General features: G+C 41.0%; 1 protein-coding gene across 1 annotated transcript; it reads right to left on the reverse strand.

Moving 5' to 3' along the window:
- Window positions 1-213: 213 nt before the first annotated feature.
- Window positions 214-45840, reverse strand: C7 (complement C7). Its single transcript, XM_032213432.1, has 18 exons — window positions 45665-45840; window positions 45297-45352; window positions 41785-41857; window positions 39927-40068; window positions 38781-38931; window positions 34437-34575; window positions 32859-32993; window positions 27934-28177; window positions 21433-21546; window positions 20130-20296; window positions 17450-17678; window positions 14042-14213; window positions 12552-12639; window positions 11868-12000; window positions 7254-7445; window positions 5578-5674; window positions 2748-2932; window positions 214-1377 (listed from the first exon to the last, which is right to left on the reverse strand). The coding sequence occupies exons 1-18, from the start codon at window positions 45668-45670 to the stop codon at window positions 1184-1186; spliced, it is 2517 nt and encodes an 838-aa protein (XP_032069323.1). The 5' UTR covers window positions 45671-45840; the 3' UTR covers window positions 214-1183.
- Window positions 45841-59664: the final 13824 nt, after the last annotated feature.

The following is a 59664-nucleotide window of genomic DNA, read 5'->3' on the forward strand; positions in this document are numbered from 1 at the left end:
AAGTGTTGCAGGATGGAGTGTTTCTTTAAAGGCTGATTGCTCCTTTCAGCACATGAACTGATGATTTCATGCTTCTAAGCTGCGCAGTAATTATTGTTTACTGTTGATTTGCATATTCGCTGAACTTCAAACTTGCTGAAATTCTTTTGAGTTTGTTCAAAGATCAATAAAGGTAAGGTTTGTGAATCACACTGAAGAAATCACACTACCACATTTTTTAAACAAGATTTATTGATATGAAAAGTCAATTTCTTTGAATATTTCAGGACTGCTTGCTTGCTCAAAAACTTTTTTATTAAGGCTTATTGCAAGATAAAACCACAAAAAGGAACAAAAGCCAGAAAATTAAGAGAAAGTAAAGTGCAAAAAAAAAAGTAAGGAAAAAAAATAGTGGCAACTTCTAACTTTGTTCAGTGCAGTAGAGTACAAAAAATAAAGAATTACAACTTTTAACCTTTTGCCTCACATTTCTCAACATGTCAAGCCATTTCTATTATATAAAATCATTCTAATCATTAAAACCTAAAATCAAAGTTTCAGTGATTTCAGTTTCAATCAAAAAGTCCAGAAGCGGAATATTTCAGGAGTGTTACAAAAAATCTATCAGCCCATCATCTGTCTCGTTATTTTAGTAAGACAAGGTGAAAGGGAGGTGGGTTATGGCAGGTGTCCAGAATGCCGGGCAGAATGCAGCTCACTAAACAAGTAGCCTGCCAAATGCTAACATCATTACAGTTGTTGTTAGCTAGTCAAAATTCCCTTTATCCCTTAGTGCAGAAGTACTCAACTTAAATTCCTGGGGTTGCACTGCACGTGGCCTACAGAAGTGGAAATTATCAAATATACTGCATAACTAAAAGTAGTTATATTAACAGCATTTAATCTGCAAACAAAATAAAGCTTAATTAGTTTTGAGGTCTTTAAATCAGCTATTATTTTTTGGAGTGTGACCTCTAGCCTATCATTGAGATATGCCAAAAGGGATTCTTGGTAAGAAAACGTTGAGTATTTTTTCCCCCCACTGGGCTGCTCTAAACAATAAAATGTTTGCAAACTGTTTCTTCCATGTATTATTTAACAGAAAGAGATATTTTGCTAATTTCAATAGCATTCTTGTCTCTATTTTTCTGCCTCTTCATTGTTAATCACATTGTCCACCGAGTTCTATTATCAATGGCATTAATTAGTGGGAAATTTGTTGTGTAACACAAGGTCTGATGCTAATTACACTGACATTGTCTCCATTGCATCTGAGGATGCCAGCCTCGCATTCCGTCATAGTCTGTTGTTCTGGACTTCCATTCACACTGACACAAATGCTTGTTCCAGTTTCGCTGCATTGTCCAGCTTCTCTGCATGTGCATGTATTGGTGGACTCTAAATAACGAACAATTGCAAAGTAGGAGGTTAATGCAATGAAAATACAAAACAGATCTTTAGTACATAAACCAACCTAATCAACTGATTAAGTGAGAGTTACAAAAAAGGCCAAATTAATATGTTTATGGTTTGAAAGATGTATTGGGAGTTTTCACTGACTCTAGAGTATTCTTCCAGGCAAGGGTAACCACCAGGGGTGGGTTCCGGCAGGCACTACTGCCGGTTCACTCGTGGGCATGTGGCTTGATGCACACTGTACATGCATGCAGAGTGCAATAAAAATTGTTCTGCGTATGTGCATAAGCAAAAAACAAAATGGCGGCACCAAGAACCAGTTTGGGGGAGTGGCAGGCTTGAGTCGCTGCTGGTTTCAGTGACCCAGGCAGCCAAACCACTACCGGTTTAGCCGAACTGGTCCAAACTGGTAGGAACCCACCTCTGGTAATCACAGTGTATGGTTAGAAAAAGTTGAGCTGGTGGCCAGCATGCTGTGATCAAAGCTCCAGCTATGTGTGTGTGTGTGTGTGTGTGTGTGTGTGTGAGAGAGAGAGAGAGAGAGAGAGAGGGAGGGAGGGAGAGAGAGAAATGTTTATATATCTGCAACACACATAAAAACAGATGTATTGATCAAACTGTTGTAGCTACCAGCTTGATTTTCCGGATGATATCCTGCAGATATATGGCTTCCAGGATACAACAAGAAGTAGCAATAGATGTAACAGTAAACTTTGTGTGTACATGTCTGTGGTTGAATCTTGGTGACTGCCCGGACAAATTCATGCAGTTTTCTTGGTGAGATTTTAACAGTGGTTTGCCATTGTCTGTTTTTTAAGACTGAGAGAGAGAGTGTGTGACCGGCTTAACATCACCAACTGGATTTGTGCCTAAAGAAGGACTACCACCGTCTCCTGGTTTCTAGCTCAGTATTTTAATCACTAGTTCCATCTGGGTTTTGTAAACTATTGCTCCACTCTAATTCCTTCCTCTGCTCTTTACATTAATAATAACCCTTAATTTTTCCCTGTGAGGGGCATAATGGGAAATGGGAGAACTTTTTTGAGAAAATCCGAAGGGACAAAAAATCCCTCTAGGTTGTCTCTCTCTCTTTCTCTTTCTCTTTCTCTTTCTCTCTCTCTCTCTCTCTCTCTCTCTCTCTCTCTCTCTCTCTCTCTCTCTCTCCCTCCCTCCCTCCCTCCCTCCCCTCCCTGTGTGTGTGTGTGTGTGTGTGTGTGTGTGTGTGTGTGTGTGAGAGAGAGAGAGAGAGAGAGAGAGAGAGAGAGAGAGAGAATAATCCCCCTGACTCTTTATCAGAAACAGAGACAGATTTATAGTTTCTTAACTTTTGGAAGTAAAGAAAAATCTCTTACCATCACAATTCTCCCACAGCTGACAGGATTCACAACTTCTCTCAGATAAGGTAGGGGCTCTGCAGTTTTCTTCACCCGCTAAAAGGTATTGCCTGCCCCTACATTCGAGGGCATGTAACTTGCAAATGGTTAGCCACAGGCTCCTCTGAGTTTTGGGATCAGTAGCGCACACATCCAGGGAAGAGCTGGAAAGGGAGGAAAAAAATAACTCCAGCAAATCGCCCACAATGTTCTTCTGACTTTTAACAGCAGGAACACATTGTCTGAATCCTCCAGGCTGCACAAAGTCCTTGAAAGCCTGGGATGCAACCTCCAAGCTCCCTGCTGCCAAATTGTAATTCTTAATATGTCAGGAGTGTATTACACAATTGGAGTTTAATCATGTGAATTGTCTTTAATATCAATAAGCTGCATATATTCATTAATTAGTATGATGTCCTCAATCTCCAAATAGATTGGAATAGAAATAGAAATAGAAATAGACTAGACTAGACTGGACTGGACTGGACTGGACTAGACTAGACTAGACTAGACTAGAATAGAATAGAATAGAATAGAATAGAATAGAATAGAATAGAATAGAATAGAATAGAATAGAATAGAATAGAATAACAGAGTTGGGCGGCACCTTGGAGGTCTTCTAGTCCAACCCCCTGCCTAGGCAGGAAACCCTACAATAGCAGTAGACTTATATACCGCTTCATAGGCCTTTCAGGCCTCTCTAAGCGGTTTACAGAGAGTCAGCATATTGCCCCCAACAATCTGGGTCCTCATTTTACCCACCTCGGAAGGATGGAAGGCTGAGTCAACCCTGAGCCGGTGAGATTTGAACCGCTGACCTGCTGATCTAGCAGTAGCCTGCAGTGCTGCATTTAACCACTGCGCCACCTTGGCTCTTACCACTTCAGACAAATGTTTATCCAATCTCTTCTTACAAACTTCCAGTGTTGGAGCATTTTCAACTTCTGGAGGCAAATTGTTCCACTGATTAATTGTTCTAAATGTCAGGAAATTTCTCCTTAGTTCTAGGCTGTTTTTCTTCTTGATTAGTTTCCAGTCCACCCATTGCTTCTTGTCCTATATTTTCCAACTTTGCAGTGGAATTCAAAGGCAAGTCCTAACTGTAGCCTGAGGCTGGAATCTGTTAACAGTCTAAGAACAGGATTGCCTTCCAGGATGTATCCTGGATCCAGATGAGGGCAGTGGGTGAAGCTCTGCTTCTCCTAAAACCCCACTTCTCCCATAAGTTCTTCGCGTTCACTGTTTTAGTAGGAGAGGAAGGGTGATGGTAATAACTTCCTCAAATCAACCTCGTCTCATCTTGTGTCAAAAATCCAGGAACTAGAAGTGGAAATTATTAATTTTTTTTTTTTTTTAAAAGTATTTTAAAAATACGTCTTAAAAAACATAACTTTATATAGTTTTAGCATAGTGCCAGGCCATGTTAATGGCAGGGATATACCAGCAAGTCATTCTGTGTGCATGTTGGTCCCTATGGGCACTGCAAAAGATGGATAGTTGCTTGAATAGTGCCACATTCACAGTAAATATCCTTGTCCTCAAGGAAAAAACTGTGGGGTCTTTAATTCTAGCCAAACCAATGTGTAGTCTATTTAAACATCTCCAAGCCATCCACTCCTCCACCAAACCTCCAGGCAAGCCATTTCGGACTGGTTCACCCAAGCTGTTAGTGGAAATTGTGGGTGGGTCCACTACCCATCGACCCATCTACCACGGCTCTATACCATGCTATTTAGGCACATTTTCAAGCCAAAGCACATGTGTGGAAGGCCGAATGCATATGTGTGGAGGTGGCTTGTGCAAGCGAAGTGAGAGCACATGAGTGAATGCTCACATTTTTGAACCAATAGGGAAGGTAAGTGAATACCACCCCTGCTCAAGCGGTTCTATCCAACTATGAAGATAGCTTCATTTTTTGCAAATGTAGCTCAAAGATTGTTTCTCAAAAGCTTTTTAATTAAAGATATCTTGTTGATAAATAATTTTAATAAGGAAGTAATTAAAAATTGGTATATATATATGAGGTGACTATTTAGAATACCTTGTTGAAAAATGAAGGAATAACATCTTTGTTTGAATGTATGATGTACAAGGACAATAATGAACATAAGCATACACGATAGTTGATTGGTGGGATTATACATAATTGAAAACAGTGATATACAAATATAAATGGTTGGTAAATCTTTTTCATATCGAGATATGTGATTATATAAAGGTATATTGTTATTAAACAGACAATCAAAAATGTAAGGGAATTAGGTTTATTGAAAAAAAATATTAATTGTAATTGAATATACACTGTACAATGAAAGTGAGGTATTTAGTTATATTAGATGAAATATCTGTGATTGTAAATGTAATTGAGAATATGGATGCAAAAACACTTGTAACCAAACGACATGCCGAGCTGAGGTGGTGCAGTGGTTAGAGTGCAGTACTGCAGGCCACTTCAGCTGACTGTTATCTGCAGTTCGGCGGTTCAAATCTCACTGGTTCAAGGTTGACTCAGCCTTCCATCCTTCCGAGGTGGGTGAAATGAGGACCCAGACTGTGGGGGCGATATGCTGACTCTGTAAACCGCTTAGAGAGGGCTGAAAGCCCTATGAAGCGGTATATAAGTCTAACTGCTATTGCTATTGCTATTGCTATGCTGTATGTAATGGATGAGATCCTTTTTTTATGTTGTTTTTTTATGTTTAAAAATAAAAAAACAGATTGCAAAAAAAAAAGCTCTTTAATTCACCCAGGACTCACACATTTAGAAATTCAATTGAACAGAAATGGCAAATCTGTTAAATCCACTCACCTGCATTCGTTTGGCAACTTACACACACACCGAGTCTCAAAAACTCTCTCCCAGGGTTGGCACTGAATCACTGTTGGATGTGTTACTGGAGGGGCAACTGAAATGAAAGTAGAAGTATAGCAACACTAGAAGAAAAAGGAAAGCCAAAGAAAACTCTCCCAGCACAGCCTCAGGAGTTTCTCTGGGCCAATTTTGAATAAGGGATTTGATACTTTAATGACAAAATTAGGGTTTACCTTTAAGAACTGGTGCAGCTTTATGGCTATTGAGAGTCCAACTAAATAACCACTGTTCTTGAAATCACTTCATTAAATGTTCTCTAGATGCAATTGTTTAATGGCTATGCAGTAATAGGAAGGTTTAAACCACAGGTGTCCAATTTTGGCAACTTTAAGACATGTAGACTTTAACTGTCAGAATTCCCCAGGCTGGAAGGGGAATTTGGGGAGTTCAATAGCAATAGCAAAGGCACTTAGACTTATACACCACTTCACAGTGCTTTAGAGGCCTCTCTAAGTGGTTTACAGAGTCAGCCTATTGCCCCCAACAATCTGGGTCCTCATTTTACCCACCTTGGAAGGATGGAAGGCTGAGTCAACCTTGAGCCTGATGAAATTTGAACTGCCAAACTGCTAGCAAACAGCAGTCAGCAGAAGTAGCCTGCAGTACTGCATTCTAACCACTGTGCCACTACAGCTCTTAAAATTGTCAAGGTTTGACACCACTGGTTTAAACTATTCCTCTTTAATCATGATTAAAACAAAATTATGCGCCTCCATCCTCTGTAATTCAACTATCCCATTTTAATATTTGCATTTTAGGCTATGCTGTCATTTTATACATATCTGTGTGTGCGTGTGTGTGTGTGTGTTCCAACATAACTCTGGAACGCCTTGAGCAATTTCAACCTAACTTGGTACACAGATGACTTACTCTCTGGGAAAAATATTGTGGGGGATATGACACCCCTAACTCCCTTCAGGGTATGTATTCTGTTAAGATACTGCCTGTTGTGCTGTACTGCCATACTGGCTTCTACCGTACAGCGCAGTGGAGTTGCCATGGTAATGGCTTCATAGTACTCCACAAGGGAGCTTCCTCTGGTAACGGGGAAAATCCAACCTTAGAAATTAAGTTTGGTCCGGACATTTTCCCCCTATAAATAAATACGACAAGTTATTGGCTAGTATAAAATAACTGTTATATTTTTTGGGCCCTTTTCAATCTTCTGAAACCCAGCTTTCTATCACTGGATGAGAATGGGTATTAAAACAAAACTTTAGGCTGCAAATTGGCTCATTAGAAGCGATCCTTTAATGGAATACAATTATTGCACTCATGGAGGGTGCACATGACCTTAAAGAAAAATTCATTGATTTAAACTTCATTGATCTCAATGCAAAATTACCAGGAATATAAAGTACAAATACTAAAATTTAAGAATTTATCTTAAGACAAGCAGTTCTTGGATCAGGGCTGCTTAAGGCATTTTGCTATCAGAGATAAAAAGAGGATTTCATATATAACACTTTGCTGGACCAGCAACTGGATTAAGAACAACTTTTGTGTCTCTACCACCTCTGAAGATACCAACTAGCTTAGGAGGCAGAGATGATGATGATGGTAGCATCTACCAAACTGATGCTATTTTTTAACCTTTTAGAACTGACACGTACCTTGTTTTCTGCAATGGATTTCAGCAAAGTCAGGAGACCATTTCAGACTAGGTTCACATAGAAGAAGAGCTGATCCTACTAGCTGCATGTTGTTTGGGCATGACAGCTGAATTTTCTCTCCAATCTGATAGGAAGGCTTCAGTGGATTTCCTCTTAGTTGCCCTTCAAACCTTGGAAAAAGACAAGCCGTTTCTAAGAAAAAAGAAAGAGGCAAAGACACAAATATTTTCAACTTCTCTTTTCTATTTTCCTATTGAAGACAATAGCCCTTATCTTTTTCAGCTGTGTCTTGAGACGGAATCAGAAAATACCGAAGTGATATGAGTGTGCTGTATAAATTGTATGCACTGTACATCTCTTTTCTCTGCTTTTTTTCTTTTATCTAATTCCTCCCTCTTCCCCCTATTTTCTATCTGCTCCACGTGACTTTTATTCTTTCATAATTTGGGTGATGAAAAATGTCAGGACCCAAATTATATCCTGACCTATAAACTGAGGACTAATACTACAGAACTAAAAAAATGGCTATATCCTATCCAAGCATAGGCAGATACATGTGAAGAGATTCAAATGATCTTCTAAAATTTTCCATTCACATTGGACTACAATTTCCTTTATCCTCTGAACAGGCTTAATAAAAGTTTTCCAATAGATTTAGAGCAGGGGTGGGGAACCATGGCTGGCTCAGGAATTCTGGGAGTTGAAGTCATAAAAGAACCATGATTCTCCACCCGTGATGTAGGTGCTCCAAAGAAGGTTAAGTGCCCCTTCTTCATTCATTAGGTGCCCACAAACAGATAGAATCAAGATCAGGTGAAGTGTTAATACCACTTTATAATGCCTTGATAAGGCCACATTTGGAATACTGCATTCAGTTTTGGTTGCCATGATGTAGAAAAGATGTGGAGACTCTAGAAAGAGTGCAGAGAAGAGCAACAAAGATGATTAGGGGACTGGAGGCTAAAACATATAAAGAATGTTTACTGGAATTGGGTATGTCTAGTCTGATGAAAAGAAGGACTAGGGGAGACATGATAGCAGTGTTCCGATATCACAGGGGCTGCCACAAAGAAGATGGGGTCAAGCTATTCTCCAAAGCACTTGAGGCAGGGGAGAAATTCAGCAGGTTCTGAGCGGAAATTTTGAGTAATTTGGAGAACTGGCAAATACGAACTCTGGCTGGCCCCAGAGTGGGGTAGGAATGGAGATTTTGCAGTATCCTTCCCCCAGGAATGGAGTGGGAATGAAGATTGTGCAATATCGTTCCCCCAGAAGTGGGTAGGAATGGAGATTTTGCAATATCCTTCCCCCAGGAGTGGGTAGGAATGGGGATTTTGCAGTATCCTTCCCCCAGGAATGGAGTGGGAATGAAGATTGTGCAATATCGTTCCCCCAGAAGTGGGGAGGAATGGAGATTTTGCAATATCCTTCCCCCAGGAGTGGGTAGGAATGGGAATTTTGCAGTATCCTTCCCCCAGGAATGGAGTGGGAATGAAGATTGTGCAATATCGTTCCCCCAGAAGTGGGTAGGAATGGAGATTTTGCAATATCCTTCCCCCAGGACTGGGTAGGAATGGGGATTTTGCAGTATCCTTCCCCCAGGAATGGAGTGGGAATGAAGATTGTGCAATATCCTTCCCCCACAAGTTTGGAGGAATGAGGATTTTGCAATATCCTTCCCCTACCACGCCCACTAAGCCACGCCCATAGAACCGGCAGTACATTTTTTTGAATTTCACCACTGACTTGAGGGTAGGACAAGAAGCAATGGGTGGAAACTAATCAGGGAGAAAAGCAACGTAGAACTAAGGAGAAATTTCCTAACAATAAGAACAATTAACCAGTGGAACAACTTGCCTCCAGAAGTTGTAAATGCTCCAACACTGGAAGTTTTTAAGAAGAGATTGGATAACCATTTGTCACATTGGGGAAAGCTGGATAAGGACAGAATATTCTTCTTTTCTTTGAATTATATAATATTTGAGTAATCAGAGTTTTTTTAAAAAAAGAGATTAAAATAGATTTATTGGGAGACAAAATATTCTAGTGCATGATCATGGTACATGATGAACATAAAACAAAGCTTTTGTGTAATGTGCAATTTAAAGGGAAATCGTTTACATCTGCACATATTAAAAATACAGAAGGATAAATATTACGGCTACATCCTTTGATAAAATAATGCATAATGATATATATTTGTATAGTTACTTTAGTATGTGGGAAATTTAGTTTCATAATAAGAAATCTTTAAAATGGTGAAGCATAAAGAAAAAGGTGACAGTTGTTTTCAGAATCATTATGATTATATATAATTATTTCTCTGGAGTGAAATAAAATGATCAGTGTGGGAAAACAATATGCATTATCCAGCTTTTCCCTTCTTTAGGATAGAGGTAGGAAGAAACTTGTCACAGAGAAGAAGAATAAAAAAGAATTACTGAGGACAACCACACAGAGAGAAAACAGAAGAATGCTAATATGATTTTGGCAGGAAGGGGAAGAAAAAGACTGAAGACAGAAATGAGAGAATTATTATATCAATTGTTGGGAATGTCTGTTGTGGCCCAACAGTGGCCGGCTGAGCTGTTGGTGGAATCTGACAGCGATGAACACTATGGGACTGCCCTGGAGGCTGAGGAAGACTCTGGGGGGGGGGGGTGTTCGGAGTCAGAGCAGGGACTAGAGAGGCCTGTTGGCCACCAGGTGGTGTCTGACTCAGGTAGCAGTGAGGAAGAACAGAGGGAGGCTGTCCCTGATGTACATATGCGTAGGGCTGTGAGGAGGAGGGAGCAGCTTTGGAAAAAGGTTCACAGAAGGAAATAGGAACAGGTGGCTACTGATTGGCCCCTCCCAGAGAGCTTATAGATGGGGCCACGGGAAACAACAATTTACTGATCCAGCCATAGAGAAAGATTGGAAGACTTTCATGAGTTCAAGCCTTGTTTCATAGAGATAGCTTTCCGGGCTCCCAGCCAAGGGGTTGCTTATCTCCTTCCTTAGTTGTGGCAGACATATTATTTTACGTTTTGTCTTGCACCCCCTTCCCATGAGTTGTAAGCCGCCCTGAGTCCCCTCAGGGAAAAGGGCGGCCTATAAGTGACAATAAAATGACAAAAATGACAAAAAAAAGACAGCCAGATCTGCGTCCATATATATTGTACAGGCTTGGGACAGAACAATGTCAATGTTTAGACAACCATTAAGGCCTCCACTTAACAAAAACCGTCCCTTCCTAGGGCATACCCTTCTTATATTAGAATCTGTATTTTATTATTTTATTTTATTATTATTTTAGGGGGACAGTGCTTTCTGAGCCTAGCTATTTTTTTGCAGACATTTCATTACCTTAGGAAACATCATCACTACCATGTCTACAAGAAAACAAGTAAGCTCAGAGTTCACAAAGGATCTTTCATTTCAAACCTCAGCTTCTCCTTTATTGGTATTTTATAATTTATTTTATTTTATTTATTATTTTAGTACTGCTCATTTCAATCTCAGAGTGACTCTGTCCTAGAGTGACTATGTCTTGTATCATGACATGGAAAAAGTGAGTAGGAGTGTATTTTATTTTCTTCCTTTTTCAAAGGAAGGGGTGTACATGTGTATTTGTGTCTGAATTAATCTTGACTTCTAGTTTTCCTTTGCTTCCTTCCTAGGGCTGAGAGAGAGATGAACTGGGCCAAAACATTCCAGCTGATTTTTGGGCCTAGCGCTTTCTCCTGCTTTCTAATCTGGAACATTTAATTACTACTACAACTGGCTCTAAAGTTAATGCTAATGATGGGAAATTGGAGAAAGACAAAAAGAAGTACTTACATACTTAAAACTGTGGATCTAGACCAGGGGTGTCAAACTCATGGCCCAGGGCTGGATCTGGCCCACGGGGTATTTAGATCTGGCCCGTGGGAACAGCGAAGGACTGTATTGCTTCTGTCAGACAAAATGGGCTCCCAAGCTCTGTTTCTGGCTGCCACAGCCTCCTGTAATCCTCTGCCAGTGAAAATGGAGCTTGGGAGTCCATTTTATTTGGCAGAGGCTTGCAGGAGTCCGTGGCAGCCGAAAACAGAGTTTGGGAGCCTGTTTTCACTGGCAGAATGGTTGGGCCACCATGGGTGCTGACAGGAGTGATATTAAGCTGGCCACACCCACCCTGGCCACCGCCCCCCCCCCCCAAGATCAAACACAACCCTGATGTGGCCCTCAATGAAATTGAGTGACACCCCCAATCTAGGCAATTTCCTTTCCTATCAACAACTGACAAGTGGGTGAGAAACTCCAGTGAAGTCAATACCCTAATGCAATGCTTCTCAATTGCAATAGTTTGTAAATTGTGTGAATTTCAACTCTGGGAAATTCTGGAAATTGAAGCTGTGGACGTTGAGAAACACTGTTCTAATGGATGTCAACAAATATTGCTTCTTTCAGCTGAAAGGGCTTATCCTCCCAATACTAATCTTTAGGGAATACCACCAAAGTAGTGATATCATCTTTTTTATCCTACTTACAGTCGTTCTAAAGTTATCTCTTTGGTCATTTTGGGAATAGATATAGGACTAAACAAACTTTTGGTCTGTTTTAGCAGCAATTCTCTGCTATTCGTGTACATACTCTGGCAGCTGATTGCTCCAATAGTCCATTTCAAGCCTTCAGCACAGGTAGCAACTGGGTTTCCTACAATTATGTATCCAGTGTTGCAAGCATAATGGATGCTTTTCCCCACAGGATAGAATGAATCAGCGTCCTAAGAAAAACCAACAACCTTGAGAATCACTGAACAGAACAAACAAACAAAACTTTATATGCAGAATATCCTTATGGAATATATCAAACAATACAACAGTAGTTTTTCTTTGGCTTAAGCATTTTTGAAATATCAATAAGAGTTGGAATCAAGTATTTTTTTCTGGAGAACAATAATAAGAGCACAAAAAAACTTCCTAGCAGTAGAATAGTCTCTGAACCTTTGGAGAAAACAGTTAAGAAGTCAAAAACATCTTGCCTATCTTCTAAAAAGAGGGAGAGAAGGAAGAAAAGAGAGAAAATACTTCAGTGTGTATAATGTAGTATGTCAAAGGATTGTGGCTCTTCTGTTCTAGCTGTCTTATCAAAGTGTCCTTCCAAAGAGGTTGAACAGTCATGCTACTAGGAAAATCAGAATGTTGCAATGCCAATGAATACCACATATGATGGTTTTTCCCCCCTGAATAAGTTAATATAGGATAATCTAGGTTAGATTTCTGTATCTGCACATAGATTCGGAATCCAAGGAATATTCTTCTATGACTTACTTACTTGAACATATCCATTTTCCAAGGCAGGTGGTGATGGGCAGGATTCTCTGACAGTTCCAGAAGTATCAAAGCAGTGTGGCTCAATTGTTCTATAAAGCAAAACATGATAGACTCCATTTTACCAAATACTCTTCAAGATATTTGTCACCTTTCGTTTCAAAATGCCCCATCCATCCATCCATCCATGTATCTATTGAAGAAAGTTAGCACCCACCTTTCTCCTAAAAGAATGACATATTTTAGGAAATATTAAAAAAGCGGAATATTATATTTCACTGGATGAGAAATTGAGAAACATGTTCTTGGCGACAGAAACTCAGCTCCAGCCCCCTGCCCCCAGCAGATAATTTGGTACCGTCTTATCTACAAAACAAAAGACCTCAGCTCCAGGGTGATGGGATTAAGACATGACCCTCCAGGATATGATAGGATTATCTATCAGCAGTGCTTACTACAACCAGGCCCCTTCATTACATCACCCAGCAAGGCTCAATCAAAACTTGATTCAGACAAACATGATTCCCCATGGGAGTCTGGCTGCAACCAATAGGATACATGCCCTTGCCACAGGAACAGGAAAGCCCAAAGCCCAAGAGAGGGTATAAATAACACTCACTCTCCACTCCATGTGGTCAGGTACCCAGGACTTCAAACCCATGTGATCCTTTTCACCATTAAACCATCCTTCCATGCTGCTAGTGTCTTTCTCCCTACTTGGAACTGAACCCAGATGGACATTTCTTCCAACCTCTCTCTATCTATCTATTATCTACCTACCTACCTACCTACCTACCTATCCTCTAACACATTTCTACATTGCCCAGCTTACTTAAGCGACTCTGAATCAGTTTACAATAAGAAAACATACTATAATATAAAAGTATAAACAAAAGGAGTTCAAACAAACTTAAAAACAATATTAAAAATTTAGCTATTACAAAGTTGCAGAGGTGGTGGGAGCACCCTCATGTCACACCAACTGCTGCCAGGGTTGCCTATCCCTCTTAGATCCCCCATGTCAATTGATAGAACCAGGTCTTAACTCTCTTTCCGATGGCCGGAAAAGTGGGGGCGCACCTCGCCTCTGGAGATAAAATGTTGCAGAGTGTGGGAGCATTGGAATAGAAGACTCTAATTGAAGACACTATTTCACAAGATTATTCAACATTGAGCATCATATTCACATTATAATCTTCAGCAGATTATAAATTGTATGGCCATGCATACATACATAATAATGTGTCTATATATGTGTGTACACACACACACACACATACACACACCAGTGGTGGGTTGCAGGCGGTAAGCCACCAGTACCATATGGATGCCATCGGACCCGTTCCAACCAATCCAGAACCCACACACATTCTCTGCAATCAATAATAATTTGAATATGTTTGATGCTGAATAGCCTTGGGTATGTCATTATGTACCATTGTCAAAAATAGTTTTATATGTTCATCTTAAATTGACCACCAATAGTATTCCTACCGAAAATGTTGCAACTCTTCATCCTCACACTGAGGGTTTTGAAAGTTATCACCAATGCAAGATCTTCCACCACCCTGTGGAAAAGGATTATTACAACTCCGACTTCTGGATTTCCTTCCATTAGTACATGGGCTCCAAGAAGACCAGCAGCTCCAGCCTCCATTAATGACTCCTGTAACATGAAAGAACCATTGTCATTTAACCTGATGATCAGGGTTGGGATATCAGATATCAGACGGAGCATCCCTGATGCAAGCCCTTTAGTTTCCCATTTACTGTAGATACCTCCAGAACTCAAGTCTTCATTGTAGGGATTTTTTTAAAAAACAATGAATGCTCCAATTTTCCCCTTCTTTTTCTGAAATGTTTTGTTTTCATCTTTTATTGAACTTGGATTTTTCTTGACCTGGAACATCTGTCAGTACTCTGTAGCAACTCCAACTAATGAAGAAGGAAGCACAATAATCCTGTGAACAGGCCTGCCTGTTTTCCTTTGAAAATGTACTGATGACTCACTCCTTTTGTTTTTTGTTTTTTTTTGCTAAGCTTCTTCCTTTTGCAATTGGGATTCAATTACCTCTAAACACTTGAGAAATTACTCTCTGCCCTTGTGTGCTACTTTAAGAGAGAAGAGAAGAAGTTGTTCTTCCTTGTCTACAAACGACATTGTATCCAATGCGACATTATATATATATATATATATATATATATATATATATATATATATATATATGTGTGTGTGTGTGTGTGTGTGTGTGTGTGTGTGTGTGTGTGTGTGTGTGTATGTATGAATGTATGTATGTATGAATGTATGTATGTATGTATGTATGTATGTATGTATGTAGTGTCACAACCCCTGGTATGCCCAAATATGGGATGTATGTATGTATGTGTGTGTGTGTGTGTGTGTGTGTGTGTATGTATGTATGTATGTATGTATGTATATCTATCTATCTATCTATCTATCTATCTATCTATCTATCTATATATATATATGGGTATGGCTAGCTGATGAGAGCTAAATAGCTTGAAATAGATCTATACTAGTCTCCCTTTATTTATCAGCACAAATACAATGTATGTATGTATGTATGTATGTATGTATGTATGTATGTATGTATGTATAATCTTTTACACTTCAAGTCACAAAGCATCATTGTCAAACAATTCTTACTGTAACTGATACATAGCCAAAATCAAGCTCAATGAAATGTCCATTAACTGGTATTAAATCCATCATCTGTAGTAATCAGGAAACACTTTTGTTTCAACTTCTGCTGGATAAATACACATTTGTTTCAACTTTTCCTTGTAGAATGTGGTTTCAAGATTGCTCATTTGCTTTTCATAAATATAAAAGCAGAACTTGGTACCATACAATATGGCAGAATAGAGTGATGCTATTACTTCCCATATACTGGACATTATGATTCTACAAATGCAGACCAAAGGTTGTGTTACACTTTTTAACAGCTGTGCTTGTGATGTTATAGCTGCCTCATGTTCAGTTGGTGATCGGTGGATTGGATGTTGCACAATCTACACCAGGGATGAAATTCAGCAGGTTCTGGAGAACTGGTAGTGGAAATTTTGAGTAGTTCCATGAACCAGCAAATATCACCTCTGGCTGGCCCCAGAGTGGGGTGGGAATGGGAATTTTGCAATATCCTTTCCCTGGAGTGTGTTGGGAATGGAGATTTTGCAGTATCCTTCCCCTGCCATGCCCACCAAGCCATGCCCACAGAAACGGTAGTAAAAAAAAGTTGAATTCACCACTGCTCTACACTAGTCTCAACCTTAGCCACTTTAAGATGAGTGGACTTCAACTCCCAGAATTCCCTAGCTATGCTGACTAGGAAGTCTGTGAGTTAATGCCCATTCATCTTAAAGTGACTAAAGTTCAGAAATACTTCTCAACAGCAAACCCTTCCTTAACTCTTTCCTACTGAAGGGAAGAGCCTGGAAGCTAAATAACCATAGAACATTTATTGCTTGTCTAGAGATATCTTAGAAACAACACAGAATGTGTTCCAGTGTTTATTTGCTTGTTTCTGTTTTAGATCTCTTCCCATCATAATCAAAAGTCTTTCATCAGGTTATACTTAGCAACAGAGTTCACAGCATCATGCTTAACCAGATTGATTAAATGTTTAGGATGTTTATTTAATAAGCATGTTGTGTAACAGAGCAGCCAGTGTATACCACAAAGTTAGGAGACAGGAGATACTCATAGCTCTCTTTGTAATTTACACTACATTGTGCAAGGATTTATAATGCTCAGAAGGAACTCAGGAGAAAAAAAGAGATGATTTTTCATGACTGGATTTACACCAGAGGCTTCACTCTCAATTTATTTCTCCTTAAATGCTCCTAAATATGAATTGATTCCTTTGCTGTCTAATATTAGGAATCTTGATCTTTAATTATCAGACCTGGCAGTCCTCATTTAGCAAAATTGGGACAGACAATTTGGTCATTTAAGCAAAGTGGTTGCTAAGTGAAACTGCAACTGGGTTTATAATTTACTTCCACTTTCCTTTGCCGTAATCTGAGGATTACAACAGCAGCAGCAATTGGAAGTGGAGTTGCTGTCACTAAATGATGCAATTGTAAAATGCAATGTCATATGACCACATCAATCCTGGTTGTTGTTGTAACCCCATGATGCACGAATAGTTAACCAGAAAATGGTGGGAGTCCCAAGTAAGCAGCATGGGAGGGGGTGTTACTTTTACATACCATCATTGCAAATAGTCATTGTAACTGGTGAGGACTACTAGATGGTTTATTAAACTTATGGTTCATTAAACTTGTATGCCGCCCTATTCCCAGAGGGACTCAGATGAGGACTGCCTGTATATAGATTCATTCTTATAAATGCAATGTATCTAAAACCTCATGAGCTGCTGTAAGTATGTTCCCATAATCACTGCTTTGCCTAGCCTGATATTACCTACAGTCAGAGAATAGCTCTTTTCCTATGTTTAATGTAATCATACAATTTCTATTTATGTGTTTGTGAAAGAAAAATTACATATTTGAAAGAACAAAATGGGGAAAAAATAAAATGCATCAGGGACAATAGGGCACTTATGCACACCCCCTTAGGAACCTCTTAAATATGGGATGCAGACCATTGAGCTTAAGTTGGAATTAAGACTGTGAAAATTAGTAGCTGAAACCACCGAACCAGGTAAGATATTCAAATCTTTGACAACTTGGTTGCAAAAATTGAACTTTTTTTTACAATCAAGTTTTACATTTAAAAAATAACTTACAATCAACTTTAAGGCACTTTACATTAATTTCTGTAGCAGCTCTGTAGAAATATTCCAAATTATAAAAAAGATCCGGAGATGAGCTTGTGTGTTACACATCCCTGACTTCTATGAAGGAAGAACTACTTACCTGGCTGATCTTGCACAAGAGTTCCCAGTTCACAAGCTGCTCCAAAGGTATATGGTTTGCAAAAACACATGCACTGAGTTCCATCCACAGCTGGCTGACCACCATTCTGACACGGCTTGCACTTGCAGGGGTCATTCTCAGTCAAATACTCTTCAATTGCCTTTTTCAGATACAGTTTTTTGACCGAAGCACATGGGACTTCCTTCACCAACTCATAGAGTGGTGCCAGCTAAATAGAAGGCACACCATTAAGAATTCCACTATCCTGCCTGGATATGTCTGGTATACTTGAATTCTAAACTAAATCTACACAGACGAGTAGTCGGCATCACTTCATATTTGCATTAACATCCAAAGGACCTTATACAACTACATAAATTAGTATGTATGTATGTATGTATGTATGTATGCATGTATGTATGTATGTAGTAAGTTACCTCATTGTAAATTGATTTCCTACCCCAAAACTTTAAACAGTAAATGTGATTTTAACAGCAGCTTAAGTCCCTTCTGCGGTTCCATAGTACTTTAAAAGTAGATTTCTACTATATAAATGTACCCATGTTTTCAGTGCAGGCCTGACAGGTACATTTCTAGAGTAAGTTTCAAAAGCAAAAACTCCCACCAATAATATCGAAAGTGAAAAAGAGAAAGTAGGAAAATAAAAGCCACAGCGAAAGTAATTCGGATGCAAATCAAACCTTTTAAGAATTGAAATTACATTTGCCTTCCAAGATGCCATCTGTTTAACATTTCTGAATAATGAAAAACAGATCAACTGCTTTGCATAATATAACATAAAATAAAGTAAAAACATTCAGACAAATGCTTGGGGGGGGGGGGAAACAACAGCATTTTTGACACCAAAAATAGAAGGGGATGGAGAGAAGAGAGGGAAGGGTTATAGTTATTTAGAGACTTATAATTAATCAGTAATCCATGAAACGGCTTGCTGTAACTGACCTGCATTTAAAACAGGTCTCCTAGCTATGTTCCATACAAATCTATGTATATTTTTGCATAGTTTATATCTGACGTTGTATAATTTCTGCTGGCCCAGGAGCTAAAAACAACATTTAGACTAATTAAAATATTTTAACTAATTTGCTGACAAATACAAAATGGTCATAAGCGTGTTGCTTTCATTTCGTTACTCTTCTATTTAGCAAAGTCAATGGAAAGCTGCTTTTATTGTCAACAGCAATTCTAAGGAACCCAAACAAATATAGGAAAGCAAGGCAAACATCTTATTTTAATTTGAAATAGGAAAGGATGAAATCAACTTAGAGCAGTGGAGGCTCCAAAATAGAATCCTGGGGTGATATGTAAGAGGTAGCCATAGCTAGGTAGAGAGATTATGTGGGTCAGGAATTCACAACCCGAGTCTTAAGAGTAGTGTTCCTCAGCTTTGGCAACTTTAAGATGCATAGACTTCAACTCCCAGAAGCCCCCGCAGCTTAAAGTTGCCAAGGTTGACAAACATTGCTTTAGATTAGAACAGTGGTGTCAAACTCAGATCATCACAGCGGCATTATGTGACGCAACAGGACTTCCTCCGCCCTTTGCTAAATTGGGCATAGTCATTGCGTGAAGCATCAAGCCCATGGGCCGGGCGTTTGACTGCACTGGATAAGAACATCAGTAATTCCCATAGAAAGCAATCATATAACCCCATGTGATTCTTTTTTTAAAAAAAAAATGTGTGAGAGTATATGCAACTAAGGTCCAAGATCCTGAAATCTAACAATATCTGATAATCTTGCAAGATTCGAATCATCTTTTATAAAACTCTTGAGAGAAAGATGTCTGCCCCTTTACCTGATGGCCACCTCATACCAACTCCCAATACACCTGGTGTAGATTTATGAGTGTTACTCAACCTCAGGAGTTAAAAGTCCATACATCTTAAAGTTGCTGAGGTTGAGAAACATTGTAAAATACAGGGCTAACATATTCTGGCGGCAAAATCTAAATCAACACTAGATTGTAGCAAGCAGATACACAATCTTCTAGCTTTCTGCTGCCATCTAACAGTGATCAGGGTGTATACAGCCAATATGGTAGTCCAAATTCCCTCAACACTGTCAAACTATTTATTAAGACTGCATTACTATTAATATTAATCTTCTTAACGTCTTATCACCATCTATTCCCACTTATGACTGTATGACTATAACTTTCTTGCTTGTATCCTTACGATTTATATTTATTGTTTCCTAGTATGATTTGATTGCTTATTTATAGCCTATGACTATCATTAAGTGTTGTACCTTATGATTCGAAATGAATGTATCTTTTCTTTTATGTACACAGAGAGCATATGCACCAAATAAAAAATCCTTGCGTGTCCAATCACACTGGCCAATAAAGAATTGTATTCTATTCTGTTCTGTACTATTCTTTTCTATTCTATTCTAATGGAAGGAATGAAAATATTAAACAAGTTCCATGGTCCCTTATATATTTAGCAATCATGTGAACAAAAATAGGCATATAGATATAGATAGTGGGATCACACATTGAGATAAGCCTTATTGTGGCTTATTTGGAATTGGCATATAATATACACCAATATGGAACAGCCAGAAGCAAGATCCCATTAATCATCTTTATGTACAAAAATACTCAGCTTTGGATTATTGCAAAAGATTGTGCTAATCTAAAGCAATCAAAGTCTTACCTTTTTTTTAATAACACTGGGATAAAGAGACACTGTATGAGCCCAGCTGGAATATCGTTGGGTATTTGCAACCGGATTGTTAATGTCTATGAAACTTAAACCAGCCACAGTTCCAGGAGCCCCTCCCTCTACATACGGGTCAGTTTTAATCTGATCGTTGCGGACTCCTGCAAGGACAGACAGCACATTTTAAAATTGAACAACTTATATTGTCCAACAATAAACCCAATCAAAAGACTTATGAGCCTGCTCCAGAGATGGGTTCCTACCGGTTCGGACCAGTTCGGACAAGTAGGTAGTAACTCAGCCGCCCATGCACCCGAACCGGTTGTATTGTCGGCAGTGCCATCTTGATTTTTGGTTCTGCGCATGCACAGAACAGCCTCCATTGCAGAAATATAATCCCCCCCTTTTCTAAAGTTCTGTACATGGGCAGACCTGTTTTGATGTAAATATGCAGAAAGTGAGTGAACACGCGCAAACTTTTTTGTTCGCCAAACCAGCAGTAATGCTGGTAGCAACCAGTGGTGGGTTGCAGGCGGTATGCCCCAGTACGGGCGTACAAGAGCCTGCCCAGAGCACAGGGTACCATTCCAGTATGGTGCTCTGGAGGGCCCACCCGCGTGCCTGAGCTCCTTACCTGTTCTTTAAAGCCTTTGGCGCTTCTGCGCACGCACATGACACGTACAGAACCTGAGCGACGCTTCGCCGAGCAGCTGGAGTGTCGCGGAGGCTTGCGGAGGCATTGCTGGCAGGTACAATGAATGCGTGCACCACTTGTGTGTGTGCACACGCTGCGCTCATCCATCTGGATGGCACTGGGCCCATTCCAACTGTACTGGTTGGAACAGGATCCGGAACCCACCACTGGCAGAAACCCACCCCTGGCCTGGTTAATAAACATGGTAAATCACAAGTGCTCTTAAGAGGTTTATATTTTATAAAAATGCAGAGCTTAAAACAACTGTATCCTTATTTTAAACACAGAATTCCAAGTTTTTAGAGTAACCCATCCTTTCTTAAGGTACAATAGCTTGGAAGAGCAGCAGAGGGCCGCTGTTACTTTCTAGATAGGCATTTTGTAGGTAAAATGATTCTTATTTTCTCACAGCATTTCTACCTTGAAAGAAATGCATCATGTTCAAGTTAGCTGAATTGTCCTTTTCCAATAATATATGAGTTTAATATTTCTAGAATCATCCCATTATTCAAAGTCCTTTAACAAAATATTTAGTCCATCAACATGGAATGCTGACAGTGAACATTCTCATATCTTCCTGGGAAAATACCTGCAGTGCCTTACCTGAAGACTGTTTTATCACTTCATTGAGAGCTTCACATTCCACTTTCTTCTTCTTTACAAAGAAAACATTGTACCCAGAAGTTTTGCAATTATGCATATCCGTTAGACTGAACCCTAAAGGAGCAGATAAGCATTAGAGAGGTTTCATTGCATGAAAGTGGATTCATCTTTCAGGTTGATCCATAGCTTTTGCAGTTATAGGCCCCAAGATAACCCTACTATTTAAACAGAACAAGTATATTTATTGATTCTACTTTTATGTAGAAACCAATCACAACCACCCATTTTAAATATTTATCTTGATAACAAATAGAATTTATGTAACTCAACAATTCATAAAAGCAAACCATGGATGGAAAAGGAAATCTAATAAACCAAATAGTGCCATGAATTTTAGTAAGGACTAAAATGGTTTTAAGAAATGCTTCAGTATTCATAATGCTAAATGAAACTAGCAAGACTTAATTTCATACTGGAGGCCATTCCAGAAATAGCCCTGCCTTCACAACTACACAACATACTGGAGGTTCACATTATATCACAGGTCTGCGACTAAAAAGCCGTTTGATTATTTTCATCTAATTTCCATGTATTTTGGTGTGCTGAAAACAAATAAAATATTGAAAAAACTCCTAGACGTCATGATTTGCCACAACATGCAAAATTGTCTTCAAATTTATCTTTTTTTTTTATTTTGGGTATTTCTTTTATATTATGGGTTTTTAACCAAATTTAAAGTCCAGATTACTATTAATTAATTCACATAAGTGCATTTAAGATATAAAATGCCAAAAAAACCTTAAAGGGTTTGTCCAAGTCATGTAAAAAAAATATAGCACTGTAAATCTGATGGTCAGCAATATATACATAAGCTAAGCAAGTTTTAAGTCTATGCTTCTAATGGTAGAAGGGGTTAATCTTTCCTGAAGAATCCCAGTGGGAGGGAGACACCGGGCAGATAGCAGCATCTCCGGTCAGTGCACGGGGCGTGGCCAGCACTGTGACGTCTCGTGTACAGACACAGAGCTGCTCTCTCCTGCACGCCACACTTGTGCACGAATCATCATCAGGTTCTTGGTTCTAGACTGTTCACACTTTTTCATAGCAATTCATGTTAGCTCAACCGTTATGCTATGGCTCCGCAAAAGTGAATTAATTCACCAGACAGTTTCTGTTTCATCTGTGGTGAATATATAGTGTTGAAACAACAGCAGAATATTACAGACTTTGTGAAAAAAGTGTACTTTGCATACTTTGGACTAAAAATTGGAGATCAAGATAAAGTTGGGGCGCCTCATAAAGTATGCAAATGATGTGTTGAGGACCTCCGAAATTGGTTCAAAGGTAAGAAAAAATCTTTCCGTTATGGGATTCCTATGGTATGGCAAGAGCAAAAGAACCATAGTGATGACTGTTACTTTTGTTCATGCAATGTGAAAGGGTTTAATTCCAAATGGAAGCATTCCATTTCATACCCCAATCTTCACTCAGCAATTCATCCCATCCCTCATGGCACAGATATACCAGTACCCAAGCCCCCTGCTACCTTGGAAGCGATACCTAGCTCCAATGAAGGTGAAGTCATACCTGAACCAGAAGATGAATCAAATTCTGACTTTGAAGATGATACAAGACCAAAATTGTTTTCTCAGGAAGAGATGAATTATTTGATAAGAGACTTGAATCTTCCCAAAGATGCTGCTGAGTTACTCGGATCAAGGCTGAAAAGCAGGAATTTATTGTTGCCAGGAGTGTCATCTTCATGGTTCAGACATCATGAAAAGGAGTTCATTCCTTACTTCACCCAGGAAGACAAGTTGGTTTATTGCATCGATGATGAAGTCTGATGGGTCAATTTAAAATCTAGTATGATTCAGTTCCGGGGAGGAACTTGGCCGTCGGCAGCGGCTTAATTGAGCCGCTCCCAGATTTCTGGTTCGTTATCTAATTAAACACCCTTTAGATAACTCAAACTTCAGATAAGAAGATTGTAGTGAGCGTCTCAGCTGGTAAGAACTTTTCCTTGCAGTTTGTAGCTTTTTTTTTCTGCTGCAAACGAGGGGGGGGTTGCTTTTTTTTTAAGCTGAGTCATCTCCGGCCAGATTTCTCTTCTGTATTAACGGCACAAGGCCAAGAACCCCCCCTTAGGACAAATTAATGAAATTTTTTTTTTCTTATGAAATTAATACAAGCAGAGCTCATATTTGAGAACTTTACGTCTGTTTTTTTAGGAAAACTCAAGCTTCAGTGTTAATTTTTTTTTTTTTAAGATGGCGATTCTCCAGCCTTTGTATTTGCAATGATGGTACATTCCGGCAGCTTTTCTAATCAGCCTTATTCTCTTTGAAGAGACTTCCTTATCTAATTAAAAGTTCTCAAAGGCCCTTTGTTGACACAGAGACATTCCGAACAGGGCTTTTCTCTGTTTTTTGTTTTGTTTTGTTGAACTGTTTTGGCGTAATGCCAGCCCTTTGAAATCCTCCGTAAAATTCTTGGCAAAAAAGGGAGAATTTTTTTTTCTCTTCTCGGCATAGTGGTTTGTTAAGTGCTTGAAGCAAAGATATTATGGCTTCCAAGTCGAATCCTGCGAAATTACCTCCTAAATCTGCTTCTCCCATACCTGGCACAAAGTCACAGCCCCCACCTTCTATGCCTCCTAGTGGAGATGTATTAACAAAAGAATTTTTGTTGGAAATGTTTAGAGAATCAAGGGAACAGAATCTGGAAGCTCTCAGAGAGTTCAGAGATGAAATAAGGAAAGAGATAAGCAATGAGATAAAAGTCTCATATGATAAATTTGATACCAAGATTACCAAAATAAATGATGATATGTTGGGAATTGTAAACGTACTCACAGAATATATTTCTGGAATGGAAGAGAACTTAGAAACTCTCAATGAAGCTAAAATTAATTTGACATCTAAAACCGAAGAGGTGGAACGAAAAGTTGAAAATGCTGAAAAACAAATGATTATGATACAGTATAACCAGATGGAACTTGCATTAAGAGTTAGGGGGCTGCGCGAAGAGAGTCAGGAGAACTTAAAGCAGATGTTTTCTGAGGCCTTTGACTGTCTGGTGGGAAGACCGGGATCCAATTTTGATTGGCAGATTGATAAAATTTTTCGCGTCAACTCCTGGGCGGCAAAACAAAAGCAACTCCCCCGAGACGTGGTAATATATTTTGTTACAAGAGAATCCAGAAATAAGATATTACAAGAGTCCTACAATACCAAGCTTCAAATTGGCGGACAGGATTTGATGGTTTTGAAAGAGATACCACCTCAAATGCTAAGAGCCAGAAGAGATTATGCTTTTTTGGTGGAAGAGCTCCAAAAGCGCCAGATACAGTACAGATGGGATGCCCCGTTTGGCATCATAGTTACATTTGATAAGCAAAGATATCGTCTCAACTCTGTATGGAAAGCTCGAGATTTCTATCATAAGATTTTGAAAGTGGGGCACCCTGAACCATCGGGATATGGAGAAAAACCACAAGCAGGACAAGAGAAACAGCAAACTACACAATCACCAGACAAAACGTATCATCTCCCCCTCCCAGAAGGGCAAGGGGTTAAGGAACAAAGATCTAACCATATGACCACCAGACAAACAGAAAAACAAGCCATAACACAACAATCTTTACAATCTTCGGCCATTGACCAAGGAGCTACAGCAACAAGCTCAGAAGCTGTGGGAGGAGCTAGACCCAAGGTGAGACAGGCCATGCGGGAGGCTCTAAAAAAGCTTCAGGCAACCAAAAATGACAACTAAGATTCTGACATGGAATGTTAATGGACTGAACTCTCCACAGAAGAGAAAGAAAATATTTCATTATCTTAAACAATCTAAGAATGATATAATTTGTTTGCAGGAAACTCATATCAAAATAACTGATCAAAAATATCTGTTCAATCCCAAACTTGGTCAACACTTTGTGACCTCTGCTACGGAAAAAAAAATGGTATAGTAGTATACTTAAGGAAAGACATTAAAGCTGAGCTAATCGAAGCAGATCCCTTTGGAAGATATATCGCATTAGATTTAATCTTAGAAGGGAAAAAGACACTGCTTTTGGGAATCTATGCTCCTAATCAACAACAAGATAGATTTTATAGAAATCTCCATGCTAAATTAGTACAGTGGGACTTTAAGTCGTGCAAACTATTGGAATGGCGATTGGAATGGCGTGATTGACACCAAAAGAGATAAGAAGACATCTCGCCCGAATACTAAATTCCGAGCTAAACTACCCAAATCCTTTTTTGACATGATAGACGACTTCGAACTGCGAGACGTTTGGCGTGAAAGGCATGCAGAAGAATATGACTTTACCTTCTTCTCCGACAGACATCAATCTTTTTCAAGGATCGACTTTATATTAATTACTAATAATTTACTTTCTAGGGTGAAGAAGACAAAGATTACGGCCAGAGTCCTTTCGGATCATAACCCAGTTTGGATGGAGCTGGGAAGGGTAGTTCAGGCTAGAAGGTCCTGGAGGCTGAATGAAAATTTATTCAGATATGAAAAGTATGTTAATGATTGTAAAAAATTGTTATCTGAATACTTTGTTTTTAACATGAATAAGGGTACACCTATGGAATATGTATGGGATGCAAGCAAAGCCTATATGAGAGGAGTATTGATAAATATAAACAAAATACATAGACATAAACAAGGGCAAAAACGTAAAGAATTGGAAGAGGAAATTAAAGGGAAAGAGCAGGAATTAATATTGAACCCAGGTGATACAAAGACTAAAGAAGCAATTTCCATATTAAAATCTCAATTTGATATGCTGATCTCTGACCAGGTAGCCACCAGTTTATTATATGCTAAACATAATACTTTCTGCAATGCAAATAAACCCGGTAGATGGTTGGCTTATCAGATCAGGAAAAAAAGGAAAATTCGAAATGTATCCAAATTGTGTTACAGAGGGAAGGAAGTGTTTCAGTAAACTTAAATATGAAGACCATGGTTGGCAAGTGTGTGGGGACTTGAAGGTCTTGTGCATACTGCTCGGGCAACAAGCTGGGTATACCAAATACTCTTGTTTTCTGTGTCTATGGGACAGTCGAGATTGACAAAATCACTGGATCACGAAGAGTTGGCAGCCGAGGGTGCTAACAGTCGGTGAAAAAAATGTCTTCCGAGAAACTTTGGTACCTTCCCATAAAGTTCTTCTACCATCTCTCCACATAAAATTGGGATTGATGAAGCAATTCTTAAAATCACTTCCAAGAGATGGAGAATACTTCAAATACTTGGTCATCAAGTTTCCATGCCTGTTGGAGGCAAAATTGAAGGAAGGTCTGTTTGTTGGACCAGATATTAGAAGGCTTATAGTTGATCAAGAGTTTGTCAATACCATGATGGATCCTCAAAAAGAAGGGTGGATTGCATTTAAAGAAGTTGTACAGAATTTTTTAGGCAATAACAAAGATCATCACTACAAAAAGATCATCGGAAGAATGCTGACAGCATTTTAAGCTTTAGATTGCCTGGTGAGTTTGAAAGTGCATTTCCTCCAGTCCCACCTTGACTACTTTCCTGAAAATTTGGGAGCTGTGAGTGAGGAACAAGGTGAATGATTCAACCAAAACGTTAAAGAAATGGAAAGGAGATACCAGGGAAAATGGAGCATTATAATGATGGCAGACTACTGTTGGATGCTTCAGAGAGACATTCCAGATGCTACTCACAAGCGTAAATGCACCAAGAGGAGCCTCACAAGGAAGAAGAATCGAGTTTAGTGTGTGTAGGTGAGCTCATTTCAGTTCAAAAAAGGATTTTCATGAAAATCTTGTAATAAAACTTTAATTTTATAAGTCTATTTTCATTTATTTTGAGGTATTGCCTTATTTAACATAGTTACCTAAATTTTCAGGAAACATGATGTCCTATGACAAAATGTAGGTCGTTTTCAGATTCAGCGTACCAAAAAACATAAAGATTACGTGGAATAACCAAAACAGCTCTCAAAAAAATTTTTTTTGCAGACCTTATTTATAACTGAAACAGATGATCTTACGAAGACAAGCTTTAACAAACTGGATTTTCAATTTTAAACAAGTTTAGTCAAGCTGGATAATATATTATTAATATATATAATCCATTCACAGAGATATACTTTAAAAAAGATTATTTTTCTCTCTTTGCAAATAGCAGAAACAATGGATCTAGTATATGGCATGATTTAGGCAGAACGTTAAAACACAATTGTGCAATTTTGGGGGATTTGGCATAGAGCTGTGCAGTAGAACATAAAGAGAGTTTCGAAATTATACTAATATGTGTAACCACCTCTAAAAGCTCTTCCCACCTTACACTCCCAATAAAAGAGTGAAATTCAAGACCTAAAATGATGTTTTTCATCTGATTGACGGGTAAAAGAAACCTGAACCAAACAAGTAAGAATCCCAAACCACATTCAAAAACAAAAAACATTTCACTCATAAATCCTTGATCTTGGCAAATGACTACATTAAACATTACCTCTTGAGCTAGCACTATTTTTAGAGACATGAAAAATGGCTTTGTAATATCCTCCCAAAGATCCAGAATGCAGGTAATGTGTTCCATAAAGTTCAATTAGTCGGTGATATGCATTATATTCATAGAAGGAGGGCAGTCTAGAAAGCTCTTTCCAGAAGGGCTCCGCCAGGTTTAAAAATGTGGGTTGATTATTGAGGAATTGTGCAACTTCCACTGAATTTTCAATCACCATAAGATAGTTACTCTGGAAAGATAAGACATAAATCAGGCAGCTCATTTCACAAGCATAACGAGAGGCTGCACATGGAAACCAGAAGGCTCAGTGGTTAAACACTGAGCTTGTCAATCAGAAAGGCCAGCAGTTCGGTGGTTCGAATCCCTAGCACCACATAATGGAGTGAGCTCCCGTGACTTGTCCCAGCTTCTGCCAACCTAGCAGTTCGAAAGTATGTAAAAATGCAACTAGAAAAAATAGGAACGACCTTTGGTGGGAAGGGAACAGTGTTCCATGCGCCTTCGGCATTTAGCCATGCTGGCCACATGATCACGAAGTCGTCTTCCAGCAGCGCTGGCTCTTCAGCTTTGAAACAAGATGAGCACCGAGTCGGGAACGACTAGCACATATGTGCGAGGGGAACCTTTGCTTTAACGTTATCCATTGCATGTACCATACTTGGGTCATTATTCCAACCTTCACTCTTCAAAATCAATTATCAGAACCCCCTACCCAGCAAGTGGTATTCAGAAATATACAAACAGGGTCTTGTACATAGAACTTTGAAGTTTACAGGCAAATATCTGCATTTGTCTCAGTTTAGTCATATAATACTCACCTCAGCCTATCAATGGCTTAAAATAGATCTCTCCTCTCCTCTGCCCTGCCCTGCCTCCCCTTTCCTTCTCATTCCTCGCATCTGATTTCCTTTCTCTCTACCTGATCTTTCAGTGATTAATACCAAAAGTTCACACTCTTGGTTTGATGTCGGTTGTTGCTATATTGTATGTTATTGTTAAAGCGATAAGAGTACAGTTTGGGGAAATCTTTTTAGCTTTTATTAAACATACTTAGTATATTTCTACAGCAGCAAGTTCAAACATGATTGCCTCAACCATTTTAGACTCATCCTCAACATCAAGAAAACTGAGTTCATCAAGATTGTTACCACCCCTGGAACACTTCAGATCAGTGGGGAAAACCTAAAGAAGGTGGACATTTTTCGGTGTCTGGGATCCCATCTCTAAGGCAATGGTGACATCAATTGTGAGCTGTGATCAAGGGCGAATGCAGCCTGGATGCATTGGTGAGAACTCACTGGTGTGTTATGTGACAGGCGAATGCCAACCTGTCTTAAATCTAAGATTTACAAGACAACCACCCACCCTGTTGAACTGTATGGCACTGAATGCTGGGCAGCAACAACAGGGACCGAAAGCTATCTCCGTGCCATGAAAATGCAAATGCTCCATTGGATATTAGATATCTTCCTTCTTGACCGCATTACAATGACACCATTAGACAACATTTTGGTGTGGCACCAATTATAGAGAAGTTGAGAAAAGACCAACTCCGCTGGTATGGACATGTCCAAAGAGCAGCACCTTCCACCATGGTCATGACTGCCTACCAACTAGATGTCAATGGCCGGTGACCTTGAAGGCATCCAAAACAGAGATGTCAATAAAGATATAGAAGTCATGGGCCTGCACCCTGGAGACACAGCTGACCATGGAAAGTGACATTCAATGATCAAAAAGCAGACCCAGCACCTACGGGAATATGCTAGATAGAAGAAGAATTGGTATGTTTCTTTTTCAAGTACTGTATTTTTCAGAGTATAAGTCACATTGGAGTATAAGAAGCACCAAGATTTTGAAGAGGCAAATTAAAAAAAAAAGTTTTTGCACTCTGCAAACCTCCCCAAAATGGCCTGTTTTTCGCAAAAACGAACCTGTTTTTTGTATTTAAAAAAAAGAAAGAAAGGATATGCATAGCCTTTAGGAGGCTTATAGAGTGCTTCTAAGGCTGGGGCTAATTTTTAGCTCATTCTGCCCTCCCCAGCCCCCAGGAGCACTCTGGAAACCTCCTAAAGGCTATCCATGGCTCTTTTTGCAAAGGGGATGCGGTTTCAGGAGGCCAAAAATGCTGTATTCAATGTATAAGACGCACACAGATTTTCACCCTCTTTTTAGAGGTAAAAAGGTGCATCTTATACTCCAAAAATATGGTAATCTAATGTTTAGTAAGCTCAAAACTGCAGGTTTTCAAGCAAGTGCACCTGAACGGAAGGTCTTAAAAAGTCAGTATGATAGCTGTGATTCCTCAGTTGAAGATCCACACATTACACTTTTTTTTTGTAATATGTGTACTGCAGAGTAAAACAGGTGGAGTGTGATTTCACGCTCACACACCAGTCACCATGATTTTCCTATGGACATCTCTGATTTTGAGTGTGGAGTTCTTATGTCCCCCTGCAACTTTTTCTGAGTTGCCTTCCTCAACACAGTAACACACACCACAAATATTGCAGGTAGCCCTCATTTAGCAATCGCAATTGGAATCGGCAACTCAGTCACTACACTAAGCAGTTGCTAAGCGAAACCACAACTCTGCTTACAATCTTACTTCAGCTTTCTTTTGCTTTATAGATCTGTGAAGGTCATAAATGTGAGCATCGCTATATAAAATTACTCCTTACTCACCATTATAATTGCAAAAAAATGTTAAACAAGACAGTAGCGAAATGAGAACTGTCTGTATCTGAAAAGTAATAATTGTCTAGCCTACTAGGAGACAATTAACTGTCTTTGATCCATACAAGAAGCTATCTGTTCTGACCCAGGCTTCCTTAAACAGCAAGAAGCAGAGTCTTGGTCCTGCCCAAACGCCTTTTAGTTACATGACTGTGTATTCCTTTCATTCACAGTCCGCAAGGCTTAGCAAACAGTCTTTCAGAAGAATGTTTATCAAATATGAACCTTATCTCATTTAGCAAGCTGCCAAATAACTAGTTTCCAAATGCAGGGCAAGGCCAAACTTGGCACAGAGCAAGGACATGCAGTCAGGGGAGGTAGGAGAGGCAGAGCCTCATCACTGTCATCATGAAAAGAAAGAAAAAAAATGTAAAAGGAAAAAGGCAAGAGCTGAGGTCAGGCTGAGCTAGTTACTGCCAGAGTCACGTGGATGACTCTGCTTAGTGCTTAACTGTCTAAAAAAGCCTCTTAAAAAGTGCCCTCTACAGGAGGCGGCAGGGGAACGACGTGCCTCATCTAGTCTGACTTTAGCTGTTTTATGATCACTCGAGCAGAGTTAAGCAAGGGTTAAAAGCTAAAAATTCCTGATGTAGGTGAAGCACATTGTTCTCCTGCCTCCTCCTGTAGAGGGCGCTTTTTAGAGGCTTTTTTAAACAATTAAGCAGAGTCATCCACGGTGACTCTGGCAGCAACTAGCTCAGCTTGACCTCAGCTCTTGCCTTTTTCCTTTTACATTTTTTTCTTTTCATGATGACAGGCAAGAGCAGAGTTGAAATCCTCTCTGAAACAGCTGGAAAAGATACATGTGGGTTGGCGGGAGGGGGAGGAATTCAAACTTCATCTTCAAGTGTAGATCCCTCCCCAAGTGTAGTTTGATTGCAGGCAGAGCCACATTGCCTTTTCAAACACACAGACACACACAGAGAGAGAGAGAGCTGGATAAAACTGTATAAACCCAGCTTCACTGATTACAAGTTTGAAAAGGCAACGTGGCTCCACCTGCAATCAAAGGCTCAGATCGGCTCCCCTCTGGCTTCTCTGCTTCTTCTCTCACCCCAGGCTGCAAGCAGGAGGTGAGTGGGTGGGTGGGCTTCATTGTGTTTCAGGCATTTCCCACTCAGACAGCAGGCTGCATTTGCAAGGTGATTGGGGAAGGCAGCAGGGGAATGGGGAGGTATGGCAGAGGAGCTGCTTTCAAGCCATTAAAAAAATATCCAATCCAACTTCTATTTTTGTGTTTGTTTGAGAGAGAGTGAGTGAGAAAGGGAAGGGGGTAGGAGAGATAGTCCAATCCAACTTCTCTGTGTGCATGTGTCTGTTTGAGAGAGGGGGGAGGGAGGGAGAGAGGGAGGAAGGAGGGGGAGGGAGAAGAAAAAGAATGAAAGAAACTTTTTTCGCAAAGGAGAAAAACAAATGCTGTCGCTTTAAATCGGAACTGAGCATGCCTGGCTGTGGAATTCTGGGAGTTGAAGTCCACAAGTCTAAAAAAATTTGAAACCCACCACTGTGTCACTGTCTCACCAGCTGCATGTCACTGGCACAGAGTCTCTTATAGTTACAAACATAACTTTCCACTTGAACTTGACACAACCAAATGGATGAATTGTTTCCTGCAAAAGCCCATTTCTCTTTTGTTTCCTATGGGAGGGGCCAATCACCTCCAAGGTGTGGCTTTACTCCTAAGTCGACCCTGCTTTCTTAGTTATACTTGTCTTTTGGCAGCTCTGCACATGTGCACACTGGGAACAGGCTCCAGCTGTTTTTCTGCCTCACTGCTGTCCAACTCCCTCTCTGCCTCTGATGCAGAGCCCTCATCTGAGCTTTCCTCAACCCCCAGGACTGCCCATGTTCCTCCCCAATCTCCTCACTGTCTGACTCCGCTGCCAGCTCTGCTGGTTGTTGGCGGGCCACAACACTATCCTTCCCTGTTACTCAGCTTTCTTGTCTGTGTGAAATTTCTAGGTATCTATGTTGACTCAGGAAGAAATTGAATATAAGGGACTCTAGAACAGTCAGTTCTTTGCTGTTTCCAGGGAAGCCCCATACACCAGATCTAAGCACCCCGTGGGACGGATCTGGCCCCCGGGCCTTGAGTTTGATACCCCTGCTCTAAAAGATATGTCCTCTTCACCTTTCTGTCACTTAGAGAAGGAAAAAAGCAAAGCAATACGTACCTCTGACTTGTCTCTTGCATTATTTGCTTTGGTGTAGTAATGGCCATGATTATCAGTGTAACGGCTCTCTGTCTCTTTCATATAGGACCAGGTACTGTTGTAAAATTCAGTATTGAATTCATTCTCAATTTTCACCTGTACAAAGGGGGGGGGAGAGATATTTGATGACTTATTAAAAACAATACAGTCACATTCTGACTCTTAAAATGAACATAGATTGCCTCCATAATGCAGCTTTTGTCAAGATGAAATACTGTTGATATAAATGCTACTACAGCTGGTCCTAGAATTCCCAGCAAGGTTGCCAAATAACGAAGAAGCAACCTGTCTGGAAATATTGGGAGCTATTAATTCAATACATCTGGTAGTTACTGCATTGGAGTAACACCAAATTAACTTTAGTCAATAAAGGCACATTTCCTCCTATATTTTTTTATGACAGCTGCCAGATGGGCAACCCAGATGGTGCCTAAAGGTAATAATACAAGTGGTGAGATGTTGGGTTAAAGAAAGTAACCAATGAAAACAAGAAACGGCTATTGGGGGGGGGGGGGATTCCTATTCTTACTAATGGTATTAGTAACTGTTGGTAGGAAGAGATTGGATTAGCTGTTTATCATTCTGTAGGTAGCAGCACTAGGTAGTCCTAACACAATATCTCTAATGTCAGCTGTGATATATTTTCACGTCTGGTCATGGATAGATTAGAAATATGCTGTGGGAAGCCAAATCCCTCCCCCCAATAATCAAATATTTTGAGGACTATTAAAAAGGTAGAATAAATTATTTTCCCTAAAAGAGAAATAAAAAAATCTTAAGGGAGACAGAAACTGAGCTGGGGAAGCTTTTAGAAATGCAGATTTGGTAATCCATGCAGCAAAATCTGAACAAAGGCAGAGTGATAGGATTAGTCCTCATTCAAACCAGGGCAAAGCCATTAATCCATAATAGGAATTGCCCAATATCCTTTCAGAACACAAGCCACTTCACTGCATCATCTTAGCAGCCCAAACTTCAACCAAACCTGGCAGCTCACTTCAACCTCTACAGCCAGGGGTGGGTTGCTGCCGGTGTTACTGTTGGTTCACTCCGTGCACATGCACAGTTGCCTGTCCTTAAAAAAGAACTAAAAACCATGCCGGAAACACCAGCAGCAACCAGGGAACCGGTTCGTAGGCATGGCCAGCCTGGGTTGCTTCCGATTCTGCGACCCAGGCCAACATATCACTACCGGTTCGCCCATACCAGTGTGAACCGTTAGCAATCCACCTCTGTATACAGCCACCTGTGACCCCTACATAACCCCTACATGGCCCCATGGGAGTTAGACAACAGCCAATAGAATACATGTTCTTGCACAGGAACAGGAAGCTCAAGGGAATGTATAACCACCCCCTCTCAATTCCATGTGGTCAGTTGCCCAGAACCCATGTGGTTCTGCTTCATCATTAAATAGATCCTCTTTCCAATCAACCTCCAGCCTCCATTTTGTCTGCAGTGCCTTTCTCCCGGATTGGAACTGAACCAGATGGATATTTCTTCCAACAATGCCAATAAGGAAAATAAAATTAATCACACCTCAAAAGTATAGGCAAGGACATTTTCACTCAGCCGATAATATTCTCTCCGGTCACCACTGAAGACCTTCCGACATTGGCCACCATAGCTCTTAGTGTCAATGACCCCACTTCTCATTTCCCCAGTAAGGGCATTAAAGCTGCAGGCAAATAAAGTCAAAACATAATTATAAGTGCAGAATCTGGAATGTGAGCTCTGGAAACAAATTGTTGGTACATCTACAGTTAAATTATGGACAGAACAAGAAAGCCATGATGAAGTTCTGAAAGCCCACAAAGATGATAGCATATAACAAACAGGATGCTACATAAAGAGGAACGGAATTGCTCTCTGTATTTTATAATACTAAAATATTTTAATCTCTATGGCAACTGTCTTTGATAAACTACATTTTAATCCCAAAATTAACATAACAATGGACAATCTCCTCTCATCTTTTCATTCAAGTGAAGCCATCCACAAGGCCACGGCAATGCATAAAGCATATAATTTATAGGCTTTGAAGTAATATCCTAGTTTTTGTGTTGAAGTACCAATCACACCAACAAGCCAAGAGACTGGAGAAAAGCAGTAGGTATTTATGAATATCTCTACTTGTGCAAAAAACACACTTAACCATGGTTTGTTGAATAATCCCCAATTAACTGAGTTCATACAACATGCTGTATATGCCAAACAACCAAAACCAAGTGTGATCCCATTATTCCTCTATACAATGTGTCAACCTAGCAAAGAATAAAAGGCCCAAGCATTTCAGATGGTATTTTTATTGGTTCTCTTCCTTCTTATAGGACCCATAACAGCCTTCCCCAATCTAGATGCCTTTTAAATATTCTCAATTAATTCCCTGAAATCTGTTAGAAAGAATTCTGAGAATTAAAATTATGCAAATGGTAGGCATCCAGAGTGAACAAGATTGGTATACACACACACACACACACACACACACAGTATATATAGATTGGTAATATATATATTGGGGTGTGTGTGTGTGTGTGTGTGTATGTGTGTTTATGATGGACGTAAATGCGAGATGCCTGTCGGACACAGCGGCGGGGGTGTTGCTTCTCGCCGCTGCCGCGCTCTGCCGCCTCGCCACCCGCCTCCTCCGTCCCCGCTGACATTCTTGGGAGCAGGTCGGGTGGCTGGCTGGCTGGGAGGAGAAGAGCAGTGAGTCTTTGTGCCCGCTGGCCGGCCAGGCAGGGAGCAGGTCGGGTGGGGGGGGTGGCTGGCTGGGAGGAGAAGAGCGGTGAGTCTTTGTGCCGGCTGGCCGGCCAGGCAGGGAGCAGGTCGGGTGGGGGTGAGTGGCTGGCTGGCTGGGAGGAGAGCAGTGAGTCCCTCCCCAGCCAGCCATAAGGGCTCACCGCTCTTCTCCTCCTCCTCCCCCTCGTCCTCCCCGCTCGATGCTGGGCTGGCTGCAGAAGAAATGGCGGCTGGTGAAAGAAAAACCTCTCCAGAATCACCCTTGCACTTGCGCAGTCGCTCAAATGCAAGACATGATTCGCTGCTCCCAGATTAGGAGGCGGGAGAATCAGTGCCTCTTTTGCATATTAAATCTTTTGCTTTTTAACTCCGCCTTAACTTTTAAAAGGCGAAAAATTCCTTAAGCAAAAGAGGCCCCGAGTTCTCTCGCCTCCTCCTAGTTAACACTGAGAGCAGACACCAAGCCACTGTGACTTGAAATCTGGTAGCAACTATCCTGGCTTTAATTCATTAAAAAAAAAATTAAAACTCTTTCCTTTCTCTCAGGAGACTGGGGAGGCTCCGCCTCCCTTGCCTCTAGTGACTGCACGTCCCTGGTATGTATGTATGTATGTATGTATGTATGTATGTATGTATGTATGTATGTAGTGTCACAACCACTGGTATGCCCCAATTATGGGAGGAAGCTAACTGCTTCCATTCTCTGTCTATTGGCTCGTCACAAGAGACCATCACGATCTATTTCAAGCTATTTAGCTCTCATCAGCTAGCCATACCCTTACTGGGATTCGAACCTGTGCTGCGTTACATCTTAGGCAGATGTGTTAACCACTAAGCCACAAGGTCCTCCTCCTTATCAGCTGAGCCAGGGAAGTAGGTATGTATTTAGTGTCACAACCCCTGGTATGCCCCAATTATGGGAGGAAGCTAACTGCTTCCATTCTCTGTCTATTGGCTCGTCACAAGAGACCATCACGACAGAAACCCAATATTTTTACTGTTGCCTTTGTTACATTTGTGTTGTATTTGTGCTGATAAATAAATAAAGGGAGACTAGTATAGATCTATTTCAAGCTATTTAGCTCTCATCAGCTAGCCATACCCTTACTGGGATTCGAACCTGTGCTGTATTACATCTTAGGCAGATGTGTTAACCACTAAGCCACAAGGTCCTCCTCCTTATCAGCTGAGCCAGGGAAGTAGATATGTGTTTAGTGTCACAACCCCTGGTATGCCCCAATTATGGGAGGAAGCTAACTGCTTCCATTCTCTGTCTATTGGCTCGTCACAAGAGACCATCACGACAGAAACCCTATATATATATAATAATGGATAAGAGCCTGTGGCCTAATGGCTAAGATGTCTGCCTAGTATGTAATATAGCCCAGGTTCAAATCCCAGTAAGGGTATGGCTAGCTGATGAGAGCTAAATAGCTTGAAATAGATCTATACTAGTCTCCCTTTATTTATTTATCAGCACAAATAAAACACACACACACACACACACACACACACACACACACACATATATATATATATATATATATATATATATATATATATATATATTATACAAAGGCAACGGTAAAAATACACACACACACACACAAACATACACACACATACACATATATACATACATATATACATACATACATATACATATACATATACATATACATATACATATACATATACATATACATATACATATACATACATACATACATACATACACACACATATACATATACATATACATATACATATACATATACATATACATATACATATACATATACATATACATATACATATACATATACATATACATATACATATACATATACATATACATATATATATATATATATATATATATATATATATATATATAACCAATCTATATATACCAATATATATATATTGGTGTATATATACCAATCTTGTTCATGCATGGAGGCTCAGAGGGACAAAAAACAGGCCTATCAGAAGTTCAGGAAGAGTGCGTCCTGGGCCTAGGGAGGCCATTTTCACCCTCCCAGAGGCTCAAGAAAAGCCTCTGGAGTCTGGGGAGGACAACCCCCCCCCCACAATATGGTGCAGGAGGCTGACTAGGCCACGCCCACCATGGCCATGCCCACCCAGCAACCGGGCAGAGAACTCCTTGCTAAAATTGCATCTCAGAAAGATTCTTCAGGCTTAGGCAAAATGATATGCATTGACTTCAGCGTTTAGCATGCTACCCATTCTCAACACAGGAAAATATATATTATTTATTTCATTCAATTTATACAACTCTAATTGCTTACAGCATTAAAAAAACACAATGTTCTACCATCCCTAAAGCATATAACAGGGAAGAAAGTCAAATCTGGTCAACAACACATGTCAAAAACCAAAAGGGGCTCCAACCATTCCAATCAAATTTGATCTGAACCTTCCTCCAATGGTGCTCCAGATGTCTCTTCTGGTACTTCATCTCCAAGAACTCTTTACTAAACCAAGCAACATAGGCACAGGGAGAGGCCAAATAAGTATTGGTTGGAAGAATTAAGGTGGTCACGATTAATTGTAATAATTAATATATCCCTATTTTTCCGAGTATAAGACACACCAAGGTTTTGAAGAGACAAATTAAAAAAAGTTTTTGCACTCTGCAGACCTCCCCAAAATGGCCCATTTTTCACAAAAACGAGCACATTTTTTGTCAAATAAGGGGCATTCATAGCCTTTAGGAGTCTTATAGGGTGCTCCTGGGGGCTGGGGATGGCAAAAATGAGCAAGAAATGGCTCATTTTTCACTCATTTTTGCCCTCCCCAGCCCCCAGGAGCACTCGTGAAGCCTCCTAAAGTCTATGCATGGCCATTTTGGTGAAGGGGCGGGGTTTTGGCAGACAAAAAAATGTTGTATTCAGTGTATTAGACGCACCCAGATTTTCAGCCTCTCTTTTGAGGGAAAAAGGTGCGCCTTATACTCCCAAAATACGGTATATATAGCCTTTATTGTCATTGAACAAAATTGGTTATTATACATAATACAGTAATTATTAAACGGGCTGCCCAGAATTCCTGAACAAGGGATTGATAAATTAAAATTATAACTTTTTTTCATTCATAAGCACTATAAGAGCAAATTACCCTCTTCCTGTTAATTCTACATTAGGAGGTGCTCTAAGTGGAGGCTTCTGATCACATATTTTCTTGACTTCTTCACATCTATCTTCATCAGAGCCACCTTCCAGGCAATCTTGATCTCCATTGCACAACAGTGATTTGCGAATGCATTGTCCTATTACCATAAAGATAGACAATATTGATAGGGAAGATACTTTGATAGGGAAAACCAAAAACAATGCACAAATTGACCTCTTTGTCAAGGTGTAAATAACTCTTCCTAATCTGGTAGCATTTAATTCTGTTTCGACCACAATTTCTACAGTATAGCTGTAGATAAGTGATTCATAAAAACACAGTGTTGTTTGATATCTTGCTCTGATATTTTACATTGGGTCTTATCCAATGGTTCCTTCACTTTAATCTAACAAACAAACCTAAAAAGTAATTCTATTAGATACCATATTTGTCAAAGTGTAAGACGCACTGGAGTATAAGACGCACCAAGATTTTGAAGAGGTAAATTTTAAAAAAAGTTTTTGCACTTTGCAGTCCTCCCAAAAATGGCCTGTTTTTCATGATAAAAGGCCCATTTCTTTTTCAAAAAAAAGGGCATGAATAGCCTTTAGGAAGCTTGTAGAGTACTCCTGGGGTCGGGGGGTGGGGACAAAATTGAGCAAAAAAACTGCCCTTCCCAATCCCCAGGAGCACTCTATAAGTCTCCTAAAGGCTATGCATGGCCATTTTGGTGAAGAGGGAGGCAAAAAATGCTGTATTCAGTGTATAAAATGCACCCAGATTTTCTCCCTCTTTTTTGAGGGATAAAGGTGCATCTTATACTCCAAAAAATATGGTAATTATTTCTACTGTCACCTACCTATTTCCATTTGCTGTCACTACAGAACAAACTATAAGAGGCTGAGCCCGAGGTCAAACATTTCATAAGTGATGAGTTCCTGAAAGCCTGCAAGAGAGCCAAGTCCAGCCCACCTTGAATGCCTGTGACTCTTATTCCTATGGCCAATTTGCTTTTCCAGTTAGTAGCTCAGATTTTTGTGGCGAGCTTATGCTTGCAATAAATCTTTATACTGATTTGAACTGCCCAAATCTCCTGATTTCCCCAGTGCTTGATACAATCACCCAGTCACTTAGACTTTTGAAGCCATATACCTGAAGAACATCTGAAACGATCACCACATCCTTCTTCTGTTGGGCAACCTCTTGTGGGAACACATGCACGAGTTTCAAATGAATTTCCTGAGCATGGATTTCCCCCAAACTGTGCATAAACTGCTACAGTCCGCCTGTGAATCTAAACCAAAACACATTAATTTAGGATTGAAAAGGAGTGTTTTCAGTGAGAACATTATCTGGGCATAATTCATCAGGATGCATGCTGATGGTTGGTGAGTTCTGGGTATAAGTCCCAAAGGTGCCTTTTCAACTGGACTTTCTGGTTTTTCTTTGAAGATATTTCATCCAAGAAGCTTCTTCAGTTCTGACTTGATGGTGAGGAATGGAAGGATTTATATCTGAGGACACAGATAAACCTCCAGGTGGTCTCAACAACTCACTTAAAGAATGCAAATGACCAGCTGTCTGCAAGGAATACAAATCCTTCCATTCCACATCATCCAGTCAGAGTTGAAGAAGCTTCTTGGATGAGAAGTAAAAAGTCTTTAAAGAAAAACCAGAAGGTCCAGTTACCTCTTGAAAAAGCACCTTTGGAACAACTATGACCTGGATGACTGAGACTCTCCATAGACATTCTGGGCATTGGCAGATCACTTATCCTTTATTTCTTTCTTCCACCCTTCCTTTTTAGAATTTTGGATTTTTTCCTTTCTTCCTTCCTTCCCTCTTTTCTTCCCTTTCTCCCTTCCTTCCCTCCCTCTCTTGTTTTTGTATAAGTCCTTTTGCTGAGAGAAAAAAGAAAAATGTAGAAAACAAATCCAGAGAAAACACCTTGCTTGCCTCTGTTTTGTATATGGTCTATGTACAAGAGACTCTTGGCTACTATTATACAATAGCAGAGTTGGAAGGGACCTTGGAGGTCTTCTAGTCCAACCCCCTGCCTAGGCAGGAAACCCTATACCGTTTCAAACAAATGGCTATCCAACATCTTCTTAAAAACTTCCAGTGTTGGGGCATTCACAACTTCTGGAGGCAACTTCTGTTCCACTGGTTCATTGTTCTCACAGTTAGGAAGTTTCTCCTTAATTCCAGGTTGCTTCGCTCATTAATTAGCTTCCATCCATTGTTTCTTGTCTTGCCTTCTGCTCCTTTGGAAAATAAGTTGACCCCTTCCACTTTGTGGCAGCCCCACAAATATGAGTAAAATGGTTTACTCCTATGAAATGTAATGAATATAATGTTGGACTTAGAGCAACACAAAGATGCTACTAGGACAACTCTCTAAAGTATGACTTCTGGTTATGCTCAGGAGAAGTACTATATTTATATTGTTGCAATTAACAAAGACAACTTATTACCAGCACTTATTGTTTGTGAAAAGGGAATACTAAAATAGAAATGCAAACTCATGGAGGGAAGTGCTGTAAGCAGATAAAGTTTTTAAAGTTGCATATTATCATATAGCATAGCTATACGTTCATTTCCTTTTTTTAATTTTTTGGATAGTACACTGAAATGAAAACTTCAACACTAGTTTTAACTGGCAAGTGCTAAATAATCTTTCATACCCTACTATTAAGGGCTGGTTTAGCATCTCCAGGAATGCAGTGGCTCAGTGGCTATGACACTGAGTTTGTCGATCAGATGGTCGGCAGTTCAGCAGTTCGAATCCCTAGTGCGATATAACGGAGTGAACTGTGGCAAGAAAGATCGTAAAATGGGGCAGATGCAACAAATGTCTCACTTAGCAACAGAAATTCTCCGCTCAATTGCGGTTGCAAGTAGAAGACTACCTGTCTGAAATCTTTTAAGAATCCAGAAAGATAAATCAGCTTATGGTTTTGGACAAAGGACCAAACAATTAGTTATGCAGAAAGTATTTACAATACTATACTTGTGTTTTAGTACAGCCATCACAATCTGACCAAGGACCATATGGATTCCATCTGCAGTGGACTGGATCAATTCTATTGGATGTTATGTATGGAAAAAGAAAAAGATTGTCAGTTATTGCAGCATTGAGGGAAGAGATCTACCACAGTAACAGAGTTTGATTTTTCATTGAAAAGGTTCCAGAATCAGTCCTGTTTTGGGAAAAAAACCTTCTGATTGAAAAACTGCAAAGTTGTTGCCAGTAGCTCTTAGCTATTTCTAGCTTTAACTTGAGATTTGACTATTATTTTCTAGATATTTCCAACGTATATAAGATCTGGAAGTCTGAAAAGGCCAGTCAAATAAATATGGTGACCATGCTATAGAATTATTCCTAAGAATTTGGAATAAAACAGTAAAAAACAATAAAACCTTAAGATGAATCGTCCTATTTACAAGGTTAATTATATAGGAACAATCTTCATTTTCTAAAAATCCGCCATAATGCAGTGCTGAATCAGTGTTTGAGACAATGAATGGAAAAAGCCAAGATGATTTTTTCCCCCCTCTCACTACAGACATAATGCAATTTGGAGATAGAAGATGTGTATCACTTAGGCTTTCTCTCACTTATTGCAGATAAGTGGTAGTAGTTCAGTTCTGTAAAATCATTCGTTACATTAAAATCTTGCTATGGCTCTACAGTTTGAGACTTTGAATTGGAAACACCAAAAGATACTCATTTTTTTTCCTGATTTGCTCCTTCAGGCTGTTTAGCAATATAAATGGCATAATGAGGATTAAAGTAGGGTGATTAAACTTTTTAAGGGTGATTGGATATTATTTTGAATTGCCCGTCAAATATGAGTAGATAAATAGGTACCACTTTGGTGGGAAGATAAGAATGCCTCGGTATATAGTTATGCTGGCCACATGATCACAAAAATGTCTTTGGACAATGCTGGCTAAGAAACAGATGAGCACTGGCCTTAGAATGGGACACAACTGGACAGGGGAAACCTTTATCTTTCTTTACCATTATTTTTTTTCCTATCAAACATGAAAACATTTCTTAGTCAAGAATGTCTGATATTGTATGTGTGTAATAAATACACAACCACAACCACTTAATCATATATATTTGTTAAGTTTTAAAAATAATGTTTTTATTATATTTATATATATTACATGTCTCTTTTAAATGGCATGTAGATGTTGCTTATGTCTATGTGCTTGTTGATGGCCAATTTGTCTGAATGGCAGACTTCCAGGAAGTTCTCTAGTGTTTTTTTGATTTGGCGTCTACATCTATACCTACATACCAATGCCATTCAAAAGAGACAATCAAATAGCCAAAAAGGAAACAAAAGATCAAAACATCTCCTCACCATCAGTCAACACCCAGATAAGCAGAGATTAACACTCAAGGACAAAACAATACTCTACCAACTCAAACGAAGAAGCTAACAATAAACTGCAACCTAATGAGGGAATCCCCTAGACCAGAGGTGTCAAACTCAAGGCCTGGGATCCAGATCTGGCCTGTGGGGTGCTTAGATCTGGAAACAGTGAAGGACTGACCAACAGTGCTTCTTCCAGCAAAAATGGAGCTCTGTTTTTGCTGGTAGAGGGTTGCAGGAGGCTGTCACTGCCAAAAACAGAGGTTGGGAGCCCATTTTTGCTGGTAGAGTGTTCGGGCTACCACACATACCCCCGACACAAGTAATGCTGAGCTACCCCCCCGCTCCCTTCCGAGGTCAAACACAAAACTGATGCACACCTCAATGAAATTGAGTTTGACACCCTCAACCTAGATCATATCCACCAACATTGATAGGGCAAGACACTGGTATATAAAATGAGAGAAAATCCCACTTCCTTTTAGCACTGATGTTGTAATCTAGGGTGGTAATGAAACATCTGCAAGAAAACAACCAGAAATAGAGAGTACCAAGGACCACATACAGTTGAATATGCCAGGGATTCCCAATGCTTAAAAAAAAAAGACAGTAAAATACCAAAAAAGGTCATTTTTTAAAATGTAGATTATGTTAGTATTGCTGGTGGCTCACTTTTTAGATCAAGGGGATTATTTTTAAAATTACTTGAAATAAACACAATTGGATCATACTTTTTCAAAATGGAGATGCATTGTATAGCTATTTCATATATGTAAACATTTACTTATGCCTATGTGTTTATTTTCTTTTTTAGTTTCCTTCCCTTGTTATAGTTTTTACACATATTATTTTGAATTTTGTGGAAGTAATCTGTCTAGTTATTTGGTTATTAAAAGACTACTGAAACCGAAAGTAACTCAATACCAAAGGAATAGCTTGAAGCAGGCACCCCTTTCTGCAGCTCTTTAAAACATACACATTTCCCCCCAGGAAGAATGTAGCTGCTTTAAAGAGTTGCAGCCAGAAGCTAATCTTGCATTGCTGAAAACATAGGAAACTTACAAGCAGAATACAGAATGATTGCACCTCCATAAAATTTTGTGAATGAGAGTGAATAAGTAAAGTAATGTGTGGAAGCATTCAGTTCTCCAAATACAGTTCACTCATGTTTATCTAATTTGGTCCTTGCTCCTTGAAGCTGTCATCTCCTCCTTAGTGTTCTTCTGATGTTAGAACTGCTACTCAAAATCCTCATCATCATGCCTGAAACTATTGTAACATGGAATTCTGAGATTACAACCCAAATACATCTGAATGCTTCTTTATTTCTGGAGAGACTTCTCAAAAGTGCTAAAAATTGAAACTGATTGTTTTGCACCAGAAATCACATGGAAAATGGCAATAATTTCATAACATTGAGCAAATAGCTGAGAAAGGACTGTGAAAGCATTTTGTATGCTTTAGATTATACACACACACACACACACACACACACACACCATCTCCAGCATTCAACATCTTAACAGAGGAATTACAGACAATTACAGAGTAACTACTTTGGAAAAACTCCCACACTTTTATCATGAAAGTTGTTTCCTTCACCACTCAGCTAAAATAAAATAAACTGGCAATCGAGGAAAAAAATGGTTTTCATAAATCCTCAGTCTGTAAACTGAACAAACTAGCTTCTCTTGTTCTTGGGTAGCGGCAAAATCTCTTTTCTATCTGGGAATTAAGTCAGTAAGTAGTGCTGAAGGAAAAAGAGACAACAATCAGGGCTTAGCAGTTCTCATAGTGATGTAAGACTGATTTCCTGGGTCCAAATTCCTTTCGAAGTTTACTGGAAAACTTTGGTTCACCTTTCATCTGAACCCAGCTCACACTTTTGTTCTGAAGATAAAATGAGAAAACTAGATATATTTCCTTATATACACACCGGGGTGGGGCGAGGGAGGTGGAGAAAGGAAAAAAAAAAACAGGAGAAATGAAATGTTTTAGAAAAGGCTGTGGTTAGCTTCAACCTAAGCACAGGACCGCATCTCTCATTTTTGAGAATATGATGAAGAACTTCATTGCACATCCCATTTTTGCTTAAGACACATTCAAATTTATTTTTAAGACATGTTCTACTTACCTTGAAAAAACAGGAAAGCAGCCTGTAATTTCTAACAGAATCAAAATGGTTAGAACCTAAAGAGAGAAGAGGAAGAAGGTATTACTAAAGGCATGAAGCTTAGAACTTACTTTTTAACCTAATTTCCCAATACAATAATGAAGAAAAGCTCTGCTGAAAGACGCTTTGCTGACAATACTGCTTAACAAACAAACAAACAAACAAACAAACAAACAAACAAGATATATATTCCAGTTACTGCCATCCATTCTCTCCCACCCCAACACAACCTGTCTTTCTGGAGTTGTGAGCCCATGTTATCCTTTTCTGCTTAGACAATGAACTCTGCTTTTATAGATTTATAGAAATTGACACAATGACTTTCTTACCTTCATGATTAGAGGAAGTCTGCCTTTCCCACCCAGCAACTAGGAAAGGAAAAACCTTCCTTTGAGAAGAGACTGCACTTCAGAACTAGGCGGGCCACTTGTCAGTCCAGTTATCTGGAAACTGATTCTCTGCCCAGTTGCTTTGCTTTTTCTTTCATAAGATAAACTCTAAGCAACACCATGGAATGCTAACACTAACTCATAATCTCCGGGGACAAATTGTTCTCAAATTTCTGAAAGTATTCAAATTTAGTTGATAAATTTGTTCCATATCCTGCAAAGGCCTGGCATGAGTTCTGGAGAAATATTTAGAATATTTAGACAAAAAACACAATTTAGGAAGCTGTTGTCAAATCTATCAAAGTCAGGCAAACAGATCTGGTCTACTAAAATCCAGATGACTGCTGCCATCTAGTGGAGGTCCAGAGTTTGGAAGTCCAAGTCAAATAGCTCTAATCAAAGTTTATGCCATTTATTTTGAATGGTCACGAGTCACTAAAAGGCTTGGCTGGCAATCTTTCTGCCTCCACTTCCTTTTAACCAGAAGTCCCAACGCTACTCAAAATGCCAGGATTTCAATTCAGGAACCACTGCATGAAAACTGAGCTCCCTTAAAAAAAATGCAATTATTTTTATTCAATTATGGCCAGTTGAAATTTGGAAGTATTTATTTATTTATTTATTTATTTGTTTGTCTTGTATGCCGCCCACTCCCGGAGGACTCCGGGCGGCTCACAAAAGACAAGGGAAGGGGGAAACTAGACAAAGACAACATATTAAAAACAAGCCAACATTCACAGTTTCCGTGGAGGTAGATGTTTCTCAGACCCCCCGGCCTGCTGGAACAGCCAGGACTTGGTGGCTTTGCAGAAGGCCGGGAGGGTAGTAAGGGTCCGGATCTTGACAGGGAGCTCGTTCCAGAGGGCCGGAGCTGCAACAGAGAAGGCTCTCCCCCGGGGGGTCGCCAGCTGACATTGGCTGGCAGATGGAATCCGGAGGAGACCTAACCTGTGCGATCTAATTGGTCTGAGAGAGGTAATCGGCAGAAGGCGGTCTCTCAGGTACCCAGGTCCGATGCCATGTAGGACTTTATAGGTAGCGACCAGCACCTTGAAGCGGATTCAGAGACTAATGGGTAGCCAGTGCAGCTCACGGAGGATAGCTGAAACGTGGGTGTACCTTGGTGCACCCACAATCGCTCGCGCGGCTGCATTCTGGACTAACTGGAGTCTTCAAACACTCTTCAAGGGCAGCCCCATGTAGAGTACAATTCAATGTCACTTATTTAAACAATTGTCATCTTTATTTCCCAATGAGTAAAATTGTAATTTCTGCTGCATGATATTATGTACTGACTCCTTACCTCCAGTCCCAAGAAACACCAAAGTTTTAGATTCTTGATAAAAAAGAAAGCTATATTGGTTTTATGAGAAAAAGAAAATTCAGAATCCTTCCTTCAGAAGGAAATCCATCCATTACCCACTTTTCTGAAAGTATAGCCATTTTTCCAACTTCAGCTATATAGCAGAATTTATTGTACTTAATAAGAAAAATGGAGAGGAAAATCTCAAGGACTTCTAATGCTAGCTAACATTAGAAATTATTTTCTAATACTAGCCAAAAAACATTTTTTGAAATTGTTTCTTGATATGTAAATAATACTTCTGGGTGGTGTTAATAGCATTAATTAGGGAGGATTAATTAAAAGTAGGAATTGTTCTACCCATCTTAAAGACATGGTCATCCAACCACTTCTAAATAAACTTTTCTAGGATATATAGTAATACATAAAACAGGCCGATATATCTTAAAGTAGAGTTTGTGACCAATAGCCTTTTTGTAGAATAGAGCATGAAAAAAAATCCCAGGGGTGTTCAAACTTGACAACTTTAAGACTTGTGGACTTCAACTCCCAGAATTCCTCCTCCAGTCATGTTGGCTCAGGAACTCTGGCATTGAAGTGTGCAAGTCTTAAAGCTGTCAAGTTACAAGCCCCTTGCACCGCTAACCCTTTAGAAAAAAAAACCCAAGAATGTTCAAACTTGACAGCTTTAAGACTTGTGGACTTCAACTCTCAGTATTCCTCCTCTCGCTCTTCATCTTGATGATGTGCGGACGGGCGGAGGGAGGGAGCTGGAACCGGTTCTAAAGGGCACTGTAGATTTGTAGAACCTCTTCTATAGAAGAGGTTAGAACTGGCATGAACCCACCTCTGGTTTTCCAGTAACTAATAAATTTGGTTGTTGATTTGTCTCTAAGCAAACAAGTTAATTTTGCCACTAGTTCCCGTCATCATTTACAGATTAACAGAGTTGGAAGAGACCTTGTAGGTTGTCTAGTCCAACCCCCCACCTAAGCAGGAGACCCTACACCATTTTTGACAAATGGCAGTTTAGTCTGTTCTTGAAAGCCTCCAATGATGAAGCTCCTACAACTTCTGAAGGCAAGCTGTTCCATTGGTTGATTATTCTCACTGTCAGAAAATTTCTCCTTATTTCTAGGTTGAATCTCTCCTTGATCAGTTGCTATCCATCATTCCTTGTCTGGCATTCGGGTGCCTTGAAAAACAGCTTGACCTCTTCCTCTCTGAGCAGCCCCTCAAATATTGGAGCATTTCTATCATGTCTCCCCTGGTCCATCTCTTCACTAGACTAGCCATGCCGAGTTCCTGTAACCATTCTTCATATGTTTTAGTCTCCAATCCCCTAATCATCCTAGTTTCTCTTCTCTGCACTTTTTCTGGAGTCTCAACATCTTTTTTATAGTCTGGTGACGAAAACTGGATGCAGTATTCTAGGTGTGGTCTTCCCAGGGCTTTATAGAGTGGTATTAGTACTTCACTTGATCTTGATTGTATCCCTCTGTTAATGCAATTTAGGGTTGCATTGGCTTTTTTGGCTGTCGCTGCACACTGCTGATTCATATTTAACTGGTTGTCCACAAAGACTCAAGCTTTCTCTCACAGTTACCGCTATTAAGCCTGATTTCACCCAGTGAAACATGTATGGTTTTTCTTGGTTAAGTGTAAGACTTTACTTTTCTCTACATTGAATTTTATTTTGTTAGATAGGGCCCAGTGTTCAAGTCTGTCAAGATCCATCTGGATCTTGAGCCTATCTTCTAGGGCAGTGATGGCTAACATTTTTCTAAATGTGTGCCAAAATTGTACGTGCGCACACTATCACATGCCACCCACACCCACCCACCTACCTGTGCATACACGCACAAACACCCCACATATGCATGTGTGACACATACATCCGCACTTGGGGGTGGGATTTCTGATCCCAAAAATCAACTGGATAAGGACTGAAATACAGTTTTAAAAATAATGTTTGTACAGTATGCAACTATTTGGTAAAGGTTACTTCAGATTTATTTTACGAATTAACTGTAGACTACTTTGATCCTCTTTAAAAAACTTGAGAAAGGGGGGAAAAAACAGAAATTGGCCCTGAAGATATAGTATAGTTAACCATAAATATGACTTTTTCATCATTTGTATTCCACAAGAATTGTTATTTTCTATTTGCCAAGGAAAATAATAATGTTTATAGCTGTTTCTTATTTCTTATTGCTTTAATCTCAGATTAGCTAAAGTACATTTTGCTTCATGCCTCATTTCAAATGCTAAGATTACCAAAAAATAGTTTATTAAAATGAGTTGAAATAGTTGGTGCTCCAATTTAATGGCAATTCTCTTCCTTGTCACTATTTTTATTACCGCTGAGTCCTAGTGTGTCCAAATTTATTTATTTGTATTCCGCCTTTCTTATTTTTACAAATAACTCAAGATGCATACCACCATCAGCACACCATCCTCCTCCTATTTTTCTCAAAACAACAACCATGTGAGGTGAGTTAGCTGAGAGAAAGTGACTGGCCCAAGGTCAACCAGCTCACTTTCGTGTTAAGGCAGGACTAGAACTCACGGTCTTCCACTTTCTCACCTGATGCCTTAACCACTACATCAAACAAGTATGCTAGAATCACACTTTGTCCACTCCTGTTTTGCCTGTAGACTGAGGTAGCTCTGAGCCAAGGTAGCACAGTGGTTACAGTGTAGTACTGCAGGCTACTTCAGTTGACTGCTAGTTGCAATTCAGCAGTTCAAATCTCACCTGCTCAAGGTTGACTCAGCCTCCCATCCTTCCGAGGTGGGTAAAATGAGGACCCAGATTGTTGGGGGCAATAGGCTGACTCTGTAAACCGCTTACAAAGGACTGTAAAAGCACTATGAAGCAGTATATAAGTCTAAGTGCTATTGCTATTATCTGACCATTCCCCTGATTGCAGCTCTTCTTCCTATCTCCCAAGGTTATTCTCATAGCCTATTACAGTGAGCAATCAATCCACTCTGAAATGTTAAATGACACTGACACTGAAAATATACTAAGACAAAAAGGTTACAAGATATTGCTAAAATTATAAACTGCAACAATAATGCTAATTGCAAAATCAGAGGCCATTGAGAGACAACCTTTGGCTCACAAGTTTCTGCAACCCTCACCGGCCAAGAAACTTCTTCCGCAGTCAGTTAATCAGGTCCCCAGCAGGAAAAGAATTGTTGGTCCTTTGCCAGGAATAAACCAAACAGTGGGGCAACAGATAATTAGAGCTCTACAATATATCAGTGTCAGCCCGCTGTGTTTGGCCAGGTCAACAGTCATGGCAGATTTCTTTATTATTATAGCGTACAATAACAAAAACTTGAAAGCCTGCCAGAGATTTTGTTTCCCTGTTTCTTACCAAACAATATCTAGGTGGGGTTGCTGAGAATCAAGTTAGAGATTTTCATGCTTCCTTCTTTTTCAAAAGCAGGCAATATTTTCTCCATAATGGTTTGCCTTTTGTGTTTCCCGCTTCCTAAGGCCAGGTCTACATTCCTTCACTTTATTATTAATTATTATTATTATGAACACATTCATACTGGGTGGGATATTCTGGGATTTGAAAATTGTTGAAGAAGAAAAACACTTGAATTATGTGTTAACATGTCGCCCACTCACATCATATGAAATTAACAGGAGGAAAATGTTATGTAACCTGAAAACAAGGCAAGTTTGCTTTTCGTATGAAAGAATGACCTTGACTCCAACTTCCCATTATCCTTATTTTAGAAAAAGGTCTTCGTCAGTTTTCCTTTATGGTCAGTTTATAGCAGTTTTAAAATAATGGCAAAATCTTCAAAGGCCACATTGGATGAAAAATGGAAAGAGCTGGCTAGAAGTGAGTGGATTTTTGTAATGCAAGCATTATCATCTTTGTTTTCAGTCTAAGACGCAAAAGGAAAGGAGGGAGGACCAAAGCAGAGGTGGCATTCTACTGGTTCAAACCGGTTCAGCCAAACCGGTAGCGGAAATCATGGGTGACCCTGCCCCAGCTCTACGGCATCCCATTTAGGCCCTTTTTTTTTCCACCAAAAGTGCATGCACAGAAGGCTGTGCGCATGCGTGGAGGTGGTGTGTACGAGTAAAGTGAGCGCGAGTGCTCACATTTGCAAACCGGTAGTAAGGTAAGTGAGTACCACCTCTGGGCCAAAGTACATCTGAAAATTACTATTTTACTACCCAATTTTGAGATCCAAGGATTTGGGAAGCTGCAACAGAGATGAGCACTGTCCTCTAGAATTGAACATAACTGGACAAGGGAAACCTTTTCCTTTCCTTAAAACAGAACAGGAAACTACTGTGTATATATAGGTTAAGAGGCTCCAACTAATTCGTCCCCAATGATTTTTCCTACTGAGGTGTCTACTGCACCAGCCTGAAAAGAAACATTAAGAGGAGCCTCAATGAGGTTGAGGGGGCTGGACAAAATTTATTTATCAAATTTATATTCTGCCCATCTCACTGGAGTGGTTGAGTGGCTGAGAGGTGGAGCTCTCACCTCACAATCAGGAGGGTTGTGAGTTCGATCCTAGGGAGCGGCAGGTATTTCTCTCTCTGGGCACCATGAGTAAATATCAGCTGTGAACTCTGCCTTGGTGACAGGAAGGGCATCCGGCCAGTAAACACTGCTCCATTCAGTTGCCCCGACTGCATCCTGGTGCAAGGGATTATGGAGTCATTTAAAGACAAAAAAAAATGCTGCCCGTCTCACTCTGAAAAGTGACTCTGGGAGGCTTACAATTAAAATCATAAATGTAAAATATAATAATAACATTAAACACAGAGGCAAGAAGCAGAAAGCTAAGACCAGTTTAGATGTTAGGTTTTACTAACATCAGGTAAGAAAAAAATTGCTATGGAGCTACGCAAAATAGTCCTTCTGCTTGATGAACCTGGACTGGTAAAGGCCTCTCTTCTCCTGTTGCATCAATTGCAAGGGAAACATACACAATTCTATTCTGCTGAGGAAATGTGCAACTCCTCTTTGCCCTGTGGACAAAATCATGTTATCAGTCTCATGTTCTCACGTGACCTCACCAGGGATTGCTCTGTCCAGTTACCTAACAGAAACCCCCCTGCAGGAGATTTGCTTCCAAGTACACACAGCTAAAATTGCACTGTAAACACACAGCAATCATCAATATGAAAGAAGTAGAAAGCTAAGATGGTCCCTTAGTATTTAAACATATTCCTTATTACTACATGACTGTGTGGTTATTTTGGATCTATTTCTCTAGGATTTATTTCTAACTCAAATATTTAAAGCAACCAACTGTTTGATAAACTAAACATCTGCTTTTGTATTATTTATGGTTTAAGTAAAAGTATTTCAGCGAAAGAGACGCATGCCAAGATTGGTTTGGAATTTCCAATAGCTTATAAGAATAAAGGATATAATATTTTGCAAACATTGTTGTTGTTAGTTGCAAAGTTGTGTCCGACCCAACACAACCTTATGGACAATGTTCCTCCAGGCCTTCCTGTCCTCTACCATCCTCAGGAGTCCATTTAAGCTCACACCTATTGCTTCAGTGACTCCATCCATCCACCTCATTCTCTGTCGTCCCTTCTTCTTTTGCCCTCAATCTTTCCCAGCATTAGGCTCTTCTCCAGTGAGGTGGCCCTCCTTTTCATTAGGTGCCAAAGTATTTAAGTTTCATTTTCAGGATCTGGCCTTTTAAAGAGCAGTCAGGGTTGATCTCCTCTAGGATTGACCAGTTCGATCGCCTTTCTAGACAGTTTTCCACGGCTACAAACCAGGCATAAAGCAAAAAAGCTAGAAGAGGTATACACCTGGAGTGTGATACATACTTTAAAATAAGTCACAGTTCCTTGAATTTTGTACAGAGGGGAAGTAGCTCCCATCAGGAGGGAAGTATTAGGGGAAAGGTAGTGCTCTTATTTCTAAATCCACAAGTATGCCAGAGGCAATGATATGGAGAATGAATTATCTAGCAGGGGCACAAGTTAATTTGTGCAGTGATGTTTTCAGATCTCTGCCCTGGGAAATGTAGATTTCTTATTTTTGCATTTCTGTTAGAAGCATGGAGGCTCTTCCAGGGTTGAAAGTATTAGCTGGTGACATCACTGTTGCCCTGAGGACATCTAGTTGCAGGTTCCTTTCATGTCCCTCGCAAGAGCTGGTTTGAAGGACGAGAGCTCAACCCCTCCACAGCAGCTCTTGAATGTGGCCTTGCTAACATCTTGTCCCGTGTTCCAACCTCTCAAGCCATTCTGCTCCTGAGCCACCATGATCCATGTAGAATTGAGCAAAGTAAAACTGAGGGACCAAAGGGAGATGAGGCAAAAGGATGACTTGACCACCTCATTCTTTATTTATCTGCCCAGTGAAATGACGTGTCAGGGTTCCAAGTAACACCCCCAACGAAATAAGACTCCGAGGCTTGAAGTTCCTGAAAGTTCCATTTTATTAGAGATGTCATATTGGCACATCTGGGAAAACCCAAATCTGAAAGCTTCTAGGTTTTCCCCACCCACAAGAAAGTCCAAGCACCTACCCAGCACCCACATATCCATCACATGGTCCAATCAAAGCACTGTCCCAACTGGAGATGCCTCCCAGTCATACCCCTCCAGGTGCAAGGCAGAATGTCCTTGACTCTCGGAGAAAGGAATGCTATTATGACTATATATCTCCCCACCTCCATCTGATTCCCCCTTCCCAGTTTCCCACAGAGTAAATGTGGCAGGCCTGAAGATCCAATGCCCAAGATAGCTTCCAGGCCTGACATGACATAGTTCAGATGTGGTTCACTAATATACAATACCATTAAGAAAAGACTTCAGAAACAGCTGTGTATTAATAATTAGATATCTTCTTGCTGTTTACGTCAGACATCCAGCACTGGCATAAAACAGAAGGCACTGTTTAAAAGTTGACAATAACTCTTACTTCTGAATGGTGTATTCCTGTTAATAATCTGTTGTTTCCCCAAGGGTGATTTTTCAAGAGACAACTGGACTTTCTGGTTTTTCTTTGAAGGCATTTTGCTTCTTATCCAAGAAGCTTCTCCAGCTCACACTCAATAGTGGAGAATGGAAGGATTTATACTCCTTGCAGACAACTGGTCATTTGCATTCTTTTAGCGAGCTGTTAAAGTCACCTGGAGGTTTATCTGTGTCATCAGGGTCACCTGAGTGGTGTGAATTCATCCCAGGTGACCTTAAGGCCTTGCTAAAAATAATGCATATGACCAGCTGTCTGCAAGGAGTATTAATCCTTCCATTCCCCACCATCTAGTCAGAGCTGAAGAAGCTTCTTAGATGAGAAGCAAAATGTCTTCAAAGAAAACCCAAAAGTCCAGTTTCCTCTTGAAAAAGCACCTTTGGGGTAACCATGACCTGGATGACTGAGAATCTCCATAAATCTGTTGTTTCCTTATTAATTTTCACCTGTTTTGATATGACAGATGTCTTTTTCCTTAAATTTTATTTTTTTTCTGGACTCTAAAAACATCAACCCATCAAAATAAACTTTAATTTCTTTGTTATGCATTTTATAATGTTTCCTATTTATGATCTGAAGATTACTGCTGATGAACTAACCAATTCCTTGGTGCCCTTTGACTGTAAACATACTCTAATGTCTCTCTCTCTTTCATTACATTATCTTTTTGTTTCCAAATGCCAACTCTTTCCCCTTTATTACTCCTGCAGATGGCAAGAATCAAATAATGTCTGGAAAGAGATAAAATGCTGACTTGTTACGTTTTAAGCTTCTGAAATTGGTTTTCAGCAAGAACTTCTGGGCTCGCTTCTTCTAGCAAATGTCATCTGTCTTTTTTTAATTAGCTGTAATTAGTTTCAAAGCTCTTAAGGTATTTATCACATTTGGGGGACTAATACAATATGCCTGGAGGTGAAATGACACTGGCTTTTTGAGCTTTTTTGCTCTTTCTGTAGCCCAGATGTTTCTTTCTCATTCCCTAAGGGAATCATTTTTTTTTATCAAGAAATAAAACTTTTTATGGCACCCAAGGAAAACAAGGAACTCATAGAGACCTTTGTGTAGGAGGTTAAATGCTACATTTTGTTCATTTTTTTAACATGGTGTTTTCTCAAATGCCTAAAAAAAGGATCTTAAAATGAATTTGAATTTGGAAAGACAATAGGGGTGGTGAAAAAAACAAGATGTTGAGACCAGGGGTGAAATGCTACCAGTTCAGACCAGTTCGTCTGAACCAGTAATAAAAAAAATGCTACCAGTTCGGGTGAACCTGTATTTCCAATGATCAGCTGTGATGCACAATTTATATTAACTAGAAAATCGTGTGGCACAGCGGATTCCTCCTCTCATAGTTCTACTTACCTTTCAGGCACGCTTGCTAGCAGGCTTCGCCCACCTGCCCAGACATCATCACATCTGTTTTTGGCGCTCTGTGCATGCACGGAAGGTCCTGTGCATGCACGGAGGTGGCACACACGCTCACATTTGCGAACTGGTAGCAAAGGTAAGTAGATTTCACCCCTGGTTGAGACCCTGGAAAGTGTGCAAAGAAGAATAACAAAGACGATAATGCATCTGGACACTAAATCATATGATGGACAGTTGAGGGAGCTAGGGATGTCTAGCCTATTGAAGAGAAGGAGTGGGCAGGAACATGATAACTGTGTTCTAGTGCTTGAGAGGCTTCAGAAAGAAGAGGAGATTGACTTATTCTTCAAAGTACCAGGACAAGAATGGGTGTTAGAGAGATCGAACTTAGAAGTAATTTTCTGATAGTAAGAATAATTAATGTGATAGCTTGTTGCCTAGAGTTGCGGGTATTCGATCACTGGAGATTTTAAAAAAATAGATAGGACAATCATTGGACTGGAATAGTATAAGGTTCCTGTTTTGAGTATTAAAACAGGCCTTGGACTAGAACAGGGTTCAGCAACCTTAAGTGTTCAAAGAGCCACAAAAGTCCTAACCGGAAGCCACTATTCAATTCTGGAGCAAACCAGAAGTCCGGTTACCCCCCCCCCCCCATGGAGTCTCCTCCAAGCGCAGCGTCCTTTTTCCTGTACCTGTCCTAACCAAAAACCCTATCAATTTGGAGCCAACCATATGCAGCTCCAGAGACGCAGGTTCACAACCGCTGGACTAGAAGATCTCTGAGGTACCTTCCATCCCTATGGTTCTATGTTCTAAATAAAGCTCGAACCTGAGTCTGCTCCCTGAATTATGAAGTAACAGGTTTCTGAAAGTGGGTGAAATGAATTGTTGGAAGAAAAATCTGGCCTGGTTCCAAGCTGGTAGAAAGCCACTGAAAATAAAATGGAGACAGGCTGAAGGAAATGAAGTCTGTTTATTTGGTAGTCAGAAACTCATGACAAGCAGCATGTTTCTGGAGTGGCTGGCAAAATGGAGTTGAGAGTAGGTGGGTTTTTATACATTCTTTGGGACTTTGTGATTGAGATGTCTGTTCCTGTGTAAGATAGGGTGACCAGACGTCCCGCTTTTGGCGGGGCAGGCACGATTTTTCATCGTTTTTCCCGCGTCCCGCCCGCTTCTCAAAAACCCCTGCTTTATTTCGGCGCTCGCTGGCTCTCCCGCCCATCATCAGCTGCCGCTAGCTCGCTCATTCCTTTCCCCCATCTATTCTATTCTACACTAAAAATCTAAGCCAGCCCAGCCTGCCACTCACTGATTGGCCTGGACTCCAGCCAATCAGTGAGCTGGCTGGGATGGAAAACTTTAAGCACGCGGCATCCTAGCCAGCTCACTGATTGGCTGGAGTCCACTTAAGCACGCCGCGCGAGTCTCCATTTCATTTCGCCTTCGCTGTTTGCTTTTGCTGCTTCACTGGTGAGTAACCGGTGGGAATCGGGAGGCTTTGCCGCTTAGAGTGGGTGGCGGCAGCCTTTAGCAAGGGAAGGCCTTCCCTAGGGAGTCTGGATTTCCCCCCCGCCCCACCTCCTCCACTAGCCTTTGTCCCTCCACAGGGCGGCTGGGGGGAGGAGACGGCCCTCCTCTCCTTCTCCCCCTTTGCGGAGTTGGGCGGGAGGGCCGTCTCCTCCCCCCAGCCACCCTACTGTGGAGGGACAAAGGCTAGTGGAGGAGGCGAGGTGAGGTGGGGCGGGGGGGGGGGAAAGCCAGCCCGCGGCGGCTACTGCCAGCCCGCGGCCTCCCTACTCTGAGAGAGAAACCTGGGAGAAGATGCAGGGGGGGAAATTCACATGGGGCGGGCTGCAAGAGGGAGGGAGGGAGTCTGGGGTGGGCGGATGGTAGTGGGATCGCTGCCCGGGAGCCGCCAGAAGCCTTCCCCCCCTTTCCTTCCCTCGGCTGCGAAAAGGATGAGTGGGGGGCGGAGCCGCGGAGGGTCTGGACCGAGACGGGCCGCGCTGAGGTGGGGAGATGGATAAGGCAGAGCTCCGAGCCGTGAGTTTCCTTCTGCGGCCTCCGCCTCCACACCACCCAACAATAGCAGGCTCCGAGTCGGGCTGCGTCGCAGGAGGATGCACCACCGGGAAGGGGCGGCCTTCGTGGCATAGGTTAGCTCAGGATCGGTCCCCAGCCCCAATGCTTTTAGGGGCTGGAGGAGCGGGCAGTGGTGGGGACGAAATTGAAGAGCGCTGGCGGAGAGCCTGAGGAAGGGGTTACTTGGGGGGGGCTTGAAAGGAGACGGCCGGGTGGGAAGAGGGCGAGCGCTTTGGAAAATCTCTGAAAACGGAGCGCTAGCTGGGGGAGCCGCCGCTGCAGCAGCAGCAAGAGCCCTTCAAGGGAGCCCCTGAGCTGCGAGGGGAGGGAGAGATGCCCCGTCTTGGGAGCCGTGTAGTTTGAAAGAGAAGCAGCAGCTGCGTGTTTCCAAAAAGCTCTCCCGGAGCCGGCAAGGGACGTGTGGACTGAGGAGCGTCGGGCGCGTGTAGGATTTGCTGGAGAGGAGGACTTGGTGCTGGGTAGGCTTGGAAGGGCTGTAGAGAGCTTTGCGGGGCGGGGGGAGGGAGCGACGGGAGGATGCACCAAAGGTACCGGGGAGGGGCGGCCTTCGTGGCGTAGGTTAGCTCAGGATCGGTCCCCAGCCCTACCGCTTTTAGGGGCTGGAGGAGCGGGCAGTGGTGGGGATGAAGTTGAAGAGCGCTGGCGGAGAGCCTGAGGAAGGGGTTACTTGGGGGGGGGGCTTGAAAGGAGACGGCCGGGTGGGAAGAGGGCGAGCGCTTTGGAAAATCTCTGAAAACGGAGCGCTAGCTGGGGGAGCCGCCACTGCAGCAGCAGCAGGAGCCCTTCAAGGGAGCCCCTGAGCTGCGAGGGGAGGGAGAGATGCCCCGTCTTGGGAGCCGTGTAGTTTGAAAGAGAAGCAGCAGCTGCGCGTTTCCAAAAAGCTCTCCTGGAGCCGGCAAGGGACGTGTGGACTGAGGAGCGTCGGGCGCGTGTAGGATTTGCTGGAGAGGAGGACTTGGTGCTGGGTAGGCTTGGAAGAGCTGTAGAGAGCTTTGCGGGGCGGGGGGAGGGAGCGGCGGGGAAATACAGTCTTCGGGGTGGGGAGAAGAAGCAGTTAGTCTCTCGACGGGTCACCCCGAAACTGGGTTTGGGGCTGTGAAGTTCCGCTGTTGGGACGCGATGCATCTGTAGCGGAGGAGCGGGATCCCGAGGGAGGCTGTTGCAGAAGGGCGAAATCTGAGATTTCTTCGCTTCTGCGGCAGGATAATGTTTGTTCTTTAGAGGAAGGGGGGAGAGACCACTACAGTTGCATTTCTTTTCTTGCTGGGGATTTAGAAGTCTTATGTTCACTTTTATTCCCAGGAAAAAAAACAAACCCGAGCCTCCGCCGTTGTCCAACCCTCGCGTTTCCTGGCAAGAAATCCATCCCCCATTATGACGAGGTACGCCGGCTTTCGATTGGTTAAGGCATCCTCAGCATCCCCCGGGTGATCTCCGGGCCCCCGGCTTCCCCATCTCCTCTCCTATGGGGAGACGTGCATCATAATGTTGTAAGCCGCCCGGAGTTACCTGTGTGTGAGGTGGACTGCCCTATGCATTTGTGTTTGTGCGCTGGAGAGAGAGTGAAAAAGAGAGGGAGAAATAATTATATTAATTAGAAGCGGCGGTGGCGGACGTCGGCAGCGACTGTAACGAATGCTCAGGCGAGGTGCGGAGGAAGAACGGAAGGTCCCTCCCGCCCGCGACGACGGCTCCAGCCATGGACGAGCAGGCTGGCCCCAACAACAACAACGCACTGCTCTTGCCGCCACCTCTGGATGGGAAGCAACCACGCCTGTGCGGCCCCTGTGCTGCGGTGGGAAGCGAGTCTGCAAGGCGTGGTTGCTTCCCACCCGGAGGTGGCGGCAAGAGCAGCGCGTTGTTGTTGTTGAAGAAGACGCCGGGGCCAGCCTGCTCGTCCATGGCTGGAGCCGTCGTCGCAGGCGGGAGGGACCTTCCGTTCTTCCTCCGCACCTCGCCCGAGCGGTCGTTACAGTCGCTGCTGATGTCCGCCACCGCCGCTTCCCTCGTCCGTCTCGATTTCTGGAAGCAGTAATAAACGGCGCGTCTGCTCCACTGTCAGCGCCTTGACAGCCACCCCAGCCGGCGGCTACCGGGCCTCGCTGGAGTCAATTGCAAAACCACGTTCAGCGCTTTGAGGACCTGAGGCATCTTGGGAAATGCAG

The sequence above is a fragment of the Thamnophis elegans genome, chromosome 3 (genome assembly GCF_009769535.1).
Source record: "Thamnophis elegans isolate rThaEle1 chromosome 3, rThaEle1.pri, whole genome shotgun sequence".
Classification (NCBI taxonomy): domain Eukaryota; kingdom Metazoa; phylum Chordata; class Lepidosauria; order Squamata; family Colubridae; genus Thamnophis; species Thamnophis elegans.

Coding starts and splice junctions, on each gene's coding strand:
- C7 (XM_032213432.1), bottom strand. Junction 12,640..14,041: donor GAAGAGTTGCAACATTTTCG/GTAGGAATACTA, acceptor TTTGCTTTATAG/AACAATTGAGCCACACTGCT. Junction 1,378..2,747: donor GCTGTGGGAGAATTGTGATG/GTAAGAGATTTT, acceptor TTCGTTATTTAG/AGTCCACCAATACATGCACA.